Source organism: Gymnodraco acuticeps, unplaced genomic scaffold (assembly GCF_902827175.1).
Source record: "Gymnodraco acuticeps unplaced genomic scaffold, fGymAcu1.1, whole genome shotgun sequence".
NCBI classification, from domain to species: domain Eukaryota; kingdom Metazoa; phylum Chordata; class Actinopteri; order Perciformes; family Bathydraconidae; genus Gymnodraco; species Gymnodraco acuticeps.
The window spans coordinates 3097670-3157976 of record NW_022990673.1 but is presented as its reverse complement, the minus strand read 5'-3'; the positions used below and the strand labels follow the sequence as shown (position 1 = coordinate 3157976).

General features: G+C 41.5%; 4 protein-coding genes and 1 non-coding gene across 5 annotated transcripts; 1 reads left to right on the top strand and 4 right to left on the bottom strand.

Annotated features, from left to right (window-relative positions):
• Positions 1-23295: 23295 nt before the first annotated feature.
• On the bottom strand, positions 23296-23458 carry LOC117555241. The gene has a single exon (XR_004570372.1). It is a non-coding gene; the product is annotated as a U1 spliceosomal RNA (small nuclear RNA).
• Positions 23459-32982: 9524 nt separating this feature from the next.
• LOC117555036 (leucine-rich repeat-containing protein 15-like) lies at positions 32983-34431 on the bottom strand. The gene has a single exon (XM_034229694.1). It carries the CDS (start codon positions 34037-34039, stop codon positions 33245-33247), a length of 795 nt encoding a protein of 264 aa, XP_034085585.1. The 5' UTR covers positions 34040-34431; the 3' UTR covers positions 32983-33244.
• Positions 34432-35875: 1444 nt separating this feature from the next.
• LOC117555037 (amphoterin-induced protein 1-like) lies at positions 35876-36597 on the top strand. Its single transcript, XM_034229696.1, has 2 exons — positions 35876-36005; positions 36212-36597. Exons 1-2 carry the CDS (start codon positions 35987-35989, stop codon positions 36580-36582), a joined length of 390 nt encoding a protein of 129 aa, XP_034085587.1. The 5' UTR covers positions 35876-35986; the 3' UTR covers positions 36583-36597.
• A 3497-nt stretch (positions 36598-40094) lies between these two features.
• Positions 40095-42363, bottom strand: LOC117555035 (leucine-rich repeat-containing protein 15-like). The gene is made up of 2 exons (XM_034229693.1): positions 42264-42363; positions 40095-42097 (listed from the first exon to the last, which is right to left on the bottom strand). The coding sequence occupies exon 2, from the start codon at positions 42086-42088 to the stop codon at positions 40673-40675; it is 1416 nt and encodes a 471-aa protein (XP_034085584.1). The 5' UTR covers positions 42089-42097; positions 42264-42363; the 3' UTR covers positions 40095-40672.
• Positions 42364-43279: 916 nt separating this feature from the next.
• On the bottom strand, positions 43280-54474 carry LOC117555174. Its single transcript, XM_034229959.1, has 3 exons — positions 54321-54474; positions 52059-54115; positions 43280-45608 (listed from the first exon to the last, which is right to left on the bottom strand). Exons 1-3 carry the CDS (start codon positions 54337-54339, stop codon positions 43884-43886), a joined length of 3801 nt encoding a protein of 1266 aa, XP_034085850.1. The 5' UTR covers positions 54340-54474; the 3' UTR covers positions 43280-43883.
• Between the last annotated feature and the right edge of the window lie 5833 nt (positions 54475-60307).

Sequence of the window (60307 nt, the reverse complement as noted above, 5' to 3'; positions counted from 1 at the left end):
TAGAGATAGAGATAGAGATAGAGATAGAGAGAGAGAGATCCCCTATGAAGCCTCTCAGCTATTTGCCACTGCTGTCTGAATAGATGACAGCTAAACTTTTTACTGTCTGCAAAATACATTCTTGACAGATTCCTGACTGATATCCATCAGACTTTCACATAGCCAGTCACTCAACTTTAACTAGGCAAAATATACTTTTTTATAGTACTATATACAGAGTATTGCAGGGCTAAAGGAACAGTCTTGGTGCAAGTGTTCAAAATAAACTCTAAGGGCTATTTGTGGTAAACACTCATCTCCCGGACACCATCAGAAAAGAGCGTTGCTTTTTTGCACAGCCAGCAGAAGCTGAAAAATGTTTGTGTAAGACGAGTTTGCAGGGTGTAAACACAATTGTTTCAATCAGTGAAGTAAGAAAGAATTGAGACAGTAAACACAAGTTGTGAAATATCAGCAATTCTTAAAAGAGACATTCCCTCTGAGAGTTATATTCTTCTCAACAAGCACATAATCCAGTCAGCCATTTGACATATTTATCATCGTTACTTATCTGGAAACGACTATTGTTTCCTTGCACTCTATCTTCTCTACATTGGAGGAGCTAATCTCCATTTATATTGCTGCTTAATGCTGGGGGCTCCCTGACACAGCACAGGGCCAATGCTGCTGATATGTGTACTGAGATGACTCCTCCTGAGTCAACTGAATGTCAGTTAGAGGGGGCGAGTAAAGAGTAAACCGTGTGTGTGTGTGTGTGCATGTTAAATTGATTGGTATAGATGACTGGTTCAAAACTCTTGAATCAACAGAAAAAAGCACTTCATATATGCAGTTCATATACATGCATACTATATTGCAATTGTACGAGGTCATATTCAAATGGACACCAGTTGATCTAATTAATACTAATTGAATGTATGAGAGCTGAAGCCAAAGTCTTAACAGACTCTTATTTGGGATTTTTTCCCAGGTTTTTAGAGTGATGATAACACATTATCAGAGCTTTTGTGTAAAGGACATTATGTCAGTGTTGACACTTACTATCAGACTTTTTCACAGTTTCCTGAGGAACTGACATTTGGCAACAGAATTCAATGAGTAATGTTTCTTGTCTTCCCAAGTGTGTTGGGAATTGAACAAATGTTTCCTTCTCATGTAATAAACTCAAGTAAAATAACCATTACAATAAATGTTTTTACATGATCTTGGTTATACAATATGTATACATTTACTAAAAGTGAGCATTATACCTGACAAACATATCTCAACCTCAAAAGCTTTCACGAAACACCATAAAGATAACAAGAAAGGTTCACAAGCACTACCATGTGAAACAACAACGCTTTTATTGAGTGGCACAGGGCTTTTTTTTAATAGGTTGGGATCCGGTAAAAAAGCTGATTGAGTATTTTCAACGGCTGACTTGAAAGATGTTCTTAAATCTAGAGAGATATACTACTCAGATGACGGTGTGGTCAAGTCCTCACTTAATTAACTACTGGCTGTTTTGTTCTGAGATAACCTGTGAGTTGCTAAATTGTAATATTCATCAATCTGATGACATCTGAAATAAACCCTTTTTTTCCCCCCTTCCAACAGATAATCTGACATTCACACTTACTGTAATATATATGTGGACCATGAGACAGATAAACCTGTGCGCAGAGACAAATCATGAGGATGCTTTTATCATCCAAAGTGTAAATGTGTCTGATGACGCCCGCCCGCTCGGCTCTAAATCACCTGCTGTTCCATCTCGCCCTGCAGTATCACTTCACAATGACTGAGAGGCACTGTGAACTAAAAACAAGAGACTGGATGTCTTCATCAGTACAAGTGCTGCAGTGTGTTTGGACAAGAGAGATACAACACTTACACTTCAGTACGGCATTATTTACTTTTAAATTCATCTATATTCTGTGTACTGTCATTACAAACTAACAGAGAGTCCGGGATACTGCAGAACCATCTTCAGTGCTGCTCGATTCAGGCACTGCAGTGTGGGAAAACAAGCATCTCCTGGGAGAATATATGGAGGGAGATTACAATTGATTTCTGGCTGAGGTGACACATCTACACAGGTGCATTCACAGTGAAGGGGAAGTGATCCAGGCTGCTGCCGCGCTATCAAACCTGCTCTGGGGGGGTTATTCTCTAAAAGCACACCACCTCCACTGCTTTTAACGTTTAATATTTTTGTTGGTATTTTGTGGAAAAACCCAAGAAAAATACATTTGGAGCACCTTCTTGCAGTAAAGTATTTGCACATTTTGAGTATTTTAGGTGTTGATTAAAAAGAAGAATCTTCCGAACAAGTTCAGACATTTTAGTTACAGTTCTGCACATGTTGTGTGTGTGTTCTTGTTTGTGTTATTTCAAAAACTTGATTTAATCAGCGGCATTGGCTGTCCCATCCAAGGCAGTTCAGCGGATGAAACTTTGTAGTTGAATTATTTGGAAAATATCATTGGAAGTCTCACAAAGTTTGAGCCTAATTCATTTGACAGAATGGTGATACTCGTATCTAAAAAAATGTGTGTGTGTGTGTGTGTGTGTGTGTGTGTGTGTGTGTGTGTGTGTGTGTGTGTGTGTGTGTGTGTGTGTGTGTGTGTGTGTGTGTGTGTGTGTGTGTGTGTGTGTGTGTGTGTGTGTGTGTGTGTGTGTGTGTGTGTGTGTGTGTGTGTGTGTTGTGTGTGTGTGTGTGTGTGTGTGTGTGTGTGTGTGTGTGTGTGTGTGTGTGTGTGTGTGTGTGTGTGTGTGTGTGTGTGTCACACAGCTTCTTTTACATTACTGGGCCATTTGATGAAATGCTTATTTGGAAACATTTTGACTTATACAGGTTTAATGTAGGTTGTTTGTAGACATGGTACATTTATTTATTGTGTATACTTCAAGAACAATATTCCTTCTGAAACGCATACATACATGTATATTGAGTTACTTTTCTGAGTTAAATGTTGTTACTCTTACTATTATTTTTTCAATATTTGTAGTATTTTTGTCAGTGAACAAATAAATAATTACTTATGTTTCTGTTAGGATCGAAAGATTGATGTCCTTTTGTTTCACAAACGTTGTGTGTGGGTCAGTGAATCCACCGACCCAAACATGCAGGTATATAAAACATAAATAACTTTTCATTGAAGAATATATTTGTATACAAGGAGCCACTCTCAGCCTTTGCCCCTGTTAAGTAATAAAAGTAAGGACAAGTGCAGCAGAGCAAAGGAAACACGGTCAGTCTGTAAACACAGTTAGATGTAGGATTGCTGGATGGCTGCCTTTCAATAGGTCATGCTGAAAACTGCTATACTGTATACTTAATTTCCTTCTAATTAAACCCAAAACCTTTACTTTTCTCTTTGACCCACAGAACAGTCCTGTGGGTAAATGGAACAGAAGAGACAGAACCGCTCTAATTGCAAAGAACAATTAAAAGCCAAATGCTTTGCCCATGAAACAGGAAGTTGGATGACAGAGTGTCCTTTCGTGTCCTGTACGCTGGGCTGATGTCGCACCATCTAGTTTGGATGCTGTCAGAGAATAATTCTTCCTTACTCCTAAGATATTTAACGTTATTGCCTGTTTACGTTAATAAACAACCCTGACTCTGTTATCTCCTTTAAAGAATCTGCTGCTGCACTTATTCTCAGTTTTATGACCGGTCAACTCAAGAGTCAGGCAAGTGATTCAGTGTCTCCAGATGTTGGGGATATCTCCAGTGTGCCCAGCTGTTGATGAACTCTCTGTAAACTAGTTAAAAGGTCTATCGAGAGAGAGGCTGGGCCGAATTGATGTGGCAACACACCCGTGCAGTCAGAACGTCTGGCTGCTGTGACTTGTGATGTGAAATTTTCAGGCCGATATTTGTAATAAAACACCAGTGTTTGACATCAAAGCTCCAACTCTCCTCGTGTCTCTCTGAGTCCTGACTCTCCATTGCTGCAGAAGTTTCCCTTACAGATACAGTGAAGGTGAAACAGCTCATTAAGTCAATGACAGCATTATCACTCACTGGTGTGTTTCAGAATGTGGTGCCATTATTGATCCCAAAGTATCTCAAACTTTTTTCTAATCTGGCGCCTCAAACTCACCTCCAAATGAACAAATGTATGTGACTTTGAGAACCAAGCTTTTTTGGGGGTGTTTGAACCCAGGTGTTTAAATGAAGATGATGGAGTTGTTCCTGTCATTTTTTCTTTAAACACCCTTGAGCAGATGGATGCCAGAGCAGCCAGCTAGTCATTCTTAACTAAAATTAGACAAAGGAGAATAGGACATGGTAAAAATAGTCCCTTTTTTTCTTTCAAGTATACCTATTTCGGTCTCATTTCATCATATAAGTCATTATTTGAAGTCATTATTTATTCTTGTCTATCATCAAAGATTCATCTTCTCATCGGCTCAGACGCTGAACATTTTTCACATCTCTTTTTCCTAATTCTTCTCCAGGGAAGGTGAGAATACACTAGTTACGGCCCGTCCACACAGCGGCGTGCGTTGAAGCTTACAACGCTTCTGCCCATTCACTTTGAATGGGGTGACGTCACTTTTAGCCGAACTGCATTTTGGGAAGCGACGTGGAGCGTTGCTGGCTTCAAAAGTTGAGCAATGTTCAACTTTTGGCGCCTCGGCAGAAGCGTCAGCCAATGAAATCCCGTTTATGCAAATCTGCCAGTACAAGCGCTAGCCAATCAAACCGCGTGTATGCTGGGAGAGACTACGCAGGTCATTTCCTCATATTCCAAAAAATGGAGGGAAAATTCAATATAGCGGTAGTGAATCACCCGGTGCTGTATGATCAGTCTCTGTTCATCTACCGGGATACAAACCGGAGGAGCGAGGCATGGAGGGAGGTGGCAGAGACAGTGGATGAAACTGGTAGGTTTTCGCCTGTTTGGGGATTTTATATCCAGTTTACTTCGTTTTAACATTGCTATTGCTTTGTATGTCGGGGGCGGGAGATTCATGTGATTGGTTGTTGGTCGCGTTGCTCGCAAAAAATCCCCAAGCTTCAGATACGCCCACCTCCAAGCGTCAATGCACGCTGCTGTGTGGACGGGCCGTTACTGATGCTGATATCACTGCAAATGTTGACCGTACAAGGCACATTACCTGTTTTTGTGTCCTTATATTTAGTATTGTCTCAATGCACATTTCACTGTGTATTGATTACTTTTGATAATGTTTTGTATTATAGGGCCTATGTGTCTTGTTTATATTTATATTTGGATATGTACTGTATAGTGATGCATACAGTAAAGCAGTCTGTCAGCATTTTAACAATAATGATGCTCTTATTAATACATCAGTATTTGGATATAGCCTAAGATCTGTTCCATTATTTGATATTCTCTCACTGTATAACCAAACTGTGGATGGTTTTCTATATATTTTTTAAGTTGATACTATTTTTTTTGTGCCATTGCTTACAAACTGCTCAGCTATACATAGAAACAAATTAAGAAGCTTCACAAAACTGAAACCTGTCTATTAGAGCCAAAGGAATGACTTCTGGTCTTATTGCTTATAGTAGCAGGTCAGAGTTTACGGCAAGTTTCAGCAGGCCATACATTGTTAAAAGCTGTGTATCAGAGAGGGAATATTTATTATACACACCAGAGTGAAGGTAGAGAGTGCAGTTGTGTCATGTTCACTTATTAAAGCCCTATCAGTCTGTGCACTCTGCCTCTAAATATAATGGCCGACGCACCTGCCAGGAGCCTGTAAACTCGCTGGATCCAAGATGGCACTCACTCTCCTGGAAGGCTTGCCAGCTGGTGCCTTCCTGGGCCTTAACTCGGTTTTGTTTGGTTTAATTCAGTTTTGTTTTTCTTGATATTACTGGAACTTTAGGTTAGGGTTTCATACAGTAGCACCCAACACCTGCACTAGACCACAAACTGCTGACTTTACACAGTTATGACTGAATGGATGTAATTGTTTTCTTTAACTGTTGCTGTGTGCACCACCCTACTTTGTTTTGCTCCTGAACAAGCTGGGCATAACAACACCATAATCACTGAGAGACTAGACCACTTTTAAAGATTGTCCTAATAAAAAAATGTCAGGAACATAAATAACATAACAAATATCTTCTATGCTTTGTGGCAAGTTCCAGTACATGACAGATTCCATTTTTAGCGGCGGGTGAGGAGGTGTCATGCTGACCGCAGCTCCATGGTGCTGCAGCCTGGGGGGGGGCAGCTGGCAGGCAGAGATTGGACTCAGCTGGCACTGATGGAGACTCCTCGAGTGGGAGGTTGGCTTGGGGGGGGGGGGGGGGGGGGGGTGTGCAAGCGACCCTAGCTCCAAGGCGGCTATGTTTTCCAGCGCCAGAGGCCAGGACTGCCCTCAGCGCTGTCTGACTGTGAGGCTGCTGCTGCATATGTGCACTGGTTCCTCTACACTAGTGAAGACTTTGCCTCCAGACATTACAAGGATACAAGCTGCTCAGTAATGATATGCAGGTCCTCACTTATTTAGTTAGTTGTGTTGTAATATGACATAAAGTAAACCTTTTATACAAATGAAACCCCCTACGGATCATATTGTTTAACATCAGTGAGGTAATATTAACGTTTATTGGACAATAAAATTATAAACATTCTTTGGGGCTCAAATTATTATCCTGACCTTTGTTATGTTTTCATCTTATCCCATTTGCTCCCGTTTGCCGTAAAAAAAAAACACTACAGCCCTGAATTGATTGTTTTTCTGTGTGTCTGTTGACATTTGTATGTGTTGTTCAGCAGGTTGCAGTTGCACCATAAGGAGGCTACTGGAGGCTGGAGGGCAGCTGTAGGACTGAGTCCACTGAGCCAAGAAAAGAGGTGTGTGTGTGTGTGTGTGTGTGTGTGTGTGTGTGTGTGTGTGTGTGTGTGTGTGTGTGTGTGTGTGTGTGTGTGTGTGTGTGTGTGTGTGTGTGTGTGTGTGTGTGTGTGTGTGTGTGTGTGTGTGTGTGTGTGTGTGTGTGTGTGTGTGGTGTGTGTGTGTGTGTGTGTGTGTGTGTGTGTGTGTGTGTGTGTGTGTGTGTGCGCTACAGTGTTGGGACTGACGCGTTACTGTAACGCAACTACTTTTTGCGTTAACTAATTAGCGTTACCTATTCCCATTAATAGTCTAGCAGGATGGGCCCTCAGATTTTGAGATACCCCTACCCGAGGTAGAACAATTAGCGTCTTAGCTTTTCTTTTTAATGACTGATTTTAAATGCCATTTTCTTAATGTCTTTCATTTTTTGTAAAGCACTTTGAATTGCCTTGTGTTGAAAAGTGCTATATAAATAAACTTGCCTTGCCTTGCCTTGCCTAACAAATGACAACAATGATTTTTTTAGGGGGAAAAACATTTTTTTTGGTTGTTCTTTAGAACTACCCCAATCCCTGAAAAAGAGCCAAATTAGACCAGGCCGAATATGGGAAAGGTGACAAAAAAGCCCATAACTTGAGAAAGATCACTCTTTTCCTCTTCAGATTTGCTGAGGTATGAACCAGGTGGCTGTCCTACATCACCAAATAGTCAGACAATTATTAAACTAAAGAAATACTGAATTATAGTCCTGTAGACTTAGCTTTAGACGGAAATTATACTTTTTGGTGATAGGAACATAGGACTCCATCACTTTTCTCTCATTTATCAGAGAAATCCCTAAAAAATATACCATTACTGAATTGTCTAGGGTGCTATTGAACACTAACCAGTAGTTGTATGGAAATATCTGGTACAGTTCTATTGCAAATGAGATTTCTTTAGACATAGGCCTACCTCTTCTCTGATACAGTCAAATTCCGAATGGGGGAGAAGTGGCATAATAGCCTATAAGTTAAGAATGCTCACTCTGATGGTCATTATATTTGGAGAGGGAAATACCAGGTGGCTGAACTACATCACCAAATAGTCAGAATAAGAGTAACCCAATACAATAAAGTGTATTAGTTCTAAATTGCAAGCCTCTAAAACATAGGTGTAAATAGTACAGGTTTTATTGAAACTTGAACCTTAATTCAAAGTACAGTATACAATTCATCAAATCATTCTGTGAGAGGTCAAGTATATAGATACTAGAATATAATGTTGAATGTCAGGTTCCTCAGAAACGTTAAGGGACACATGTTGACATTCTGCACAGCAGGTGCAGAACTCTGTACAGGGAAGGCCAACAGAGAGGCACTGGCACTTTCCAATCCCTCCACACTTTGCATCTTTGCAATACAAGTGAGTAATGTCTCTCACTTCTCTAGGTGCTGGGGTTTTTGTAAATAGCACTGGTTGAATGGCCCCATCTCTGACAATCCATCCCCTGCCAACAGGACTCCATAACAAGGGTTTGGGTTCGGGCTGTGACACCATATCGCTGTCTGAAACATTTCTCTTTACATGTTGTTGAAATGCATCCTCTGTTGGCGGCAGATTTTCCGAGGATTCATCTGTTGTTGATGCAATTATGAACCTCAGTTCTTCCAAGTTTGTGCACATCAGTCCAATTTCCTTTTTTCCATATAGCAGAAGCGCAAATTCTCTTGCAACTGGCAAAGACTCTTCCAAGCTGGCAGAGAGTCCAAAATGTGCCAGATCTTTGAGCTCGCTGAGATGGGTCTTGAGTTTGGTGAATGCTGTTGTCTTTCCTATTCTGTACAAACTACTTGTTGTGCCACAGCCAGTGAGTGCACGACATGCTGGTAGACAGTTAGACATGTGGTTGCCGCCCAGCTTCAGGACCATCTCCAACTAAACGGCCTCTTTGAGAAATTTCAGTCCGGTTTCCGTTCCGCCCACAGCACTGAACCAGCTCTGGTCAGGGTCACAAACGACCTGCTGATGCTGATTGTCTTTCCTATTCTGTACAAACTACTTGTTGTGCCACAGCCAGTGAGTGCACGACATGCTGGTAGACAGTTAGACATGTATTTTCCAATTTTCTCACATATGGTGTTGATGGGGACATATCTCTCTCTCATTCCATTGCCTGCATGCATGTACACTAGAGATGAACCAAACATGTATTTGTTTTGCCAGTGATAACATGTGTAGGCCTTCCATCACTTGCACCTCTCCTTTGCCTCTCCAGGTCTTTGATTGACTGTGGGCCGTCATATCTGTCAAATACTGTACCATGTCTACACATTGCATTTCTTGTTTTCTATATATATAATGTGCCAAACACACAGTATGATTTTGTGAACGGGTGTGTCAATGCAGGTGCATTTAAAAAAGTGCAGATCTGTAATGAGGACCCAGCTCTGAAGAATAACACAAGTGTTATAACCTAAAGCAAAACAAATCTCCCAAACTACAGGAAGTACTTGAGGAGTAGTGGAAACAAGACTGCACTGTGCATGTTTGTGAGCAACTACATTGTCACTGCTGCCCCACAGAGACTACACTCAGGATTTGACGAAGGGGAGGAGGTGAAGAGCATCTGCACAGCAGGAGTCAGCAGTTTGACATCACTGTACAGTGATCAGGAGGAGACAGACACAAGGATATAGCTCCATACATCTTGCAGAGTCATATTCCCGCATCATTGCGAGGTCTGATGACACAGAAGTGGAAATACTGCTCATATATTATGCAAGCAAATACATGTTTGGTTCATCTCTAGTGTACATGCATGCAGGCCATGGAATGAGAGAGAGATATGTCCCCATCATCACCACATGTGAGAAAATTGGAAAATACATAATAATAATAATAAATTGTATTTGTAAAGCACCTTTCATTGCTAAAAGCAATCCCAAAGTGCTACAGGAGGTGTAAGAAACAAACTAAATAAACAAAAGTTTAATCAAAGGCTTTTTTTTTTTAAAGAAAGGTTTTTAGGCCTTTCTTAAAGGCTTCAGTGGTCTGTGGAGTCCTCAGGTGGTCTGGGAGGGAATTCCACAGGTCAGGAGCAGCTGCACAGAAAGCCCGATCCCCCATTGTGCGGAGTTTGGTCCTGGGGGGGGTGAAGCAGATGGTTTGTTGTGGAATGGAAGTTGCGTGTGGAGGTTTGTGATGTGAGTAGTTATTTCAGGGAGCATTCCCGTGGATGCACTGATGGGTCAGTCGTGCGATCCTGAATGAGACAGGAAGCCAGTGGAGGGAATGAAGGACGGGTGTGATGTGGTTGTACTTTCTCACCCTCATCAGGATCCTAGCGGCACTGTTCTGTACGTATTGGAGCTTCTGAAGGCTCCCGCTAGGAGTCCGGATGAGGAGAGCGTTACAATAGTCAAGCCTTAAGGAAACGAAGGCATGGACCAGGTGTTTGATGTGGGTGTCAAAGGTCAGATGTCGGTAAAATCTTACACCCAGGTTGGTAACTGCTGTGGAGAGGGGTATGTTTTGGCCAGAAAAGGTGATGTGGGTTATGGGGGATGACTGGACCTGGTTTGGGGTGCCAACTAAAATAGCCTCTGTTTTGGAGCTATTTAGTTGCAGTAAGTTTTGTTGCGTCCAAGCCTTTATCTCCTCAATGCAGGTGTTAAAGGATGTTGATGGGAACGGTGATGATGATGGTGACTGACAGTGAGGATGCATGTAGGATAGGGTCTGTCTTTATATATAGCTGCGTGTCATCAGCGTAGCAATGGAATGATATTCCATGCTGGCTGATGACACGGCCAAGGGGAAGAGTGTACAGGGTGAACAGAGTGGGCCCGAGGACCGACCCTTGAGGGACACCACAGGTGACAGGGTGTGTCTGGGACCTCGCACCTCCCAAGGAGATGTACTCTGTTCTTCCAGACAGGTAGGACTGGAACCAGCTCAGGGCGGAGTCAGAGAGTCCGATGGTGTGTTCGAGGCGCTGCGAGGATGTTATGGCCGACAGTGTTGAATGCTGTAGTCAGATCCAGGAGGATGAGGAGAGATGGGGAACCAGGTTCAGCCACCATCAGCAGGTCGTTTGTGACCCTGACCAGAGCTGGTTCAGTGCTGTGGGCGGAACGGAAACCGGACTGGAATTTCTCAAAGAGGCCGTTTAGTTGGAGATGGTCTTGAAGCTGGGCGGACACCACATGTCTAACTGTTGTTGGGGCGGATATCTCTGCTCTGCGCCGATCCTATATGAGTTTGTTTTAAAAGAAGGAAAACTCAAAACAACCAGGATAGGGGTTGAACAATAATCTGTTTTAATGATAAAAGGTAAGAATACAATACACTTCTCAAAGGGGTAGGCCCACCCCTGCCCTGGTCCTAATGCCGGGAGAACATCATCAGTCTTGACGGCAGGAGGAAAAGAGACCGGACACAAGGACTCAACAGGAGATATTGTAAGACCAACAGGAGGAGCTGTGTGGATGGTCCTCCCATACAGGTAATCTATTGGCCCATATACAAACGATGGGCTTTCGTAGCGTATCAGCGTGCGCCAGCCGAGATGATCCGGAAACAGTTCCTTAGTTTGAAGCAAAACAACCACATCTGGTGTTCGCTGTCTCGTATTCCTGCAGCTTTCACACACACACATTCTTCCGACTTCCCTCTCTGCTCCCCTCCCCCATCATTTCTAGTCTCCTGTCATGCAAACCTGCTCCTTATTTCACACAGAGTAATTTAAGCACATTTAAGCCAACTTCTTCACAATGTTGTGGCAATTTAGTCCCCACTTCATGAAAGAATCAAACAGAGAAGTCAATAAAACACAAGTACAGGTATCGTTTTGAGCAGTAATCCCATCTAGCTGCTGCAATAGACACACTTATTCCCCAAACATCTTTAACGCACACACATCTTTATCATTAACAGAAGTTGATTGTTCTTGTAGCCTAAGGGCTTCTGTGAACTTCCCTTCACCTCGGAGTCTGCTTTACTGGACTGAATACATTTATTGATAATTCAGAAGGACTATTTTCTCTCTTGACTGTGTGACTCAATTATCAAGGCTTTTTCTGGGTCTGCAGGACATGCATCATTAACTACAAGAATGTAACTGCATTAAATCTGAGGAAAATTCCCCTTTGGCTTCCCCTGTTATTTGCACAGACTATTGATAATTAACAGAGAAACTCAAGGGGCCTCCTTCAATATCTGGAAATTGCAACAAGACTTTCAGCCATTCAAACTTAACACACTTCTTATATATCAGGTGATATAATCTTCAATTCTCCACATTTCCCCCTTTTGATCTTATTCCCAAAGATCAACTTAAACAAGGCATTTGAAACATAACTACTGTTATTCTTTTCTACTGTGTCTGTCCGCCAATATTGTATGAATCTATCAGAAACTGAGACCCAAAGTACTTGAAACCTTTGGGAACAGAACACAACTTTTATGGCCGTGAAGGAACTATCGGAGGGTTAACCTGAGTGCTAGAAAGCAGTCTCCTTGTGTGGTGAATCATCAGGGACCCCCCCCTCAGAGGAATACGCCAACAAGGGCATCTGATAGGGAGGGGGAGATGCAGCTTTCCCTTCACTGGTGGAACTGATCAGAGAGAAGTAGACTCCTCTGCTGCCTCGACAAGTCCCCCAGCCCGCTGACAGCCGCTTCCGAGTCGTCTGCTGTAAGGATGTCTTCGAGGTCGTTCTCGTCCAGTCCACTGATGACAGCTTCCGAGTCGACCTCCTCTGCGAGGGCCACGTCCGTCCTGATGTCGTCCCCGGTCCTAGCAGGTGGTTTCCCCGCCGCACACTGGCACCAGCTGTCCCCCTTTCCTCCTAGGCGGACGGCATGAGAGATCCGCTGGGTCACTCGTCGGGGCCGGAGAGCCAGGGGTTGAGCCACTTTGGCCTGATGACCTTCAGCCAGACGAACTCCGCTGTGTCAGCCTCCTGCGTCTCGGGTCCCCCTTTTTGCGTCACCAACCTGTATGGAGAAATCTGATACAAATCCCTTAAGCCTACATTACATAAGATTTCGTTTTGCTAAATCAATTTATCTATAAATGTTGTAGTTGGAGTTTGGTGTTTGCTAACATTTTCAGGAACGACATAGGCCTACACTTGGGTCAAATTACATTACTGTGATCTGATTAGTGTGCTCTGCAGGTTTACTATTGTTCTAAGTAGCAGTGGGATTTTTAGATACAGAGAGGTTCTTTCATCATAGTGTGTGAAATATGCGAGAAAATGGTTTCCTGAGAAACTTAGTTTGGGTAAATGTCACAATGGATGAAACGATTATTAGAGGGAGTTTTTGTAATATCATTAGTAGACATTAATTGTGTTGTTTAGATGGCAGTTAACTGCTAAGACACATAGTATGATTAGAAAGAGACAGAGTGGAAAGGGTTGGATTTATTTAACCTCAGTGTGCTAGAATTTCTATAGGTAATGCGTCCCGAGACTTGGACTCTCTCTCTCTGCATGTCAGACGGCTAAGACCCCGATCCGCCGGAGCAAACAAAGACCTATCCCAACCAGGAGACTGCTCTTTCTCAATAGACCAGACAGAGAACCAGAGCTGAACCAACAACAACAATAAGAACTGCATCCAGAACAATATCCACCTGTGGCAGCCAGAACCAAAGCTCCATAAAGCAGCAGAGAGACTGTAAAGGAGGAGATGAAATGCAAAGCAGTACAAGAACAGTGGCATGATGGGGGCTGCAGAGGGGACTGGACCAAAGGCTGCCTCAAAGAGTACAGCGAATGGATTCAACAACTGAGGGACAAAGGGGGAGGAGTCAGAGTTGGTCGAGCAGAATGTGAGGTGGCCAGGGTCACGGCTTGAGATAAACCAGAGGAGAGGGGAAGGGAATCAACGGGAATGAGTGAGTTTACACATAAACACACTTATTATAAGCGCACATTTAAAGAACTTGAATTGACTTGATAAATAAGTGAAGATAAAAAGATGTATTAACCATGAATTAATCAATTGGTAAATTAAAAATAGCAGTAAAGAGGAAACTATTAAAGTAAAATGAGAATCATCCTAAAACACACTGAGGGATAAAGGGGGAGACATGACAGAGTATTTGTATTCACCTGTGAATAAAGTACTGATCTCATTTGTTACAATATTGATCACCATTAAAAGGATAATTTTAGGAACCACTCTATAAGACAAATCTTTATTTGTATGGATAAGGTTAAAGGGAGAGCTGGTGCCAAGCCAAATATAGTATTCCAATCTATAAAGTATTGATTTCACCATTGTGCCATAGTTATTACCATAGGAGGGCTTTCAGATGGACATGTGAAATGACTTCTGTTTTTAAATCCTTGATAAAGTAGGGAGTAATTGTTGCATGTTCGGACACCCAGGGTTCCACACACTGCTAAAGAATTTAACATTGTTTTTAAGTAGACCAGAATTGAAGATATATGTGTATAATGACCTATGAAATGCATAGCTACACAGGTCCTAGTAATGGTTTGACTCAAGATAATAATTATATGCACAAGTTTCTGAAATAGATCTATTAGACATTTTAATATAGATTAGGTGTTAATAAACTGCAGTAGTAGTACTATAAGGAAGTGACATTTTTTTGGCTAACACTTTTCAGGGAATGTGGGGAACAGCTGTTCCGATGAAAAGTTAGAGATATCTGCCCCAACACTGTCTACCAGCATGTCATGCACTCACTGGCTGTGGCACAACAAGTAGTTTGTACAGAATAGGAAAGACAACAGTGTGATGAAAACTTCTGTCTTTCAATGTTCAGTTCAATGAAGGAGACTGGATCGTCGTTAGCCAAAGCACTGAGTTTATTCTATGTACAAACAATTATTACAAACAAACAAGCGGCCGGGGAGCCCGCATAGTTCCACCCTGTTGGGGCGAAACCAAGCCAGCTCTGACACAAAGACGCGGCACCCTGCAAAATGCACCGAAAGGGCAGGACCCTAGAAAAGCGCGGGCTTTTCCTTAATGCATGCCAGACGTCACAGAACAAAGGACTGTTTGTCTCATAAAGCATAGACGAGAAGATATACCCTCCCCCACAGGAAGGCGGGGGAGGCCTCTCCGAGCTTACTGCAAGGAAAGAACCCCTATCATCAAAAGTCAAAGACAACAGAGATTGGACCAAAATATTCCATGACAAACAGCATTCACCAAACTCAAGACCCATCTCAGCGAGCTCAAAGATCTGGCACATTTTGGACTCTCTGCCAGCTTGGACTCTTTGCCAGTTGCAAGAGAATTTGCGCTTCTGCTATATGGAAAAAAGGAAATTGGACTGTTGTGCACAAACTTGGATGAACTGAGGTTCATAATTGCATCAACAACAGATGAATCCTCGGAAAATCTTCCGCCAACAGAGGATGCATTTCAACAACATGTAAAGAGCAATGTTTCAGACAGCAATATGGTGTCACAGCCCGAACCCAAACCCTTGTTATGGAGTCCTGTTGGCAGGGGGTGGATTGTCAGAGATGGGGCCATTCAACCAGTGCTATTTACAAAAACCCCAGCACTTACAGAAGTGAGAGACATTACTCACTTTTATTGCAAAGATGCAAAGTGTGGAGAGAGTGGAAAGTGCCAGTGCCTCTCTGTTGGCCTTCCTTGTACGGAGTTCTGCACCTGCTGTGCAGAATGTCAACATGTGTCCCCTAACGTTTCTGAGGAACCTGACATTCAACATTATATTCTAGTATCTATATATTTGACCTCTCACAGAATGATTTGATGAATTGTATACTGTACTTTGAATTAAGGTTCCAGTTTCAATACAAATTGTACTATTTACACCTATGTTTTAGAGGCTTGCAATTCAGGACTAATACACTTTATTGTATTGGGTTACTCTTATTCTGACTATTGTATGTAGTTCAGCCACCTGGTATTTCCCTCTCCAAATATAATGACCATCAGAGTGAGCATTCTTAACTTATAGGCTATTATGCCACTTCTCCCCCATTCGGAATTTGACTGTCTCAGAGAAGAGGTAGGCCTATGTCTAAAGAAATCTAATTTGCAATAGAACTGTACCATATATTTCCATACAACTACTGGTTAGTGTTCAATAGCACCCTAGACAATCCAGTAATGGTATATATTTTAGAGATTTCTGTTTTTCTGATAAATGAGAGAAAAGTGATGGAGTCCTATGTTCCTATCACCAAAAAGTACAATTTCCGTCTAAAGCTAAGTCTACAGGACTATAATTCAGTATTTCTTTAGTTTAATAATTGTCTGACTATTTGGTGATGTAGGACAGCCACCTGGTTCATACCTCAGCAAATCTGAAGAGGAAAAGAGTGGTCATTCTCAAGTTATGGGCTTTCTTGTCACCTTTCCCATATTCGGCCTGGTCTAATTTGGCTCTTTTTCAGGGATTGGGGTAGTTCTAAAGAACAACCAAAAAAAAAATGTTTCCTCCAAAATAAAATTTGACAACAATCAATTTCATTAATGGGAGACCCTACAGATAAGAAAAATCATTGTTGTCATTTGTTATACCTCGGGTAGGGGTATCTCGAAAACTAAAGCCTTTTTTGAGGACTTGCCGCTGGACTATAAGTAACGCCGTTATAGTTACTGTGATTTAAATGGGTGCGTTACTGCGTTACATTATGTGATGGAACTGAACCGAATCTCCCTGCGGATGTAATTTACAGGCGAATACAGCGATGTCCTCTCACAGTACCATGGAAAAGTGAAAGTAACCAGAGAGGAGTGATGATTGGTTAACGCGGGGTAACGTTTCAGGGTAAGCCAATCAGAGACAGAGTTGGGGAAAATACACACACGAACACTTGCTAATGCTAACACACACACACGCACACACACTGCAACGCTCACCACTAACACACACACACACACACACACACACACCCACACGCACACACACACACGCACACACACACACACACACACACACACACACACACACACACACACACACACACACACACACACACACACACACACACACACACACACACAATGGCAGATGCAAGTATCAGCGAGAGCAGCAGCGCATTTGCAACTTGGAAATATAACCACTATTTTCAATTTGTGGGGATAAAGGACGCAAAAAATATTACGGTAAAATGTAAACTGTGTGCAGCAGCAGGACAGAAAGCATTGTCCACATCGAAAAACAGCAATACCAATCTCCTGAAGCACCTAAGTAATGTACATGGGGCCAGGCCCGGACTGGCCATCGGGAGGACCGGGAGGTTTCCCGACGGCCTGGCCTGCTAAGTGGCCTGCTGGCCTGAGGATTTTTTTTGTATGTATGTATTGTGAACGCAACGCTGCGCAAATGTGGGTCTGACTCTGCCTCACAGAGGGTGACTGGCTGTCTACATGATGTGGCCTGCCGACATGGCCACTTTCATACAGATCATACACTAAAGCCCTCGATTGGTCTCTGTGTGTCATTCAAGCTTCGGGAGGGTGTGTGTTAGTGTATGTGTGGCGCGAGCGAGTGAGATAAAGCGCGCGCACCGGTTACGTGTATTGTTGTTGTTAGCATCTGGTGCTAGCTAGCTGCGCTAACGGATATAAGGAGCTTTTTCAACAACAAGTCCTCTCCTGTCAGACTGAGAGACTGATAACTACAGCTCAGGTGAGGTAAAGGACTGTTTAGATAGTTAACTTATTCCAAGTTATCTCAGTGGGTCTCAAACGGTTTGGTCACCATTTATGTAAACACATATTGGGGGGGGGGGGGGGAGTGATTAGTAAAATATGCATGAATAATATTAAAAAAAACGTTAACTAGGTGAAAAAAGGTAAGATAAACTATTAAAACTTGTTGAGAGCTAAAACTAGTCTTTGCTGCTGCCTCAAAGAGGAGCAGGGGGGAGACAGGTGAGGCTGGTTCAGGAGCACAGACACACTCACAACTATAAATGAACCAAAAACAAATAGATAAACAAGTTTCAATGTTTTTTCACATTGGATATGGTAGCTATGTTATTGGTTATGGCCATGTTCTTATGATTTAAAAAAAATATATACAGTTATGTTTAATATGGGTGTAGTCTCTTTATTTCCCCCTCAAAATGCACCAGATTGATGCATTTAAGTCCAACATTTAAAAAAAAACTTACCGGGGGAGCATGCCCCCGGACCCCCCTATAGGATTTGAGGTCCACCCCCACTTAAAAACGTAACCCCCTAAATAGATTTGTGCATTTTTTTAAATAGTAACCCATGTCCATATGTTTATTTTTGGGTAGTAGATTTAGAGGGCTATCACTATGGGCAGCAACGCTGTAAAAGTTGACAAATAAATCCAGCAAAATGGCACAAAAAACTGGTAGTGGCCTGGCTGGGTGTATAATTCCCGGCCTGATTTATTGTCCCAGTCCGGCCCTGCATGGGGCTATAAAACTAGTCGCCAAAGACCCCACCGTCTCAACCACCGGCAGTGACCCAGATGGAGCAACACCATGTAAACGATCTTTTTAAATTGCACTTTTGCATAGCCGCGGGAAGTAGGGGTGCTGGGGGTGCTGCAGCACCCCCTGTTGGCGAGTGGTATACATTTTAAAAACTGAGTGACCACCTAAATAAAAATGATTAAACTACATAAAATAGTTATGATTTTACTTAAAATAAAATTAGCTGTATATAGTAGCATATAATAGTCATAGTATATATTTGTATATATCAGGTGGCTTGAATTTATTTTCCAAATAAATAAAATCCGAGTCATCTAGGTCATAGGTCGTGGGAGAGTGACGTAATTGACGCGACACACACACACTGCAGAGTGACAACTTTATAGAATGGCGCAAAAAAGGATTTTGGATTTTTTTCTCCAACAAACAACCCAATAAAAAGAGTGGACCACCAGCTACTCCTCAGCCCACCACCTCTACAACTAGAGTAATATGACACAGAAGAGACTGACACATCTGACTTTAATGCATGTCCATAGTAACATTTTGGACAATGTGGATGTATCTGCTCTAATGAGGGTCTTCATTAGTGCCACCCCAGGCTACATTTGGAGTTTTGTGAAGCCCCAACACAAGGTAAGACGATATTTTTTCTTTAATGCTGCTGCCGCTGTGCAGTGTTTTGCCTAGTCAATCAGTTAAAATTGAATTCATAGTTTTATTAATATTGTAAATAATATTTTCTGACTATTTGTAATGTTATGTAGGTTTGTAAGACCCATAGTTAGCATGTGGGCATGTGCAGCTGTTGCTAAGTGATGTAGGTCTATAATGGTTTATTAAGCCTAGTTAAGGCGAGACACCCCAGGTGAATAGGGTAATTTATCCAGTTAATTACCTACAATAAGGCAATTGTTTCTTATATTACAAGTTTTCTGAATATGCAAATGATCCATTATCTCATTAAATTTGCGCATATTTTAACACATTTCAGGAACCGAAATCTGAACTTTGGATAAAGCCAGGTTCAAAATTCTTGTTTCATTTTGTAGTCATATTAGCATCTAAGGCTTTTACTGAAGGGATTTTGGATATCTCTTTTTATCACTCCATAAATCAGAAAATACTGTCAATAGCCCTAAAATATCAATTTTCGCCATGTAATCTTATATAATTCAGGCTATGAATGATATATGAACAAACCCTTCTGTAAAAGCTTTCATAATATTGATAGGAATATAACTGGAAGGCAGAGTCGGCTCTAGAACAACTTGAATGGGGGGGCAATCATATACCAAGGGGGGGCACACACTGCCGTCAACAACCAACACACAAACACCAACGCAACTTCAATTAAAAAAAAACATGCTGTAAAGTCTATTGTCTTTCACACACATTGCAGGGGTGTAGTGCTATTGTATAGTGCACCTATGACTTGTGCATACATGCACGGTTGTGGCACGACCACCAAAACAGAAACATATAAGGACAGAGGGTGTCGTTTTATCATACTGATATTCTGCACAAACTGTGCTGTTGTATTTGCTGTAAAGTGTCTTTACTGTAGGTTATTTTTGTATTATACTGTATATACAGCACTTTGGCTCGACCAAAAATCGTTGAAAAATGTGCTATATCAATAAAACTTGATTTGATTTGATATGGACATAGGCCATCATATAAAAAGTGTGCAAATGTATTTAGTATCCTATCCATGTGAACATGTTTTAGGTGGGGGTGGACCTAACCTCCTCTAGGAGGGTCTGGGGGCATGCTCCCCCGGGAAGATTATTTTTAAAATATTGAAGTTAAATGCATCAATCTGGTGCACTTTGAGAGCAAAATGAAGAGATCTATGGATAGCCTACATCTCTCAGCATCCATATGAAACAGAACTGTACACAGATTTACTTTTTCTTTATGGATATTTCACTAATCATTCCCCTTTTAAACTATATTCTTGTGTTACTGTCCTATAGTATTTCATACCCGTTTTTCATTTATTCTCTCTTTAATAACTATAATGATCATATAAAGGTATTCCTCGAAAATACTTACATAAATGGTGACCAAACCGTTTGAGACCCACTGAGATAACTTACACTAAAGTTAACTATCTAAACACTGAGAGAGTCCTTACCTCACTGAGCTGACGTTATAAGATCCTCTCAGTCTGACAGGAGAGGACTGTCCTCCACCTTGGTGTAGAAACAGCCCTTTATATCCGTTAGCATAGCTAGCTAACCAGATGCTAACCACAACATTCCACGTTACCGCTCGCGCACTCACAAAATGCGCTCGTGCCACACACACACAGAGCTTGAATGAAACACAGAGACCCATGTACTTGTACTGTACTGTATATCATATTATTTTCGATGGCTTTACTGTATAATCAGTGTAACAGATGAACAGATCGCCACTGGGCTTTCATCTAAACACACAGCCACGTAATGATAACAAAACAAAGGTCGGGGGTCATTGGTCAAGCAACACACCAATCAGAGAGCAGCAGTGAGCACACCTCAGGCTGTGTTTTATATTTGTATTATTTATTTCTGATGTATTTCACACAAAAAACCTTTAGTGGAAACGTTTTCACTTAGCCTATATGATAAAAAAAAAGAAAAAATCGGCAAAGTGACAAGGCTTGCCCACCCTGCGTTGGGGGGGCACAGTGACTCATTTGGGGGGGCATGGCCCGCGAATGACCCCCCATGACGCCGACCCTGCTGGAAGGTTTGGTGTATGTAAGTGCAACTGAAGTGGACATTTCGAATTCAGAGTAGGAGAAACAACTCATTTTGAGAAAACAACCTTTAAAGATTGCAGTGAGGCGCTAGCTAAACCCTCCTGTTCTTTGGATGACAGTTTGCGCCTCGACGCACTCCGTGAAGGTATTTCATGTTCGGGGTAATTTGGTTTTTGTATAATCTTGCTTCGTGCAAGTGACAATTGTTGTTGTCTTCTCTGTGAACGTTTTTTCGCCGTTCTTTTGGCATTTTGAGATTTACATTTCTAGCGGAAAGCTAACCAGAAAGTGTTTTAGCACATCACGTGACGCATCTGAACGAATCACGTTGACACCAGCCAATGAGATTTCGTTTCTTGGTTTAAGACCCTTTTGTGCTTTCACGATTGGTTGCTTATACAAAGGAAATGACCATATTTGGATCCGATGAGATTGTGCAGGAGAGACGGAGCTTTTCCAACGATGACATTGTGCAAACAGCGGTCGAGGTACTTTATGTTACGTTAGAATGCTAACTTTTGGTGAATTTAGGAGAAATATACAGATGCAAATAGACAAACTATAGTAAAATGAACACTTAAATGTGTATTTTGTACGTTTTCCTTCCAAAAGCCTGAAAGAAAACATGTTATGGAATCAAAATAGCACAACATCTCAAAATTGACCAGTGCATGAAAAACGATGTTTTTGCCTGCCGTGTCTCGCCTTTAACAAACAATGTATGCGGCTTGTATCGCTTAAGCGGCTCCCTCCCCACTTTTGGCAGCACCCCCTGAGCAAAATGACTTCCCGCGGCTATGCACTTTTGTGTTTTATTGTTCCACTATTTCATAATGATAATTGCTACAATGATGGGGAGTTGTCTTTTCTCTTACGGTGCCACAGAACAACACAAAAACTTGTATTTTTATTGTTATTATTTTTAAAGTAAAGTAACTTGTTAATCATGCTGTCTAATCAGCATCTTGATATGCCACACCTGTGAGGTGGGATGGATTATCTCAGCAAAGGAGAAGTGCTCACTATCACAGATTTGTGAACAATATTTGAGAGAAATGGTTATTTTGTGTATATAGAAAATGTGTTAGATCTTTGAGTTCATCTCATGAAAAATGGGAGCAAAAACAAAACTTGCATTTATATTTTCGTTCAGTGTATTAATGCTGCCCATTATGGGCACAAGCAATTTTCACCCATTTATTAATTATATGTTTTAAATTTGAGTGTTTCCTATCCCCTAAACCTCCAGGGATGTACACAGTTTAATACTGGTAACTTCTTATTATGGGAAATATGAAAACGTCTTTTAAAACTACAATTCCCAGCAGATACGTGCCATAGAGAACATGTTGCGAAACACACAATAGCCAGCATGTGTAGTTCTGGGGACGGGGTGGTGGGGGTGGAGTGGACCCGTTCAAATCCAGTTTTGGACAGTCTGCCGTGGTTCCATTCCATTTCAAAGTGCTGTTCGACGCTCGGCGTAACCCTCGGCACACACTCAAACATCCAATCACAGAGCTTGGGGGTTTGTCAAGCGAAGCGGAGAGAATTTCCGGGTGTACAATTCTCTAAAGCAACTATGAGCTGCTCCGAACCTCGGTCCTGACGGACTCCAACTTGTATTTATTAATCAAACAAATAAATAAACACAAGGATAATTATGTGTTATTGTTGAGTAAATAACAGTGTGTGGTTTAGAAAATAATACAAAAGGAGAAGGAAAAAACGATGAAACAATAGAGATTTCAGTATTTTGAGCCCCTACTCTCCCCATAACTGACTGCAACAAAAGTCCTACATTATTCAATTAAAATAAAGAAGTAAAAACAATAAGTGTGGCTTGATATTGAGTAAGAAAAAGGTTGATAAACGCTGTGAGAATGGATCTGCAGAGAGCATTTCGCCGCGATCCCAACTCGTCTATTACCAATGTTCAGGGAGCTCTATGCAAGTCAATGGGACGCCCTGCCCGTTGAAAACTGACTCTCAAGAGGTACCCTGTCCGTAATAGAGTGACGGGGAGGGGCCCTGACGACCGTCAACATGTGACGTGTTGGGAGTGAGAACGTGTTGCAAATTAACTACAGAGACACAGAGTTAGATGATTACAGCAGGATTCTCTGGATGTAAATGTGTTTTTATCAAAATGAATGTGAGGATATATAAGTAATATTGTCACAGATACTTCCTCTGCTTGTTATTAAATGGTTGCACACAAGTAAGTCAGGTCGAATACATTCCTGCTGCCATTAAAAGTCATCAACATCTCAGAGAGTTTTTCCATTGTTAATTTTTACAATTAATCAGGGGAGAGCGCGAAAGCATTCCCCCACAACCACAAATTATGCAGTCGAGATTCCTATATTTGAGGGATTTGTACAGGTCAGAGCAGCCGTCAGTGCAATGGCCGCGCCTCGCCGTAGGGGAGCCACCTTAGTGATCATGGAGACCCCTGCCAGGTAAGTATAAGTTGTACTGGTTCGAGATGGGAGAGCGTTTCACAGACAAACCATGCTAACTGATGGTGCCAAAAATGTAAATGTCTTCTATCAAGGCGAAATACATCATTTATTTTGTAAAACCTGGCTTTAATATAAAGGACACACTTGTGTATTAGGGCTGACCATTATTATTTGAGTTTTGCCTGATGTTTTCAATAATATCTTGTATCCACGTCCAACAGGAGGAACAGGCTTGTTTAATCAAATGGTTACCAACCTGTTCCTTTCTATTATTGAGTAAACTGACGACCCCCGACTAATGTAAAGACCATTTTCAATTTCAACTCTTGGGGCAGTATGCCTTTGGAGACAAACTAAAACAGCTCCTTTGAGCCACCATGGAGTTACCCAGTGCATTTGTATGTATTCATTTTCTGTCTCTGGAAAATGCCAAAGGATAATAAATTATTCTCAGATTATTAAGTGATGGACAGTTTACTTCCATAGCGGGTTTTTTTAACAACAGAGACACAGTTTCTGTGATTGTAAGTTAATTACAGCAGGATTATCTTAATGTTTATTTGTTTTTATCAAAATGAATGTGAGGATATATAAGTAATATTGTCATAGGTAGCCTACTTCCTCTGCTTGTTATGAAATAGGCCTAGATGCACACAAGTTAGGTCAAATAAATTCCTACTGCCACTAAAAGTCATCAACTTCTCAGAACTATATTGATGAACCACTTGAGATTCAGAGGCATACAATATGTTTGCATTAGATGCATCTTCCATTTTTAATGTTCAATATATCAGGGGAGAGCGCGAACGCAATCCCCCACTACCACAAATGATGCAGTCGAGATTCCTACATTTGAAGTTTGTGCAAAGTCTAAAGTCACTCAGTCAACCCCAGGTAATCAGATGTACGATTCCTTCTGAAAATCCGCCTGGTTACTGCAAGCTATTTTCCAGTTGAAATGCCTTAGTTTGGCTATAATGGGTTCCCCTTTATTTGATGGCCTCTTATGTTCATCAGCACATTGCCCTTTTCACACACAATTACTTCCTCAGCTCCATTTCAGGCTCATTAGCAGGACTTGCTGGCTTATCCCTCCCTAAACAGAGGTTTCAAATTATATTACAAGTTATTTTTGCTTCTGTAAGAAGATCGTTTAGCATATTGAAAACTGTAGAACTGTAAAACCAAAGAAGTATAAAATGAGAAGTTAAAATAAGCTGAATTGAGCATGTCTTATAATAGAAAGGATTCTTCATGTTGCCTATACTGATCCATCAGCAAGGCTTTTAGAAACAGTGAAAGAGGTTTAATCTAAACAACAACCCTGTGACCTTTCACAGTGTTTATCAATAATCTTATCCTTTGCCCTCTATCTCATTTTATGTTGCTGTGGACAAAAGAGGGGCAACTGCTTATTCTCAAATGTAAACCCATGTAGAGGCTCAGGCGCATTGCTCTGGAAACATTTAAACCAAGATAAACTTCAGAGCAGGGCATTTAACTCCGTACTCAGCAAATACATAGCTCCAGCTAGTCATTATAGTCACATTACATCGTGGCGAGGTCATATGTTAGCTTGTTAGATATAACTGACCTTGATTTCAGGTGTTCAGATACATTTGAACGTCTGAATCGTGAGGTTTTATTTCTAATTATGAATATATTTTTGTATCATGAGAAAATCTGCTCCAGTATTACAAGGTAGGATTGAGAGTGGGTACTCATTTTCAATTAGACTATTTTTCGGCAACAAATATATCAGTAAAGCACAACTTCATTATAATCGTCTGGATGATTTTAACAGCATCCCCTTTTTTCCCTTTACAGACAATTGCAAAGTCTCAGAAACTGCTTTATCTGAAATCACAGAGACACAGAAACATGTAGAGTGGACTGAAATGCACCAGTCACTAAAATCTGGATAAATAATGAAGACATATTCTTATTCCATTTCAAGACAAGAATAGCTTTGTGATGCCACATCCCAGGAGAGGTCTTAACAATAGCAAACTGTGCATTACACTCAGCTGCAATTCAGAGCGGCATGAAACTCTTTAGTTGAGTTATGCAGCACGTTGTTCTTCATCAGTGCCGGACATCTGTTAGATTGTGTACTATCAGTGATTGATTGGTCAAGCAGACATGTAAATATGATTAAGAATTTGATATAACAGGTGGCTTACACACTGTCCCCTTTATTTATCATTTATCACTTACAGCATCAGCAATATCTAATGTAATATGAGTCATCCCTCTAAATCTGTGTGTGGCGCTCTTCAAATAGCCTTGAGGTGAATCTGATAAAGCATTTGTTAGCTTCATTCAGACTCTTCATTCACAAGCCTTACTTTCTGGCACAACCTCATACAATGTTTTTCCTTCTCAGAACACTCCTCTGAAGTAGTAGTCTAAGATTGGATCCCATCGGATTAAATATTTACGAATATGTTTTACTTGAACCACATTTTCTTGTCTATGTCACATGATGTAACTTAGCTTTGTAATTTAATATGAGGTTTTACTGGGGGGAGAAACACAACAGGTGGCATTTTTAAAAGTGAAACAGTTACATATTTTTCTGTAGTCTTCGTGTTTTTTAGGTGCTGTTTTATCCACCAGAGAAATGCCCTCTAGTGGAAGACATTCACATCTATGCATCTAAACATTATCAAGTTTCTTTTTTGCTGAGGTTTAAGTTTTTCCTCGTAGCTACCTTTTAGTTTTTATACAAAGTAGATATTTTAGAGTTTGAAGTTTATGACATATACACAATTAAGTGAAAGTTGACCCTTAACCTCATAAATACTTAATTAATTATTATCTCAATTATAAGAGCAAACAGAAAGCAGACATTTAAGATGAATTTTAGTTTTTATTCTGTTATTACCACTTACACACGTGCACAAACGCTCAGACATGTTCACACAGACAGGTTAATGAATCTGCCCTACTGTTCTCTCTCTGTGCTACTATCTAATTAAAGGCCTAATTATATTTAACCTTTAGTTATCCGGTAGACAACCGTACCAACGCACACCCAGAGCCTGCACACTGTCTTTTTCTCTGCCACATAATGAGTTAACCTCTGGGATTAATTTGTTTAGCTGTAAAGATCCTTTATTGTATTGCACATGTCCTTATGGAGACAGTGCAATACAGTTTGCAGCAATCAAAATTGCTACTGTAACAATAAAGCTTTATTACTGAACTATTTCATCCAATTTATTACAATGTCATCTAACTTGCAGAGACATAGATTATCAAGTTTCCTAAACTCCTTTTCCATTTCATAGATCTCTGTCTCTCCCTGCTGTAAAACAGATTTCCAGGAAGATGTTTCCTTTTTTTGACAACTTTACTATTTATTATCCATGAATCAATTTTATTTATGAAAATATTTTTTTTTTTTCTCAAAAATCCTTTACAATCAAAGACTTTCATGATAATACATGTATTTGTTTCATTGATAAACAGCCTGCTAAAGCATGTGATCAATAGGTTAACATTGGGAATGTATGGCATTACTTTTAGTTATATTTTCATTTCATATTGTATTGATGTTAATGTGTTATACATAAAAGACATTATATAAACAAGTAAAGGGTTAATTGTATTACCTAAGAATGCCTTGGCAGATCATATGGTTGCAAATATGCTCATTTACCATCTTTTGCACCAAACAAGTGAGCTTTCTCTCAAGGGGCAGTTGTTGTTTACATTCATCTATGTAGAGGCCTGAGGATGACCTCCCTCCTGTAGGAGAACCGGGTTAGTTCAACCCTCTGGTTCTTACTCTCCCTGCGTTGCAGCAGTCGATAGAGGGACAGGGTAAACCTAGCCAGCACAAGTGTGCAAGTGATCTCCAACACTAGCAGTGTGGTGTAGATCATCATCTGAGATTTGCACCCCTGAACTTTGTTTCTGTACTGATGTGTAAAGGAAGGCGATGTCTCCTGACTGGTTGGCTCCATGGGACAGGTGAAGATCACTGGAGTGGTTTGAGGAAAAGGCGTTGTTATTTGGGAGGTGGTAGGTTGGGTAGTGGTAAAGGCGGTTGTGGACATAGTTGTTGTGGTGGTGGCGGTAGATGGAAAAGTGGTTGCGGTTATCGTGGTTGAAGGTACAGTTGTCGTTAAAGTGGTTGTGTGTGTGGTTATAGGTACAGTTGTCAAAATAGTTGTCATAATAGTGGGTGTGGTTGTCTTGGGTAGGGTTGTTGTTATAGTGGTTGTGGTTGCTGTTGTGGTGGTTAATACAGTTGTCATAATTATGTTTGTGGGTGTTGTTGTCGTCGTAGGAAGGGTTGTCATAATACTGGTTGTTGGTGTGTTTGCAGGTAGGGTTGTCATTATGGTGGTTGTGGGTGTGGTTGTTGTCGTCGTAGGTAGAAATGTCGTAATAGTGGTTGTGGGTGTGGTTGTTGTCATAGTTGTGGGTATTGTTGTCGTAATAGTGGTTGTGGCAGAGTTCCCGTTAGCCGGTAATTACCGGACGACGACCGGTAAAATATGCTGAAGACCGGCAAATCTAAATCTCTCCGGTCAAAGTGTCCGTTCAAAATAATTTCCGTTTAGCGCAATAACGCATCAGTTGCGCAATTTGCGCCAATTATGTGACAGACAAGAATAGTCAATTATAATGTCTAACACTTAATGTGGAGAAAGAGATGTCCTGGATGGGTTGATTGTGCGTTGATCTGTTGGTAATGCCTCGGGGTTCCGGTGGGCATGTAAACAAATGCATAATGCTGCGCTATACTTTGCGGCCTCACCCAGTTGCATAGCGACACTTATTGTGTAGGTGTCTTTTAATAAGCAGGTAGTCATATCATTAGCTAGAACTAGCTGGATCTGATCGATATGGACATAAACGCGAGTCTAATCTGACGGGAGAGAGAGATCAGCTGCTGCTGACGAGTCGACACGCAGCTCTGCATGATCACATGCAGCGGTGATCGGACAAAACACACTCTTCAGGTTAGAATATCACACGTAGCTATTTTAATTACCTCTCAATCTACCTAAACTAGTTATAGATATGTTTAGTTTTACTGTCGGGTCACTCATTACTGATCCGCGAGTTGCATGATACTGAAGGGCTGTCAAGAGAGGGAGAGAGCGCTCCGTATATTATTCCCGTGTTATTGTAAATTACTGAACACTTTTGAATAGTTAATCTACTATGATTAGTTTTGTTTAATATCGAATCATATCAATTTGTTTTAAAGCACAATAAATAACAAAGAAGTCCTTTGACCGGCACTTTTCTAATTTTGTCCGGAAGATTTAAACTTTAACGGACATGTTGACCGGCGAAAAAATATTTGTTTGTAGTTGTTTGCAGAATCTTAGTTGTTGGTATTGTTGTGGCTAGTGTTGTGGTTAAGACGGGGGTTGTTGTTATAGTTGTGGTTGGAAAGGTGGTTGTTGGTGTTGTGCTAGTTAGTTCTGTAGTTGGGAGTGTAGTGGTGGGAGCAGTGCTTGAATTGGAATGAAAAAGGTGCCAGTACTCTAAAATCAGCAACTTTTTCAAGTCAATTTTATATATACAGCCCACAAACAAGAATTTGGCTACTATAATGCTGGTGGGTTTGTCTCTTTACTACTGTATATTTTAGAAAGGTTCACTGTACTTAACATTTTTTATGATAGGCAGCGGATATGGCTAAAGCTCAGTAAGGTCAATATTAACTGAAAATATAGCAATCAAAGTCTAGATCTTCTGCTGAAGACACATGAAGCAGAGACCTTTCAGGTGAGAGCCCCTCTGGTGGTGTTCAACATTAATGACAAGGAAACAAAGCTCTGGTCAGAAGCATTTTTTATAAAAAGCTTTAACAAAATTAAGTATTTCTGTACATTTTGAATGCAATCTAACTTTCCAACTCAGAAAACGAAAAACGAAAAAGTGCCAAAAGTCTTCTCACATGGCTGAGCTGCTTTGCAATATACTTCACCACTGAAGAATACAAATATGTATAAAGTCAACTATGATGCAATCTAACTTTCCAACTCAGAAAAATGATAAAGAGCATGAATAAAGAACATGTAAAAACAAATGCAAAATTTGCACAATCTAAAATGAGAAACTGTAACTGCAAGTAACAAAGTCTGAGCCATGGTAAAGAGTTACATTGAACACCAAGCTGATCAGATAACTCCCTGGTTGGTCTGAAGTCCTTCTATCTCCAGGATCTGTACAAATCGGCACATTATGCCAAAAGTCTTCTCACTGGGTGAGCTGCTTTGCAATATACTTCACATTGTTAGAAAAGGCTCCAGAAGGTCTTGGGGACATCAGTATCAGGGGCTGGAGCTGGACAGGCTCTTTCATCAGCACTTCTCCTTCCCTTTGCCAGCCAGGACCTCACATACTGTTCCGGATTGAACTGTCCTAGTGATGGTCCATTACATTTAATGAAAACCAGGCTGGATAGTCGGCTGACAGAGAGAGCATTCCTTTTTGCAGTAAGGATATCGTTCATGCAGCTGAATGCCCGCTCACACTCACTAGTGGAGACAGCGATGGTTCGGACTGCTTTCAGTAGAGGCTCCATGGCAGCAGGTGTACGGGATGCCCTGGTTTCCTTGTATTCGCGAAAGCCCTGAACAGTCTCTCTTCTGTCCACTTTCAGCACTTCGCACAAACGTAGCACCTCTACGTCCCCATACTGTACGTCTAACTCCTCTTCAGGCCAACTTCCAGGATGGATAACTTTCATGTCCTGGATTAGCTGATTGTCCCGGGCCTCCCGGCCATGTAATGCGATTTCTCTTGTGCTGACATGAGAGGAGGTTGTGGAAGTCATTCTGTGTCTCAGATTCTCTACCATACTGCGGAAAAACTGACCTGCATGAATCTGTACAAGCCTGCCATTCTCACGCAGGGCAACACCCTTGAAGGACTTCTCAGCTAGAGCTGTATGAACTGTAGTCATGTGTGGGCCAGGCATGGTGACCATGGATTCAAAAACTCGTATTTCTCGAGTTAAGAGCCTATCTGCTGTAGGCAGTGTCATCTCTCTTTTTTGGAGTTGCCGAGAGAGGTCGCTGAGCTCTGTGAGCGCATCGTACATCAGTCCCAGATTGCTGACAAACGTTGCAGATGTGAGCACATCATCCAGGCCCTTGTACTTTGCTCTGTCTCTGGAATCCCTGCTCGTGTCGTTTGCAGCATTTGTGAAGTGATCATGAAGCACTCGGTAGTTTTCCCAGACTGCTCTGACGCTCCTTTCACTTGAAGCCACCCAGCGGATGGACAAAACACGCCCTATCACCAGGAGACGCTGTCCGACTGCTTGCGCACACTGCGCTAACTGCCTCTGATTTTTGGGGGAGGCATGGAACAAGGAATAGAGTTTGTCAAAAAAGATCTGGAAATGATTGAGCCCTGAGACCTCCTTGACCACATCCCCAACTGCCAGCTCTAGACGATGATTGGAGCATTGCCACACAAACAGGCTTGGGAATTTACTACACAACTGGGTAGCAACGCCTGTTCTCTTCCCTAGCATGACTGAAGCCCCATCACATGCAAAATAAACGAAACACTGACCTAAAAAGTCCTCGTTAAAATCTCTTCCAAGACACTCCATTAACGCCTTTGTGATGTCATCAGCCGTTGTTCCATCCAACTCGATCAGCTCCCAAAAAAACGTTTCGGGCTCAGCATCAGCTAATGCTGAGCGTAGACACACAACAAGCACCGTTTTACCACTAATAGTGGTAGATTCATCGACCAAAACACAGAGTTTTCTTTGGTTTTCTGTAATGTCTTTTGTCATTTTTTTCTTCAGCTCATGAGCTATGTGGTCGATGATTTCGCCACAGGTTTTATTGGAGTGCAAAACCCTGCCCACGTTCAGCCCATTCAGTTTCTGTACATTCAAATCAATTGGCATGTCTGTGAATGGCCGGCTATGTTTGCCAATTTTATATGCCGTTCGAAAAACTCTGATAGTGGTGTCTAATTCAGATTTATGCATAGACTGCACTTGATGTTGAATAGTTTCACGTGAAGCAGATGTAAGGATGTCAGCAGCTTTTACATGGGCTTGTGATTCTTTATGTTCTTTGATTTTTTTTCTCAGGCTAGCTTGTTGTTTGCCCTTGTCAACACCGAAATGAGACACTGCACACTCACCCCATTTAGTTGACAGTTTCAGTCCTTGTCCAGTGTGTATTCCCAAAGATTTGACATCTCTGCATATCCGACATCCTAGCTTCTTATCTTTAAGAAGGAGCCATGCATTGGTCTTGCAAAAATATTGCACCTGGTCCGTTGTCCAGCAGTCAGGTGCATCGCTTTGCCCGGTGTTGGTGGTGGCAGTTGCGCCAGCAGCAGCTAACGTTAGAGGCTCTGGAGGAGGCGGCGGAGCTAGTGCTAATGCTAATGCACTAGAACTTGGAGCAGGAGGATCAACCAAAGAAAGCTCCCCATCAGACACAATTTCCAACACAGGCACAGCATTCTCTGTATTTGAAGTTTCTTCCGGCGACAACCGCTGTCTTTTTGCACTTTTATTAATCCACGCTAACATTTTAGAAATGCTAATTTGTGACGTGACTTGCTTTCCTTCTCTCGGGGGCGTGCCTGCTCTGTTCTATCACTCTACATAGCCACCCACTGGGTGGGAGTTGCACTGCATAAACACAACACACGTGCATCTAGGTATGTAAATTGTAAAGCATTAAAACATGGTTTTACTAACAGTTTTCAGTATGTTCGGCATTATTATTATTATTATTTTGAAACGTGTATTACTATTAAATCACGGTCAAATAGGTTAATTTTGACATAGTCGTTTCCACCACAGTATTTACATGGAGAAGATAAGCCCCGCCCCCTCTCCAGCACGTTCTGTTTGAATGACAGGAGTAAACAGCTGACAGCCGCTGTGAAACTCCAGCGGTTAGAGCGATGAGAATGTCCGTTCGGCACCTCATGACGCATCTACTGAGTACCGGGCGGCTGTATATATATATATGGATGTATAATAAGAACGGCGGGAGAGTGTTGAGTACTGGCACGGTGCATGAGTACCGGAGTACCGCCAGCATGCCGGTACTGAGCAAGAAGTGCCGGTACTCCATGGGTCAGAACCAGAAGTGCCGGTACTGCGTACCGGTGAGTACCGGCCCAATTCCAGCACTGGGTGGGAGTGGTGGTTGGTAAAGTGGTGGTAGGTGTTGTTAGAAGTGGTGTTGTGGCAGTAACGATGGTTGTTGGTTCTGTAGTGGGAAATGTTGTGGTAGTGGGGGGAAGAGTGGGGCAAATCAATTGATCCTCTGTTAATGATTTAATATTCTGGCCTTTTAGATGTTCTGGATACTCACAGGCAGCAGCAGACACAATCTTGTCAGAGTTTGCTTTTATCCAGAGGCGAAGAGGAATCAGATTACAGTCACATCGCCACGGGTTGTCACTGAGGTAAAGTTTCTTCAGTTTTAATAAAGGCTCAAAAATATCCTCTGGAAGAGTATGGAGGTCATTGTGAGCCAGCCTGAGTGTGACCACCGATTGTAGCTTTTCAAACAGATCTGCATCCAGTGACTTTATCTTGTTGTTTTGTAGATTCAGATCTACCAGCTTCTCAGGGCCTTCAAAGTACTCAGCATACACCTTTACAAACTGATTTTTAGACAGATCTAACTTCTTGAGTTTCTTCAGAGGGCTAAATACTCCTTTAGGAATGGTGCTAAGACTGTTTTGACTGAGGCTCAAATCTGTCAATTTAGGCATTTCTCCAAAAAGCACAGGTGGTAGACTTGTCTGTTTATTTTTCTGTAAGGTCAGCGTAAAACGCTGAGGGAAGCCAACGAAGAATCCTTCAGGCAAACCTGTAAGAAGATTATTCTCCAGAAGCAGTTTATTGAGTTTGTCTTTATGTGGAAATAGATTTGGTTTCCATGCAAGCCAATTTCCTTCAAGTTTGGCAAATTCTGGAAAATGTCTTCAGGAACCGAGGTCAGCTGATTCTCGTAAAGTCGTAGTATCTGCAGTTTATTCAAATTTGAAAACCAGTGGGTTGATACAGCAGAGAGATTGTTTTTAGCCAAATGAAGCACCAAGAGGTTCTCCAGGCCATCAAATGTCCCATCTTCAATCGATCCGATCTCGTTCCCATTTAACTGGAGCTCTGTTAATTTGTCAAGGCCATCAAACAAGCCTTTTTCCAGACTACGGAGCTTGTTCAATTTTAGGGTAATCTTCTCTAGGTTGCTGAGGTCTTTAAAGACTCTCACTGGGATCCACGTTAATGGAGTGCTTGAGATCTCAATATGCTTCAGGTCTACCAAACCTTCAAAAGCTCCCGTTTCAATAGATGTCGTGGTGGTGGACAGTAACTCCACCTTTTCAAGCTGCGGGTTTTTAACAAAGGCTCCTTTGGGGATTGTTGCAATCGGGCTTGACAACAAAAAAAACTCGGTGACACCTGGTCTCAGGAGGCTTGGGATTTCTGTTGTAGATGAACTGAAAACATCCTGGTTTTCTTTGGGACAGTCTGTTTCCCTTTCACATAGTTGGTTCAGTGAAGCCTCAAACAGCAAAGACAAAATAAGAACGATGATTTCTCCTCTTGACATGCTTATTCACTATAAAAAGAAAAAAATGAAAAACCTTTTACTATGAAATGTTGTAGATTCAACTCTAACCTTATATACCTTAGGTAGTTAAATATATTGTTTCTCTTTCCTATGAAAGGTAATGATGAAGTTTATCATAAACATTTGTTACAATCGAATGCCAAAACCTACCTTATTATTTCCTAACGCAGGTTGAAATAGGTTGTTACAGCAGTGAGGAGACACAAACACGTCCAGTTTCATTAGTTATCTACTGTATCGATGTTAGCCAACAGGCCTGGAGTGGGTTGCATCCCATGAGAGGCGTGGTGTCAAACACTTCTGCAGCTTGAGACTCCAGGTTTGAAATAGATCAGTCAGTTAAAGAAGGCTTTGACTTTGCTCTGAGCCAGTGATATAACTCCGTGTGTAACTATTTAACTCCGTGTGTTGCTGCTAGCATACATAAAACCTGACGTGGAAACGTTACTCGTGGATGGGGCTACAGAGCTGCTAGAAAGACGGTCGAACCCGGTACATTCCTCCGTCTGCATGCGGTGCACTTTTGCTAAATGTTTAGACAAATTGCTCGTGCTTACATGCTAAACTCTTATTGCACTTATGGTAACAAGTATTCTCCACATCGAGACGGGTAAAGTTTAACCACACCTCGGAGCGCGTTCTCTCCGCCATCTCCGCAGTGTGCTCCGCTGCATGTAGCAGCTGCGTGTGTGTAAACTGCCCCGCCCCCTCGCACACAGACGGGGGAGAGAGATCTCGTCTGATCGAAAATATATCATAGACGCATTTGTTGTCTTTGCATATTAGAAACGAGTTGGCGACACTAAGACTGCGATATAATGTTTTTTAGCAATAATACATGACATATAAATGTACTGTATGCATTCAAAAGTGCTGAATAAATGTTTTATGGACCCATAATAGTGATTATTATTTAAGTTAAGTTTTGCCATAATCATGTCTATTTCCATAATCAGGTAGCTGAACAACATTGGTAAAAAATGTATACATTATATATATATATATTTCTATTAATCATTTTCGGCCTTTCGGCATTCGGTTTTCAGCCAACTGTTTCCTATTTTCGGTATCGGTTTCGGCCAAGAATTTCCCATTCGGTGCACCCCTACTCTAAACACATACACGCTGAGAGGTGACACATTTAAAAAGTGCTTCTATAGTTTTTAAATCTATACAAATCTGAAACTAAGTGAAAGTGTTCATACAGCTGCCCCGTCACACTACATGCATCACATGACACATAACACCATGACTGACCCCATACAGGGAAGGGTGTTATCAGTTTCAGTTCCACCATAAACTGAAGTGCTGGCACAGTGGGATCAGGCCATCCTGTTGAGATAAGTCCACAGGAAATGAGCCAGCATCCTCTATGTCACTCATAAGTTGGCAGTAAATAATAATACGTGCCAAAAGTTTAACATTTCCAGGCAGCCAAGAATAGAAATAAAAACTCCCGCAAAAAGTTAGCACATAAGGTTAAGGAGAGTCAAACTGTCCAAAGTCAAAACAAAACTCACCCTCGTCAAACAGCAGTACGAAACTGGCTTTTACAGATACTGTCAGTAAAACAACAATTAAAAACGGAATAATTGTAAATATACAAAAATGGTTACAATGGGTCCAAAATGTTTGTAGAATTCTCAACGCTGAGTTGTCAAGTAAAACATGGGCACAATGATAGAAGCCTAATGAAATGGGTCATGGCCTACAGCAAATATTGTTATTATTTTCCATGTCTATGGCACCGGGTTCATTTGAGGTTCGGGCAGTATAAAGGATGTGTGCTGAGATGGGTGACTTGGGCGGTTATTTTGCTGGGTCGACCTTGATCTTGACAGACAGGATGCTCAGCTCTATAAGACGGCCCTGCAGAGAGGAGCAGCACACATCACAGCAACATCATCATACTGTCAACAGGCAATAATGGATTCTCTCTTCAGAGGTTGGTGGAATATTTGACCTGGCTTTTGACTGTCCTTTAAGAGAAATACATATACTTATAAATGTTTTTCCTCAATATTTTTATATTTATTTGTCAGGGATTGCATTTTTTTTAAATGTAAAAATCATTACTGCTGAGGTAATGACACATATTTCATTTCAGATTGAATCTCATGCACCAAATGTGTCTTTATTTCAACATTGCAGGCACCCTGTGGACCATACTCATCCTCTTCACACTGCCACACCTCACCTGCAACATGCTGTGCCCCGGCAGCTGTCTGTGTAACTTTAAAGGTGCCGTCAAGTGTGTTGGCGACGCCATCACAGATATACCACATAATCTGCCCGTCCACACGTACCTGCTGCAACTTAATGGCACTCAAATGAACATCATCAATGAGCGGAGCTTGGCTGACCAGGACCTGCTGTCGCGTTTCAGTCTGACATACAGCCACTTACATGCTATCCATCCCAATGCCTTCCACGTTGCTCCACAGCTCAAGTCTGTCAAGCTGTCGTCCAACGATCTCTCTACCATCTCTGCTCGGGTCTTCAGTCCGTTGGCGACACTGTGAGCTCTGTGAGCGCATCGTACATCAGTCCCAGATTGCTGACAAACGTTGCAGATGTGAGCACATCATCCAGGCCCTTGTACTTTGCTCTGTCTCTGGAATCCCTGCTCGTGTCGTTTGCAGCATTTGTGAAGTGATCATGAAGCACTCGGTAGTTTTCCCAGACTGCTCTGACGCTCCTTTCACTTGAAGCCACCCAGCGGATGGACAAAACACGCCCTATCACCAGGAGACGCTGTCCGACTGCTTGCGCACACTGCGCTAACTGCCTCTGATTTTTGGGGGAGGCATGGAACAAGGAATAGAGTTTGTCAAAAAAGATCTGGAAATGATTGAGCCCTGAGACCTCCTTGACCACATCCCCAACTGCCAGCTCTAGACGATGATTGGAGCAGTGCCACACAAACAGGCTTGGGAATTTACTACACAACTGGGTAGCAATGCCTGTTCTCTTCCCTAGCATGACTGAAGCCCCATCACATGCAAAAGAAACGAAACACTGACCTAAAAAGTCCTCGTTAAAATCTCTTCCAAGACACTCCATTAACGCCTTTGTGATGTCATCAGCCGTTGTTCCATCCAACTCGATCAGCTCCCAAAAAAACGTTTCGGGCTCAGCATCAGCTAATGCTGAGCGTAGACACACAACAAGCACCGTTTTACCACTAATAGTGGTAGATTCATCGACCAAAACACAGAGTTTTCTTTGGTTTTCTGTAATGTCTTTTGCCATTTTTTTCTTCAGCTCATGAGCTATGTGGTCGATGATTTCGCCACAGGTTTTATTGGAGTGCAAAACCCTGCCCACGTTCAGCCCATTCAGTTTCTGTACATTCAAATCAATTGGCATGTCTGTGAATGGCCGGCTATGTTTGCCAATTTGATATGCCGTTCGAAAAACTCTGATAGTGGTGTCTAATTCAGATTTATGCATAGACTGCACTTGATGTTGAATAGTTTCACGTGAAGCAGATGTAAGGATGTCAGCAGCTTTTACATGGGCTTGTGATTCTTTATGTTCTTTGATTTTTTTTTCTCAGGCTAGCTTGTTGTTTGCCCTTGTCAACACCGAAATGAGACACTGCACACTCACCCCATTCAGTTGACAGTTTCAGTCCTTGTCCAGTGTGTATTCCCAAAGATTTGACATCTCTGCATATCCGACATCCTAGCTTCTTATCTTTAAGAAGGAGCCATGCATTGGTCTTGCAAAAATATTGCACCTGGTCCGTTGTCCAGCAGTCAGGTGCATCGCTTTGCCCGGTGTTGGTGGTGGCAATTGCGCGAGCAGCAGCTAACGTTAGAGGCTCTGGAGGAGGCGGCGGAGCTAGTGCTAATGCTAATGCACTAGAACTTGGAGCAGGAGGATCAACCAAAGAAAGCTCCCCATCAGACACAATTTCCAACACAGGCACAGCATTCTCTGTATTTGAAGTTTCTTCCGGCGACAACCGCTGTCTTTTTGCACTTTTATTAATCCAAGCTAACATTTTAGAAATGCTAATTTGTGACGTGACTTGCTTTCCTTCTCTCGGGGGCGTGCCTGCTCTGTTCTATCACTCTACATAGCCACCCACTGGGTGGGAGTTGCACTGCATAAACACAACACACGTGCATCTAGGTATGTAAATTGTAAAGCATTAAAACATGGTTTTACTAACAGTTTTCAGTATGTTGTTACTTCGGCATTATTATTATTATTATTTTGAAACGTGTATTACTATTAAATCACGGTCAAATAGGTTAATTTTGACATAGTCGTTTCCACCACAGTATTTACATGGAGAAGATAAGCCCCGCCCCCTCTCCAGCACGTTCTGTTTGAATGACAGGAGTAAACAGCTGACAGCCGCTGTGAAACTCCAGCGGTTAGAGCGATGAGAATGTCCGTTCGGCACCTCATGACTCATCTACTGAGTACCGGGCGGCTGTATATATATATATGGATGTATAATAAGAACGGCGGGAGAGTGTTGAGTACTGGCACGGTGCATGAGTACCGGAGTACCGCCAGCATGCCGGTACTGAGCAAGAAGTGCCGGTACTCCATGGGTCAGAACCAGAAGTGCCGGTACTGCTACCGGTGAGTACCGGCCCAATTCCAGCACTGTGTTAGATACGTGAACGGGTTGGTGGGGACCTGCGGGTTTCCCGTTATGCCCCTTCTGAACAGTCACCCAGTCTCCCTGCTGCTCGGGAGTTGCCGGGGGACGGCTAACGGCCCGTATACACTACAGGCGTCAAAAAATGCTTTCAACGCTTCGCCCATTCATTTGAATGGGGTGACGTAGGATATTTTCAAACTTCGCCGAACTGCATTGTGGGTAGCATGGCAAGGCGTTGCAAGCATCGCGAGCGTCTATCGGCGTCAAAAGTTTAACAATGTTCAACTTTCGAGGCTCGATGCTTGCTCGAAGCTGGCGTCAGCCAATGAAATCCTGTTTATGCACATCTGCCAGTACAAGCGCTAGCCAATCAAACCGCGTGTATGCTGGGAGAGACTACGCAGGTCATTTCCTCATATTCAAAAAAATGGAGGGAAAATTCATTATAGCGGTAGTGAATCACCCGGTGCTGTATGATCAGTCTCTGTTCATCTACCGGGATACAAACCGGAGGAGCGAGGCATGGAGGGAGGTGGCAGAGACAGTGGGTGAAACTGGTAGGTTTTCGCCTGTTTGGGATTTTATATCCAGTTTACTTCGTTTTAACATTACTATTGCTTTGTATATCGGGGGCGGGAGATTAATGTGATTGGTTGTTGGTCGCGTTGCTCGCAAAAAATCGCCAAGCCTCAGACACGCCCAGCTTCAAGCTTTTTCGACGCCTGTAGTGTAGACGGGCCGTTACTTTCTAAGATGCGGAGCCGGGCTTCTATGGCTATGATTCCCGCCTCCAACCTAACAACTATACTACATTTAACACATGTACCGGTACCAGTAAAGGAGGCAGGGAAGTAACCAAACATGAGACAGTTAGAGCAGGAAATAGCACCCGAGGGTGGGGAAAGAGCCATGGCTAGCTATCAAGCTAAAGTAGCTACCGTTAGCAAACCCGAAAAGAGTGTAGGCAACTGTGGAGTTACAGTCGCTAAGAGAAGGAGAGTTGTGAGTGCTTAAGCTATAGTAACGTGTGATTACAACGTCAGGCAGATGCCGTGATCAAGAGTTTTAAAACGATCGATTAAGTTAAGATTAGTGATGTTACGTATTGCGCCGAGGCTTCGGAGCGTGTGTCGAGTAATCCCCGAAGCTTTTTGTCAAGCATGTATCGAGGGAGGCTTGTATCGTTTTGGGCCAGTGACGTCATCGATGACAAACGAAGCCTCGCTGCCTGCCGATACCACGTGACTGCTTCAAAAAGCGATTCAGATCGGTTGAGCCGTTGAACCACAACGCTCATAATACCCATGGATGTATAATAAGAACCATATTACCCCTCTTGTACCCGGGCCCGGTGACACGATGGAATCAAGAGAGACATGTCATAAGTATAAATAGATACCAGCATAAATAAATGTAGGAATAACAACATCAATAAATACAGGAATACATAGTTCCAGTGTTTTCAGGGAGCTTTAGTGTGTGTGCTGCTGTGGCTCAGCTGGAAAGCAGTTGACTCATGCCGCAGGGTCCCTGGTTCAACGACTGAACAATACGTCTTTTATGTTGTTTATAAAAGCTACAGCTAATAATGTAGTTATGTAATGTATTATTTGATATGGTTTAGCCTTTCTCAAGCTACAACATGTTACGTTTACGAATATTATTAAGGAATACTAATCCCTCTTTGCAATGTTTACCAGCCTCCTTAGGCTTTTCAATCACAATCATTAAACTGGAATAAATACAATATTGTTAACATGAAAATATGATTTTATGTTCGTTGTTTAGAGTTATTCTAAGGCTTTACTCAATGGGAACTCGGTATGAGATGATGGAGCACACGGTTGAGATGTCCAATCTGCCTGTTTTACACACTTTGACCAACAGGGGGTTTGTGTTCAAATGAAGCCCATGATGAAGCCTCATGAGATGAACCCTTTTGCGAACCTATTGGCTGGAAAGCTTCATAAGGCTTCATCTCGCCATCACTAGTTAAGATAATAAGCTATCAGCAACAGAACAGGCACACGGGATACCCGGAGATGACAACAACCGGAAGTTACAACATGCTTACCGCAATAGTGGTCCGTGTAGAAACAACAATTCTGCCCTTTTAGATGTTCTGGATACTCACAGACAGCAGCAGACACAATCTTGTCAGAGTTTGCTTTTATCCAGAGGTGAAGATGAATCAGATTACAGTCACATCGCCACGGGTTGTCACTGAGGTAAAGTTTCTTCAGTTTTAATAAAGGCTCAAAAATATCCTCTGGAAGAGTATGGAGGTCATTGTGAGCCAGCCTGAGTGTGACCACCGATTGTAGCTTTTCAAACAGATCTGCATCCAGTGACTTTATCTTGTTGTTTTGTAGATTCAGATCTACCAGCTTCTCAGGGCCTTCAAAGTACTCAGCATAAACCTTTACAAACTGATTTTTAGACAGATCTAACTTCTTGAGTTTCTTCAGAGGGCTAAATACTCCTTTAGGAATGGTGCTAAGACTGTTTTGACTGAGGCTCAAATCTGTCAATTTAGGCATTTCTCCAAAAAGCACAGGTGGTAGACTTGTCAGTTTATTTTTCTGTAAGGTCAGCGTTTTAAGCTGAGGGAAGCCAACGAAGAATCCTTCAGGCAAACCTGTAAGAAGATTATTCTCCAGAAGCAGTTTATTGAGTTTGTCTTTATGTGGAAATAGATTAGGTGACAATTCTGCTATTTGGTTTCCATGCAAGCCAATTTCCTTCAAGTTTGGCAAATTCTGGAAAATGTCTTCAGAAACCGAGGTCAGCTGATTCTCGTAAAGTCGTAGTATCTGCAGTTTATTCAAATTTGAAAACCAGTGGGTTGATACAGCAGGGAGATTGTTTTTAGCCAAATTAAGCACCAAGAGGTTCTCCAGGCCATCAAATGTCCCATCTTCAATCGATCCGATCTCGTTCCCATGTAACTGGAGCTCTGTTAATTTGTCAAGGCCATCAAACAAGCCTTTTTCCAGACTACGGAGCTTGTTAAACTTTAGGATAATCTTCTCTAGGTTGCTGAGGTCTTTAAAGACTCCCACTGGGATCCACGTTAATGGAGTGCTTGAGATCTCAATATGCTTGAGGTCTACCAAACCTTCAAAAGCTCCCGGTTCAATAGATGTCGTGGTGGTGGACAGTAACTCCACCTTTTCAAGCTGCGGGTTTTTAACAAAGGCTCCTTTGGGGATTGTTTCAATCTGGCTTGACAAAAAAAACAACTCAGTGACACCTGGTCTCAGGAGGCTTGGGATTTCTGTTGTAGATGAACTGAAAACATCCTGGTTTTCTTTGGGACAGTCTATCTCCCTTTCACATAGTTGGTTCAGTGAAGCCTCAAACAGCAAAGACAAAATAAGAACGATGATTTCTCCTCTTGACATGCTTATTCACTATAAAAAGAAAAAAATGAAAAACCTTTTACTCTTTATGAAATGTTGTAGATTCAACTCTAACCTTATATACCTTAGGTAGTTAAATGTATCGTTTCTCTTTCCTATGAAAGTTAATGATCAAGTTTATCATAAACATTTGTTACAATCGAATGCCAAAACCTACCTTATTATTTCCTGACGCAGGTTGAAATAGGTTGTTACAACAGTGAGGAGACACAAACACGTCCAGTTTCATTAGTTATCTACTGTATCGATGTTAGCCAACAGGCCTGGAGTGGGTTGCATCCCATGAGAGGCGTGGTGTCAAACACTTCTGCAGTTTGAGATAAGAGCAAGCTGTTCTGCAGCATGGTTATAATTGTTTTCTAATGTTATTGATTGAAAAATACAATATAGTAATAGATAGTAACTAAGTATCTATCATTCATGTGCACACTCTAAACATAGACTACAATATATATATATATAAACATTTTCTAATTTTCTAAAATATATCTTTTCCCACATCAGGAAAGTTTCACTTCACATGCCTTCATCTCCAGTTTTCTTATTATGTTTTGTTTGAACTTCCTTCCTTTTATTGTTAATATCAGGCAACAATTAGATATAATGTACATTACAGTATTTATGTTTCACTTGTTTTGTCTTGGGCAAAACAAAGGATGGAATTTTTGTTTTTTATGTAAATGATTCAACCATTTTTCTGACTGCCTTCAATATGTGTGTCAGTCTTTTTTGTAAACTTAATTTAATGAAGAGATGAGTAGACATGAATAAGATGGGTGGGTGTAGTTTACAAGTAATAAATGTACATCATCACTACATTACAAAACATACATATTGCTGTAAATGCAACAAGGGTTTATGGTGCAATATCATGCTGTGCCTCCTTCCCTTTACCATGACCCCTTTTAAATCTGCTCAGTCTGAAGTTTATTTTGTTGAGTTTGAATTACTACTCAACTTAATCAACATCATTTCAGACATACCAATGATTATAAATTGTGTGTATGATATTTTCTTTTTCATATAATGTATAAAAGAATATGTCGGTGTAATTGCAATTGTATTGAAATATTGAATCCTGAATAATGTGTAAATAAAAGATCACTTGTTCTCAGATTCAATGAGGTTAAGCTTGAGTGTAATACAAAATAGCAGTAAATAATAAACACAATATAAGATTGCTCCCACTAAAAGTAGTGCATTTATTCAACGTATAGTAACATTTTGCATTTTAAGTGTGAAACCATAGTATGAGTTGAGTTACAGTCGAGTCAAAATATTTTTTAACGATTGCCGTTTTGCAAAAAGTAAACCTGTCTCCTAAAAGTATTGTTAGCACAAAGAGTCATTGTCAAACTGCAACTATTGAAATTGATTTCACAAAGTACTGAATGCAGTATTAAGTCTGCAATAAGAAATACACAGAGCCTCTGAGCTTACATTCCCCGAAATGTCCATGTTGCCCACAAGATGGCAATGTGGTGTTTTCACCATTAGTCAATACCATATCAGTTGTCTTTTTACAGCACACATGAGGGAAAACTGGCTGGTAAATTCATTACAAATAAAATCATTTAAATTGAAAGCTGATTAATTTTTAAAGTTGACTTGTTTGTTTTAGCTGGTACATCTGAATTGAAATGAAGTGGTGAATTCTGTTGCTTTTGAAGCTTAAACCAACTCCGGGCTCCACATTTTCCAACTCAGCCACAATAACCAGTTAGCATTTTCCCTTGGCTTTAATAGTTCTTGGGTTGCTAAAATTGGGTGGTCTCATCTACAGCACAGAGTTCTTGTTTCTGCGGCCAATATTTCCCCTGCCTCTCTTGTTCTTCCTCCAGCACACAAAGCCGATGATGACAGTGCTGATGATGACAGTGGCTACTACTGCGATGACGATGAGGATGATTGAGTTATCATTAGAAACAGTATCCTTCTCCCCTTGCCCACCACTGGTGACCTCCTCACTGCCACTCTCTGAGGCAGCGGTGGTCTTGACTACAGGTGAGGAAGTGCTTAGTCTCGCTGGTGGAGTCTGTGGTTTCCTCCTCTTCTCCGTGGAGGTCAACACAGGGGCCTCTGTAGAGCCGAAGGACAGGAAGTTCTTATCCTCCAGCAGAGCAATTACCTCGCCATTCAGATTTAAAGGTGCTTCACACACCACAAGCGTTTGGTTGGCCTTGGATGGGTGCTGTTTCAGCCAGTTTCTAAGTGGTAGAATATCCCTGTCACACCTCCAGGGGTTCTGCTGCAAGAGAACCTCCTTTGCTGAACTGAGCCCATCTAGACTCTCTTGTGGCAGATTGAGAAGGGAGTTATTTTGCAGGTCTATCTGTCCCAGGTTGCTCACGCCCTGGAGAAATCCCAAAGGTAGGGTGCTGATGAGGTTATGCTCCAAAGAAATGTTGACCAGACTCGGCAGATCTTGGAAAGTCCCAGCTTGCAGTGTTGTGAGCAGATTAGTGTGAAGTGATACCTCTCCAAGCTGCTCCAACCCTCCGAATGCCCTGATGGATACAGAGCTGATTTGGTTGCGACTGAGGATCAGGAGACGCAACTGTGTCAGGTTTCTGAATGTGTCATCCTCCACATGACTCAGTTTGTTGTCATACAGCCACAACTCCTGCAGGGCCATGGGCCCAAACACTCCTGGCCCCAGACTCTCCAACTGGTTTTCATACAAGGAGATCTGGGAAAGAATGGGTAGGTTTAAGAAGATCCCTTGTGGAAGAGATCTGAGCCTGTTGTTGGAGAGGTACAGCTTCTGGAGTTTCAAAGTCTTGGAGAACAGATCCTGGTGGAGATGAGTGATTAGATTGTCATGTAGGGATAGTTCCTCCAGTTCTCCAAGGTCATCCAAACTTCCAAGGGGTATTTCCTGTAGAGAGTTTTTGTTAAGCCGTAAGGTTTTCAGCTTTGAAAGACCCTTGAATGTCTCTCCAGGTAGATGACTGATATTGTTTCCAGAAAAAAGAAGGATCTGCAGCTCAGCAAGAGGGTGAAAAGTTTCTACAGGTACATAAGTGAAAAGATTTTTGCTGAGGTCAAGGAGTTGTAGCTCTGCCAACGTGAAAAACCAGTTAGGGCGGAGTACCAGGAGCTTGTTGCTCTTCAGATTCAGAGACTTGAGTTTTGGAAGATTTTGGAACAAGGCTTCAGGGAGATCTTGTAATTCAGTTGTAGTAAACCCTAAGACACCCATATTCGGAGATAAATCAAAGGTGCCAGTGCGTACTTCCCTTAAAACTGTGTCTTTCATAAAAAATATCTCAAGTGCATCAGAAAAATCAGTCAGGTCCTCTGGTTTCAGGGAGTAGATACTGCAATTGGAGAGGTAGGTGGCTGTGGTTGCTGAGGGCACACTCGTGGGGAAGCCTGAGAGCTCTCTGCAGAAGATTTGGGTTCCTTTACACAAGCATCCATCTGGGCACGCCCAAACAACAGTGTGGAAAGAGCAGATAAGAAGGAGCACTTCAAGCTTCAGGGGCAGAGCCATTTTCTTTTACCTAGAACAGAGAAAACAGCTATGTTAGAGTCAAGGTTGGTTATGAATCTTGAATCAGTTTTACATAGATGGCAAAGTATATTTGAAGATGTCATGGACGTTATGTACTAACATCTTTAACATGTCAAAGTCAGTTAACCACCAGTCACTTGGATTAGTTCCACCTATTTAAACATTTTAATATGTCCTCTGTAGCTCTGGAGGACTGGTGTCAAGAAAGATACAATATATTTTATTTTACATTTTTATAAGAATGCCAGTGTTACAAATGGTGGTATGGAAAGTGGTGTTTAAAAGACATTTGCATTTAGAAAGGGCGTAACTGTCCGCTTTAAGTGGAAATGAGAGCTTGACCCATACTAGCAACTATTGTCAGCCCATGGTTTAGCAATGTGTCTTTTATATGCACCCCAAACTTATGGATGTGCAATATTACATTTATTTGACTAATGCTGAGCACAAGTTCATGCCAGTATGTGAGTTATCCGAACTTTCAATCATCACTATAATTGCGTGAAGGGTGTTAGGACCTCTTATTAGTAACCTGCCTACATGTTGAATGCCTCAGCATTCTTGTTTAATCCAAAAAGGAGACATTTGCATTTGCAATGCATCCAGTGTTGTACTTTGTTGCCTGTGGCTTGGAGCATCGCCCACCAAGATGGCCAATGGAACTGGCTGGTAAATCACCATGACTAGTAGCATTTGGCATTAAAACCAAATTGGTTTCAAACAGCATTTTTCTAGCTCAAATAAAAGGTGTGCTGCCAAATGTTGTCAAGTATTACATTCTCAAACTGCAGAGTATACAATTATAGAATATGGAAATGGGGTTTGTTTTTCTGCCACGAGCTAAAGGATCTCTGTGTCTCTGGTGCATCACATGTTTGAGGCTGTGGCGGAGGCTGGGCTTTCTGTTTGTTATGGCACAGGAGGCTCCAAAGGCAAAGCTCTGCCAACATAATGACCTGCTTCTCCATACAAATCCTTTTAAAGTTCTGCAACTTACGGTTGGCAATAATGAGTCGTTTCTCAGTGGTTTAGATGTATTAGGGTGCAGAAAGTGTCTTTCCAAGGAAGTAACTTTCTAAAGAGACCAGTATGCCCCTCAAATGAGCTCAGCAAAAAACGATTTATTTCTGTCTTTCCCTCTTTTCCCTTTCCCTCTTCACAGCAAAGATATGGTTATAAAATACATCCTGTTGCGTCACAGCTGTTTCCAATTTCAATACATTCATACTCATATCTGTTTTCATTTAAGAGGTGGGGGATGGGTCTCCGCTGTGAGAGGTAAAATGTTCTCATTGTTAGTAAAACAGCAGTATATGCTATTTTGAAACCCGTTATTCTGTATTCCCAACCCCACCGACACTCCTACTTTACCATTATCCTTACTGCTACTTTTAATAACCTTAACCCTAAACATTTGGTATAGCATTCCTTCTCATTTGTTCAAATTAGGTTTTATGGGGCAACACCCAATGTTTTCATCACTATCACCATTTCCCTTTTTCTTGTGTGAAAGAGAATAGTCAAAGTTAACATTTAAAACAGGGATGTGAATCTGAATACACTAGCTGTCAATTGAGTAATTACTAATGTGTTATCTTTATATAGTTCCCCTTCCCCAGTTTATGTTAAGGTGGGAAACATTAGGAACAATGGATTTAAGCAACTTAAGTAACTTTTCAGACACATGACACATTCTAGCATCACTGCTTGTAGACACAACATCAACACACTCATAAACCATGTTTCCTCATGAGTTTGTAGTATAACATCCCAGTCCAACAGAACCCTCTGTCTGCTCCCAACTTAGACAACCTGGAATGCTCTGCAGCACTGTGTAATGGCTTAAGCATTTCCAGTTCACCATTAATTGCTTTATTTTTCCCCCCCCTGAGCCATAGCTGAAGGATCAGGACTTTGTGTGTCATGAAAAAAACTGAACTAGCAAAGTGGGGCACAGTGCTGCCAGAGAATCTCACTCAAGCCACATAACTTGATTAAAAGTTTATTTTAAAGGTTTATGATTACTACTTTATGAAACATAGTGTTAAGTCTAAAATAAAAATACAATTTTAACACAAAGAATGTCACTAAATTCAAGCAAACTTATCCTATTGGCAGTAATGTACTTTACACAACAATACAGACAGGTTAAATTGTGTACAGAAGCTTACTGTAGAAGTCCAATAGATTACTCTAGCGTAATGCTGTTATAACTTACTGATTGCTATCCTTCTCTTAGTAAGGTTCAGATCATTTTCTATCTCAGTACAGTTCGTCACCCTGTTAACCAGCACATCACCCTGTTTTAGAGAACTTACCTCCGGTAGTGGCAGACGATTGAGTGAAGAGTGACAGTGAGTTGGTGTGGTTATCTTTTATGGACGTCCTCCCTTCCTCCTCAGTTTCACAAATCGTCGGATGAAAGTTTCCAGCACCGTCTGAACTCACACACCATCACATTTTCCTGTTCTTCGTCATCACTCGATTCCCCTCACCAACCAGTTTTCAGTTTTTTGCCCTGAGCTCATGAAATCTGCAGGTCCTGTTACTCAGGCTTTAGTTGCACTGCTCAACATCCCAGCTGTAACCCCCTGCCCCCTCTGTTCCTCTCACACACTCACGTTTTTTTGTGCTAAATGTGGTGGTGGGGGATCAAGCACGCAAAGGGAAGCCCCACCCTCTGGTGATTTGCGTGTATACTATACAGCTGTCTGTGTTCGTTTGAATACATGTAAGAAGATAAGTGATCTTTGCTTCATCTTAGGTGATTCATATGTTTTCAATCATTTCATAACATTGTATTCCTTCAATAATAAGAACTATATGTATATTATGGGTTAGGATTATAAGGAGAGTAATACTTGGTTTGGTTGATATAGCCGGTGTCTTTTTGTGTGACATTGTTTTGTATGTACATGCCTTTTTGTCTGGGTGTGCAAATGTAATTGTCAGCTTCGCATAGTTTTGATGTGACGTCCCCAGTATCATGGTAAGCCAATGATTCCATTTTGGATGTTTACAGTTTTGTAATTATATGAGTGAAGGGTGATTCAGAGAAAGACAAAACCTTCAAAGAACTTTTTAGCCACATAAGTTTAAAAAACAGCTTTTTAGTATTGTTCAATTCTGGGTTTATGAGAATTACAGAATTAAAATAAAAACTAGATTGTTTTCCAAATCATTCTAGTGATCAAGCAAGATGACAGAAAACACTGTATTGCCTCTGAATGTTCCCGTGCAGGACTTAAATGTTTTCCCAACCCGTTCATGTACATTTATTAGGATTTAGCTTTGATGCTAAAATGAGTTGTATGTTCCTCTATAAATCAGCAGGAGGGAGGCTGAGCAGCAAGTATTCTGCATGTTTAACATTCCTCGGTTGCAGTAAGTTACTCCATCTGTTACAGCAACCTGACAAACAAAATACCCTCTGCAATAGACAGATAGTGAGGGTGGAGTTTTAACGTATTGTCAGTTACTGCAGCACACAATACTTATACTGTAAAAATTGTGATTTTCTGTTAGTACTGTAAATATACTGAAAGATACGAAAATAAAGTCACTTTCCTTGATCTATAATACTGTATTATATTTTTTATTTAAACACGTTGGGCAACAGAATACAAATGTGATGTTTAATCTAGGAAAATCTAAACTGTTTAAAAAGAGGTTTACTGTACATTTAATCTATCTTTTAAACTAAAGGTTAAAGTTTGGAGCCACATGTTTTAAAAATGTAACCATGTTTTGATAATGTAAACACGTGCTCCTCTCTCAGAGAGTTGGAGATAAAGTGGACTGTTTCAAGTCTGCTACTTTTTTTCCCAGTGGGTGAGCAAACAATCTGTCAGCTGTGAGGCAATGTAAAGCCTGACAGTCATGTCAGCTGCCTCTAACATGTGAGTTATATAAAAAAGCCTTCCTGTCATTTGAGTCAGAAGAAATTGTTGCTATATGTTCTTCTATGGGGAGCAGGAGTTAGATCACATGACAGCGTCTGTTGTCTGTTACGGTCCACATAAGCTGTACACTGTTAGAAAATCTAACTTGTCCATGAAACCAGGAATCGTCACGCAGTCTTACAGAAGTTCATGTTCAGTGTCTTCATCTGAGTCAAAAGGTCAGCAGTCAGCAGACTGATAAGGAAAGATGTAATATTGCAGTTTACTTTTTTTTCTCTCCTTGTTTGAACTCTCATATACTTCGATTTAACATCACATATAAGAAACTTTAAATTGGCTTAAAAATTCTTTGCTTTGCTCCAGTAGTTTTGCAGCAAGATAAGCAAGAGTTGAAGAATGAAGAGCGGACTGAAACAAGAGTAGGCCTACAGTAACCACTTTATATGTCCAACATCCACATTTCTTTTAAAATTGATAATAACATAGCTAACTAGATCATGACTGTACTAAGAACTTCATGAGAGAACTGCTCTACCAGATGAAAACAAGCTGGAAAAAAATAATGTTTTTTTACATGTAGCTGTAATGGGTAAAATGTTTGGCTTAAATTATACTTTGTAAATGTCAAAATGCTCTTTTACTATCAAATATTGGACTTAAGTGGTTAATCGCTCTGCTGTAAAGCCAGCTATTTTGCCAGGAACAAGTTAAAGATGTGCTTTGGAAAATCCCTTAGAATAACAGGTTAAGATAATTCATCACAGACAATAAAAGGGTGGATTAAAAAAACTCCACTTATTTTCCAATGTGTTAAAATATTCCCTTTGACCCTTGCAATATTATTTCCTCTCTCTCTCTCTCTCACTGTGTGTGTATATGGAAGTGTGTGTGTGTATGCCCACTGTTGTGTGAGCTCAGCGTACTGGAAGGCCTAATCACCCGTTGCCATGGCGATGAACTTGGGTGCTGTTCAGTTATTCATCCTCTTTTGTTTGCAGTTTGTTTTAAAGTCCAATCACTCCTTGTGGAATTTGTGGCATCCACTGTCATTTTGTGCGGGTTTTCAAAGCAATTTTGTACCACAGTCAAGCATTTTCTTCATCAGCCTACAAAGTGACATTTAAAAAGGTCCTATTCTCTTTAAAAACATTAGTATGAAAACTTGAAAACTATGGGGAAAAAAAGTTCAATCTTGTTCCTAACTTCTATGAGTACTTCGTGTTATGAGTGATCTTGGGCTGGTCTAAAAAAGGGAATGAACACTGTTTGCACATTGTTGTGGTTTTGTTTCATCATGGAGACTTGTGAAATTACAGGGAAAGTCATTTTAGCGGATATTTTGCTCGCTGAGTCTGTGGAGAAACAGGACTAAATCAGACCTTCCTGTTTTCTGTAATGCTTCCCAGTCCCCAAGACTTGATTCATTTGGGGAATGCACATGAATCCCTCATTCCCAACTAAGGATGAGAAACTCAGATAAGAGAGATGTTTACAGAAGCAGCTCTCTCTAATATGACTCGTGCCCTGGCACAAGTTTATGAAGCAATACCACACAACAGCATGTAGTTATGATTTATTGGCCCAGAAGTTCAGCTAACTCATATTACAGCCAGAAAATGGACCAGGTTTCAAAGAAAGACATTGGAAAAAATGACTATTTAATCAAATTGATTACTTAAAAGTTATATTAACAATGTTGTGATATCTCTCCATGCAGTTTGATGCTTTCACCCCTAGAGGGAAACAAATCACTTGTTGACAACTTTGCCTGATTTAAATAAAAAAATGTAAGACTTAACACATATTTTTTAATGTTAGTATTTATTACAGACCTTAGCATGAAAAATTAATACACATGAATAGCAAAGAAAAGGCTTGACTTTCATTTAGTTCCACTCATTGTATTTCTAATGATTCATTTGCTCCATTTTTCCTGATTAGTTGACTGTTTTTCGTTGGTCTATAAAAGAAGAAATATGGTAAATGAAATGCTTGTGGCAACCTTCAAAAGTTCTGTTTATTAATAGCTTGATTTGTTAGATCAACATTACAAAAGCCATATACTGTATTTGATTTACTGTCATTTAAGACACCAAAAAGAAACACCAAACACGTTTGGACAAGCTCATAGAGAAATAGCTAAAACATACTCTTTAATTGTTTAAATAACTGTTTGTATATTATAAATTGCTTTTTTTTTGTATTGACTGATTAATTGCTTGACCAATCTTTACAGGTCTAAATAATTGTATACAATTATTTAAAAAACGAGTGGTAACATTTATAAGTTAACATCCCTTATATTAGCTTACATACTGAATTGTATATATAAAAAAACTGTACCATAGTCTAATTCTTCGATATGTAAAAATCCCTTCATCTTATAATTTGTCACATTATTTTGATTCAGACTATATTAAGGTTACACATGAGCTTTTCAACTTAACACAGTATCAACAAAACATATCCCCAAGAGTGTTTTTCATAGACTGCGTCCTCTGAAAAAGGACATCTTATCTTGGTTGTGTTGTTACTCTGGAGGATGTGCACACTCAGCCTTGAGCTTATCCATGCTGTTGTTGAGGCGATACATGCAAAACACGGCAGCAAAAATTAGGAACAAGCTTGCAGCCACAAGAAAGATATAGCAGAACATGAGTAGCCCGGTCAAGGCCGCATTCAAAGGCAGAAACCACACGTACACCCAGCCCTTGTGAAGGTTGTGGTGAACAAACTCCGGTCCCTCTTCAATCACCAGTGTGTCATAGAAATTAGCCGTCTTGTAATGAGACGAGGGCTTCTCAGTGTTGGGAAGAAACTCCTCGTTAGGCTCGTTGGTGGTGGGAGTTTGGAGCATTGTGGATAAGATGGTGGAGGGTGGTGGTTTTGTAGTTGGAGTGGTTGTAAGGATGGTGACTTGTTGGGTAGCGCCTTCAGTGGTCCCTGATGTTGTGGTGGGCATTGTGGAGGGCATTGTGGTGGGCATTGTGGTGAGCATTGTGGTGGGCATTGTAGTGGGCATTGTGGTGGGCATTGTGGTAGGCATTGTGGTGGGCATTGTAGTGGGCATTGTGGTGGGCATTGTAGTGGGCATTGTGGTGGGCATTGTGGTGGTTGAAGCAACAACTGGTGTTGGTGTGGTGAACAAATAACTTGACTTGAGTATCTTAGCATCGCAAAAGTTGAATTCCTCATCCTGCAGAGAGTCAATGGTACGGAGCAGTTGTAACACAGGACTATGACATGTCACATCCTGTCCGTCAAGAACAACATGCTCATGTTTTCTTATCCATTTTGCAATACCTCTAATACTACAAGTACAGTCCCAGGGGTTGCCACCCAGATGAAGAGCCTTCAAAACTGAATTTGACAAGAAAGTATCTCCTGAAAGAGTCTCGAGATGGTTATTCTTCAAATCAACTGTCAAAACCCCTCCAAGGCCCTGAAAGATGTTATCTGGTAGACTCTTCAACTTATTGTCATTGAGAAGCAGTATGCCAAGTGTGGTTAGTCCGGAGAACAGCTGGGGATGTAGATAAAGGAGGTCATTGGATTTCAATGACAGCTTCTCGAGTTTGGGAAGGCAGCAGAAGAGGTCCGAAGGCAAATCCCTCAGCTTGTCGTTTAAATGGAAGTTAAGCCTCAAAAGTCCTGACATGTTTGCGAACACATTTCCAGGAACAGTGGTGAGATTAGTAGCATACAGATACAAGTCTGTCATATCAGGCATGTGACCCATTAGCTGGTCTGGTAAAGATAATAGCGGGTTGCTGTAAATGGTGAGCTTGGTCAGCTTTGGCATGTTGTAGAAGGTCTTTTCTGGGATAGCCTGAAGTCGGTTGGAGGAGAGGGTGAGGGTCTTAAGGTTCTTCAGTGACCAAAATACCTGAGGGGGAAGGATGGTAATTTGGTTGTGGTGGATCTTTAGCTCCACAAGGTTAACAAGTTTATCAAAAATCCCAGCTTCTAGCTCCTCCAACTCGTTGTTATAGATCATGAGCTGGAGAAGATTAGTCAAGGAGTGGAAGATGGTTGGTGGAAGCTTATTTATGGAGTTCCTGCCAAGGTTCAGGAAGGTGAGTTTGGTCAGTCCATCGAAAATATCTGAAGCAGGACTGGTCAGTTTGTTCCGGCTCAGGTCCAGATCCAGCAAACTAACTAGTCCTTCAAACATATCCGGAGCTATGGTCTCCAACTGGTTCCCATCTAAATGCAGTTGCTCCAGTGTCGCCAACGGACTGAAGACCCGAGCAGAGATGGTAGAGAGATCGTTGGACGACAGCTTGAGAGACTTGAGCTGTGGAGCAACGTGGAAGGCATTGGGATGGATAGCATGTAAGTGGCTGTATGTCAGACTGAAACGCAACAGCAGGTCCTGGTCAGCCAAGCTCCGCTCATTGATGATGTTCATTTGAGTGCCATTAAGTTGCAGCAGGTACGTGTGGACGGGCAGATTATGTGGTATATCTGTGATGGCGTCGCCAACACACTTGACGGCACCTTTAAAGTTACACAGACAGCTGCCGGGGCACAGCATGTTGCAGGTGAGGTGTGGCAGTGTGAAGAGGATGAGTATGGTCCACAGGGTGCCTGCAACGTTGAAATAAAGACACATTTGGTGCATGAGATTCAATCTGAAATTAAATATGTGTCATTACCTCAGCAGTAATGATTTTTACATTTCAAAAAATGCAATCCCTGACAAATAAATATAAAAATATTGAGGAAAAACATGTATAAGTATATGTATTTCTCTTAAAGGACAGTCAAAAGCCAGGTCAAATATTCCACCAACCTCTGAAGAGAGAATCCATTATTGCCTGTTGACAGAATGATGAATTTGCTGTGATGTGTGCTGCTCCTCTCTGCAGGGCCGTCTTATAGAGCTGAGCATCCTGTCAGTCAAGATCAAGGTCAGCCCACCAAAATAACCACCCAAGTCAACCATCTCAGCACACATCCTTTATACTGCCCGAACCTCAAATGAACCCGGTGCCATAGACATGGAAAATAATAACAATATTTGCTGTAGGCCATGACCCATTTCATTAGGCTTCTATCATTGTGCCCATGTTTTACTTGACAACTCAGCGTTGAGAATTCTACAAACATTTTGGACCCATTGTAACCTTTTTGTATATTTAGATTTATTCCTTTTTTTTTATTTTGTTTTACTGACAGCATTTGTAAAAGCCAGTTTCGTACTGCTGCTTGATGAGGGTGAGTTTTGTTTTGACTTTGGACAGTTTGACTCTCCTTAACCTTGTGTGCTAACTTGTTGCGGGAGTTTTTATTTTTCATCTTGGGCTGCCTGGAAATGTTAAACGTTTGGCACGTATTATTGTTTACTGCTAACTTATGAGTGACATATTGGCTCATTTCCTGTAGACTTATCTCAACAGGATGGCCTGAGCCCACTGTGCCGGCACATATGGTGGAAGTGAAACAGATAACACCCTTCCCTGTATCGGGTCAGTCATGGTGTTATGTGTCATGTGATGCATGTAGTGTGACGGGCAGATGAACACTTTCACTTAGTTTCAGATTTGTGTAGATTTCAAAACTATAGAAGCACTTTTTAAATCTGTCACCTCTCAGCGTGTGTTTGTTAATTTTAGAGACAGATAGAAGGTATTCTGTTTGATTTTGGGAATAGTTGTTCTCTCACTGAGATGATGTTCTACATTTCTTTCCTGTCAACAGAAATTTACTTTTGAAGTGCTCAGGAATCAAACTGTTTTTGTGTTATAATCAGGGGTGCACATAACTTTTTTGCCCTGGTTCTCAAAGGAGCACCTGGAGATGTTGCTTGGTGCTCATCCTTAAAATGAAATAAACCGTAACTTTTGAGGGGGTCTTGACTTTATTTGCCAGACACACGGCACTGAACACACATGCAGAGGTGAACACAGAACACACATGCAGAGGTGAACACAAGACAACATTAGCACGACCAGTAATCCTACAAGCATCACTACCCTCCTGACTGTTCTCCTCACTGTCTTCCTCTCTGTCAGACATGGTAGCTGATGATGTAGGCCTACTACTTTCTCTCTGGTTGAGTCTGCGATTAGCTGCTTGCATCCACAAGTCAACAGCTAGTTTTGGGTCGAAAGTCTCTGTTGTCATCTTAGACAAGTGGATGTAATCAAATAAGTATATGTGAACATAACCAATAGCCTACCATAGCCAATAACAAATTAATGTAACATATTTTATTTGTGTTGTTCATTCATATCTTATTTTACCTTAACATTTATTTATTTATGCATTTTTTTTTTATCTCCAGTTTTAAAGGATATTTTTGGTTACTGTCCTATAGTATACATTGGAATGATTTAAAACCTGTTTATCCCAATAATTACAAAGGAGTGCCTTGGAAATATGTGTTTACATCAATTGTGACCAAACTGTTTGAATTTAGACTAAGAGTCCTTTACCTCACTGAGCTGTAGTTAACTTATCAGCCTCTCAGTCTGACTGGAGAGGACTCTCCCTCCACATTATTGTAGAAACATCTTCTTCTTATCTCCGTTAGAGCAGCTAGCACGGCACCAGATTATCATAACAACAGCGCTGGTACCACCCTCCCTATCTCCCTCGCTCACTCGCATTTTGTCTGTGAGCTGCGGGCGCCAGATAAGCCAACATCCCCCATTTTCATCACTTACAGCGCCCATCGTACAGGGCAAATGAAAGGTGGAACCGGGGTGAAAAGGGTGTTACCAGGGCCGCCCCTGGCCAATTTGGGGCCCCAAGCGACATTGTTGCGGCTTTCACACCAGCGCTTTTCCCTTTCTAGCTCCGAGCTAGAGCTTTTCTGGTTCAGCTCCGGTTTCCCTTTTCTGCTCCCGCTCTGTTCACACAGCCCAGCACCCGACTGGTGCTGCCGCTGCTGCGTCATGACGTCATCGTTTACATCGCTGATTTGCTCCCCAACGGCATTACGGCGCTCACAACAACAACAACAACAACAACAACAACAACAACAACAACGGGGAACTGCGTCGGGTCGATGATCGTGTTGCTTTTAATCACACGAAGCCAGATTAAATTGAATAACGACTTTTCCAACCTTATACTTTGCTCCAGAGTGCCGTGGTTCATTGTTTATTAATGTGTTTCTGCAGCATTTACCAACCGCTGCTCTTCCACGGGAGTTTATTCTCCTCCGTTAGCTCCCGGTTAGCTCACACTGCTGCGGCCGCTCTAAAGTATTCACTGTCCGACTCACACAAGCAGCTGATACATATCCCCAGTTCCCCTTAGCCTAATGGCGCGTTTCCACTGCAGCGGGGTAGCCCCGTTTAAGCGTCCCTAATGGCGCGTTTCCACTGCAGCGGGTAGCCCCGTTTAAGCGTCCTTAACCGTCCTCAAGCGGCCAGGCTGGTTTTTGGTGGCGTTTCCATATAGCCTAGTACCGGCCAGCGGGTACTTGTTCCCTCTTTTTCCGGCCTCATAAAATCGTGGTTCCCTCAGACCAGGGCCAGGGCTGAACTAGTGACGTCAACACTCTCGACTGCTGATTGGTCAGAGAGAATCGTCACAAGATTGCGCGCGAGTTCATCCCTAGCGTCGCATATATGGTGTGCCTCTGTGTTTAGTGTCCTGTCTGTCTGTAACTTTGTGTGGTAGTGTTACCACTGACAGGTCTCTCTTGAAAATGAGACCTTGTGTCTCAATGAGATCTACACCTGTATAAATAAAGGCTAAATAAAAAATAAAAATATATATTTAGAAGCAAGCTTGCAGCATTTTTATAAACAGCATTTTGTAAACGGATGAGCTACAAAAATGGCTACGTCTAATAAGAAAAGCACACCGTGGTCGACCGAGGAGGTGACGACGTTCCTACATCTCATTGGGGATGATCAAATCCAGCGGGAGCTCGACGGAACAACTCGAAATGTGAACAAAAACAAAGCCGATCGCCCCGCCTACACTGCGTTGCTACCCCAGGTCCTAAACTGTAATGGAAATGCGCCACGGCCTGGGCCGGCCAGCGAGGCAGCCCGAGGCCAGAGCGAGGACGCTTAGGGACGCTTAAACGGGGCTACCCCGCTGCAGTGGAAACAGAAACATTACTGCATTGACTCACTGGCTCAGAGCAAAGTCAACACTTTCTTTAATGCAGCTGTAAATGCAGCTGAGCGTCATATTCAGTCTGGTTTCCCGGAAATCTCCTCTCCTCATTGTTTCTGTGCGATTCAGTTATTTTCACAGCAGCTCTCCTATTGTCGAGACTAAGCCTGTGACTCAGTTTTGTAACACCTCCCAACAAAAGACCCTGTTTAATTACTGTGCAGTAATCTGCCCCTCCCCACAGATGTGCAACATTTGCCACATTCCTTCACTGCATTTATATCCACTGTTTAACATTTTTGATATCTAAAGTAAATAAAGATTAATACTAGATACAATGGTTAAAATGTTTTCTTAGTGGTTCAGTCGTATTTTGTTCGTCTTTTGTTGGAAAGGTAATGCAAACAATTCTCAAACCTGAACAATTCCATTCTCCAACCCACTCATCTCCAATCATTTTCTCTTAAGACTTTCAAATAACAGATTCACAGATTCACATTATAATTGTATTTATTTTGTAAAATAAACAGCAGTGCATTTCTAAAAGCAGTGACAGATGTGATGTTTGTTGGCAGCAGTACAAAATATGTTGTGCCAAATTCTGCCACAAGAGACCGACATAAACACGAGCAGTAAGCAAATCAAATCCCTACGAAAATATTACTATGTCTTTGCAGTCAAGTACATTTTGTCATATCTGACCCTCAAGTATTTCCAGTGAGTAGCTGATTATTTACAGGTTAAATATGAACAGCCTCAGTCCTTCGATCTCTCATGAGAGCACCTCGGTGCGGTGAAAATGTTTATTGATGACTTGATTATGGTACAAATCTATATTGCTAGAATAAATACAGTGTGATTATTTTACTGGTGATTTGAGTCTTAAGGCTATGTTGGGCTTTGCAGCAAGATTTCACAGTGATCCTCCTCCCCTTGCATCCGTGTCAGACGCAGTACTTCCAGAAGCAAGCTGCTGACGAAAGAAGATACATTCATTTTACATGCTAAATATTAAAACTACAATGGTTAGAATTAACTTAAAATAGTAATGGAGTAGATGTTACGTTTTAACCCAGAAGTACTAAATGTAACTCACGTTCACCCCTCTTCTTAGAGGATTTTCCTTCTGCCAAATTGGCTGTGATCTCCCTCTCCAGCTCCAGATCCTCCCTCAGCGCCCGCAGCTACGAGCAGAGATGAGAGTGATTAAACGCACCACGGCGGGTAGACGTCACCGCAGTATCAATACACCAATCACTTGCAAGGAAGTAGTGTAACAGGTAGTCTCATATCTGCTCTGAGTTCACTTGTTTTTTTATATCGATAACATACAGTTACAAAAAACTCAAGGTGTTTATACGGTTTAAATCCTGATTTCTTTCCACATTTTTCCAAAAGTTACTTCAAGGAAGAATCTGTAAATGTTCTTACCTCCTCTAATTCAGCTAATGTGTTGGTCAGCTCAAAGCCTGCAAATAGGAAAACCAGTTGTCATTATCAAAGCAAGGCATGCATTTGTATTAATTTCACCAATTAATTGCATCTCTGACCTAAAGGGTCATCTTTCTCAACAGGAATTAAGCTCTTGTGTAGTAACAGTGCAAGGATCTTGCTCTGTGGATCCGTGTCTTCTTTTGGATTCAAAACATGGTTTCCTGCGCATACAAAGAGAAAAATACAACTTTAAGCAACTAAAATATAGACAGGAAATGTCACATCCATCCCATATCATAGTCAGGCATCATCTCCTAACCTGTTGCACATTGGAAAAGCTAAACCATTACACCACCAATGGCACTAATCTAAGGTGTGCATGCACCATCCTCTAGTATTTCAAATATATGCAGCAGAGACCTAAAACAATACCATTATTGTACACTTACCCGGGTTATAAATGCTCCGTCCTTGCACGTTTAGCACTCCCTGCAGTAGTACCAAGCCCAGGAGTCCTAAGCCATAGTTGACAACTGTAACTCTATCCATAGTACTGATTGTAAGATCCCAAACTATTGCTGCACTCTGAGTACTTCTTTAAGCAATACAAGGAATCTACTGCCTTGGGTCCATCCCGTCAATATATTTATCCTCGGGGGCCAGGAGGAGTGGCCAGTCAGCCCCTTGCGTACTAAATCAATTCTTCGTCATCGTGGGTTTCGTCAATAGGCCACCTTTTCATATGGAACATTGAGGGTCTGAGAGAAATACGGTGATGTGATATGACGTTGTAGGTGTGGCCCATAACCCTACATCACTCTGACATGTGCAAATCAAACCGAGAGTGGAAGGTATCAATCAGCCTCTTGGTTATGAGAGACCAGAATAGGATGTTCTTGGCACTTGCAAGTATTTTTCTTTTACTTGAATTGCTTCTTTAAATAGATACATGGGAGTGTGTTAGTCTGGGAAACGAAGGGGGCAAATAAATTGATTTAGTCCCTAAGTGTATCATAGCTGGAGATGAGCTCCTCAATCTTGGCTTCAGGACTGATTCGGAGTTGAAGGAACATCCATCACCGCGGCCAAGCCAACTACCCAACACCTCTTAAGTCACTCTAGTCTATTTTGCGCATCAAGGAAATCACATCTCATATCTGCCAGAGCAGCAGGCATTGTGCTTGCGTGGTGTGGCAACTAGTGTATTTGGCTTGTGAAAAGTGCTGTGCATCCCTTAAGACTTGACTTACATTTGTACAGTAGTTT

Bases quoted from the DNA above. Each gene is read 5' to 3' on its own strand.
- LOC117555036 (XM_034229694.1), bottom strand. From the start codon at position 34,039: ATGTCAAGAGGAGAAATCATCGTTCTTATTTTGTCTTTGCTGTTTGAG.
- LOC117555035 (XM_034229693.1), bottom strand. From the start codon at position 42,088: ATGTCAAGAGGAGAAATCATCGTTCTTATTTTGTCTTTGCTGTTTGAG.
- LOC117555174 (XM_034229959.1), bottom strand. The intron at 45,609-52,058 runs TAACAACACAAC...TGTTCTAGGTAA, and splicing joins AGTGTGCACATCCTCCAGAG to AAGAAAATGGCTCTGCCCCT.